Source organism: Agelaius tricolor, unplaced genomic scaffold (genome assembly GCF_023055355.1).
Source record: "Agelaius tricolor isolate 1412-34295 unplaced genomic scaffold, bAgeTri1.0.p SCAF_18, whole genome shotgun sequence".
Lineage (NCBI taxonomy): Eukaryota > Metazoa > Chordata > Aves > Passeriformes > Icteridae > Agelaius > Agelaius tricolor.
The window spans coordinates 13,399,946-13,469,312 of record NW_027269278.1 but is presented as its reverse complement, the minus strand read 5'-3'; the positions used below and the strand labels follow the sequence as shown (position 1 = coordinate 13,469,312).

The 69,367-nt window shown below is 48.8% G+C and overlaps 3 protein-coding genes across 8 annotated transcripts; 2 read left to right on the top strand and 1 right to left on the bottom strand.

The window, feature by feature from the left end:
• Window positions 1-35,922: 35,922 nt before the first annotated feature.
• MFAP3 (microfibril associated protein 3) lies at window positions 35,923-46,254 on the bottom strand. Of its 5 annotated transcripts, none has more exons than XM_071443415.1 (4): window positions 46,132-46,208; window positions 44,939-45,000; window positions 41,215-41,675; window positions 35,923-39,854 (listed from the first exon to the last, which is right to left on the bottom strand). In XM_071443415.1, exons 3-4 carry the CDS (start codon window positions 41,492-41,494, stop codon window positions 39,109-39,111), a joined length of 1,026 nt encoding a protein of 341 aa, XP_071299516.1. In that variant the 5' UTR covers window positions 41,495-41,675; window positions 44,939-45,000; window positions 46,132-46,208; the 3' UTR covers window positions 35,923-39,108. The 5 variants fall into 5 exon arrangements, with proteins under 5 accessions (XP_071299516.1, XP_071299515.1, XP_071299514.1 ...); XM_071443414.1 differs by having other exon boundaries at window positions 46,096-46,197; XM_071443413.1 differs by having other exon boundaries at window positions 44,905-45,000; window positions 46,096-46,193.
• Window positions 46,197-56,642, top strand: FAM114A2 (family with sequence similarity 114 member A2). 2 transcript variants are annotated; one of them, XM_071443409.1, is made up of 14 exons: window positions 46,197-46,314; window positions 47,367-47,572; window positions 47,786-47,882; window positions 48,324-48,419; window positions 48,711-48,823; window positions 49,783-49,917; window positions 50,083-50,241; window positions 50,591-50,714; window positions 51,678-51,757; window positions 52,379-52,507; window positions 52,724-52,863; window positions 53,582-53,654; window positions 54,198-54,251; window positions 54,979-56,642. In XM_071443409.1, the coding sequence occupies exons 2-14, from the start codon at window positions 47,369-47,371 to the stop codon at window positions 55,075-55,077; spliced, it is 1,503 nt and encodes a 500-aa protein (XP_071299510.1). In that variant the 5' UTR covers window positions 46,197-46,314; window positions 47,367-47,368; the 3' UTR covers window positions 55,078-56,642. The 2 variants fall into 2 exon arrangements, with proteins under 2 accessions (XP_071299510.1, XP_071299509.1); XM_071443408.1 differs by lacking the exon at window positions 46,197-46,314 and having other exon boundaries at window positions 47,357-47,572.
• Window positions 56,643-60,355: 3,713 nt separating this feature from the next.
• Window positions 60,356-62,578, top strand: LOC139597966 (protein FAM133-like). The gene is made up of 4 exons (XM_071443792.1): window positions 60,356-61,702; window positions 61,798-61,922; window positions 62,360-62,413; window positions 62,534-62,578. Exons 1-4 carry the CDS (start codon window positions 61,684-61,686, stop codon window positions 62,576-62,578), a joined length of 243 nt encoding a protein of 80 aa, XP_071299893.1. The 5' UTR covers window positions 60,356-61,683.
• The last annotated feature ends 6,789 nt before the right edge of the window (window positions 62,579-69,367 follow it).

Below are 69,367 nucleotides of genomic sequence, written 5' to 3'. Positions count from 1 at the left end.
TATTTAATTGACTGTCTGTGAGGAGAAATGCACCATTAGTCTATAGGGAATTACACTGTTCCTTGTGCCTGCTCTTAAATGAAATGTGTAATTCGTTGTCACTTAAGCATAATGTTAACTGCCTGTTAAGGACATATTTTCAAGGGAGATAAATACAAAACTTGCCTGCTGGCATGGCCCCAGGTGAACCCTTACGTGCCTCAGTGTGGGCACAGCCCTCAGGGGCATCCCAGGGCCCAGGGGACAGCAGGGAGGGACAGCCAGGGAAGGGATTTTGGGGCTCCTACACTGCCAAGTGGGTTTGGAGATGCTGGTTGAGGATGATTTCAACCCCTTTTCCAGTGGTCTTCAGCACTGTGGCTGTCCAGGTCCTGTAAGGGGAGAGAGCAGGATGCTCCTGAAATACCTCTTGCTGCAGAGAGCTCAGCCAGACACCACCAGGAGAGTTTCTTTGCTTAGTTTTATTTGGGAGTCTGAATTCAGTGGGGAAAATAGAAGGAGGAAAGAGGCAGGGAGGAAGGCTTGTGAAAGAAATTGTTTCTTCCCTTCCTCAGGGCTACCCCAGGGTGCAGCAAAAGCAAAGTACACGGAGCAGAGCCCTCTTGCCTTGCAGGCTGCACTCTGCTGAGCACCTGCGAGCGCTCACCAACGTGCTGAGTTTTATTCCTTATCATTATCATTATCATTTAATGTAAGCCCTGCAGCTTGTGATGCAAAACCTGCTGGTATTCTGTTGGAAACCCACCCTGCTCCTGGTGCCCAGCATCACACTGAGAGCTTCTAGCAGCACAGACCCCGATGGCTGCACAGCCTCTGCCGGGCAGAGTTCCCCACCACGGCTGCCACGGCTCTGTGATTCATCCCAGCAATGAAACTGCCATCTCTGCTGAATAACTGATCCTTCAGCAGTGTAACTCTTTTCCCATTGACAGTTTGGCAGGCTTTGACAGCTGGCTCCTTCTCTTCAGCAGATTTCCACGTCCCTGCCCGCGTGCCGGCTGCAGAAGCAGCTCCAGGGCAGCATCCTGACTTGCAGCAAGATGCCTGCTGTGTTTGATGCTTAAAAGCACTGGCCAGCTATTGACATTCAATAGCTAGAGCTCATATTCTGAATACTGCAGCTTTACCAGTGTCCTTAGAGCCAGCATTGATTGTGCTGAACTGTCTGGTAAGTGCAGCTCCGTGCCGCTCTCCCACGCTCCCTCAGCTGAGGGGGTTTTTAACTTCATGATGAATGGTCCTGAGCTCCAAAGCTTCCCTTAACAGGATTGACCTGAAGACACAGCTATCCTAGGGCACACCACAAGGAAAGCCCTGCCAGGACTGGAGCAGTGAAAGCACAGTGTTAATTTTAGCCAGGATCCGTATCCTCGATAGGTGCAGGCAAAGTGTGGCCCTCCTTGGGCTGGCAGGGGCAGCTGGGCTTGCCTGGCACCAAGGCTCCCTGCCCATGGCATGCTGCAGTGTCCCCAGGCAGGATCACCTCCTACAAGAAGCCCAGCTCAGCTCTAGCACTGTGGCTGCTCGTGTGGCTGCCCTCAGCCTGTGCTGCAGCTGGGAACTCCCCAGGGCTCCCAGCCTTGAAAGGAGCTGGCTCAGAGCTGGGGAATCCCCTGGGGATGACAAGGTGGTGGCACCAGTGATGCAGGACCAGGAGCAGAGCTGCACGCAGCAACAGCCATCCTCCAGTGCTGCCTGGGAGAGCTGCCTTGCCACAAGGGAGGTGGAATGTGACTGTAGCAGCCAGGGCTGCCTCTTTCCTCTGCTCTGCCCTGTGACCGTGTTCACAGGGGTCCCAGGATGAGGGAAGAGAGGAGGATCTGACTCCGTGTTTCAGAAGGCTTGATTTATTATTTTATGATATATATTATATTAAAACTATACTAAAAGAATAGAAGAAAGGATTTCATCAGAAGGCTGGCTAAGAATAGAAAAAGAAAGAATGAATAACAAAGGTTATGGCTCAGACTCTCTGTCCGAGCCAGCTGGGATGTGATTGGCCATTAATTAGAAACAACCACATGAGCCCAATCCCAGATGCACCTGTTGCATTCCACAGCAGCAGATAACCATTGGTTACATTTTGTTCTTAAAGCCTCTCAGCTTCTCAAGAAGAAAAAATCCTAAGGAAAGGATTTTTCATACAGCATGTCTGTGACACTCCCCTTCCCTGATGGTAGGGGACACACATGTGGCTGGCACAAACTCTGCTTGTGCTGTCCCAGACACATAGTGGTGATGGTTTGTAGGGAGCTTCATTCATCAGTGATCAGCAAAATTCAGAAAATCCAGCCTGGGTTTGCTGCAAACAGCTCCAGGACAAGGGACACTGCTGGGAATGAAGGATGCACCTCGTGCTGTTTCTGCATATCTGAGTCCCTGAGAGCTGTGCTGGCAAGAGAAGAGCAGAGTAGGGGTTCTGTCCTGCAGCTCCAGTGGTGTCACCTGCTGCCAGCACCCTACCAGCCCTGGGATCCCTTGCTGTGTGCTGGGAGTGTGACCAGTCAGAGCTGCCACGTCTGGGAGCACCAGGGAGGTGTCACCATGGCTCCCTGGAGGTGTCTCAGCTCTGAAATACCCCAAGTGCCAGGCCCCCACCTCCCAGCTCCAGGACCTTCAGGGAGGCAAATGCAGATTGTCTTAGGTTGGTTGGCTTCTCTTTATTTTTCTCCTGTTTTCTTTCTTTCTTTTTTTTTTTTTTTTTTTTCCCATGGCTTTCACACCTCCCCTCACTCTCTATTTTTAATCAACTGACTCAACCCTGGTTTCAGTGCTTGAGGACTGGAAAGGTGATCCCACTCCATCAGCAGGGCACAGCCCACACATCTCCCCTCTGTGCTGCTCCCCAGCCCACACAGTTCTGCTCTGTCACGTGTGTATCCCTGCCAAGACACCACTATCAGATATTTTTGCCTCTATGGAGGTGGGGTTAAGGGGCTGAGCATCTGAAAGTCCTGGTTTGGAGCTGCATCAGCCCTTGGGAGATGCAGAAGAGCATCCTACCAGCTCTGCAGACCACAGATTGAAATTGGGATACCAGAGGGACATCAGCAGCCCTGAGTGGGGGACAAGGGCTAATGAAAGTGAGGGGCTGGTGGAGAATTGGAAGGAAGCTGATATGGGGTCAAAAGCCCCTTCCCAGTCCAGGGAAACATCTGTGGGAGCAGCTCCTGGGAATGCCTGTGTCAGCCCTTCCCAGAGCCAGAAGCACATCTGGTCTGCCCGTCCTTGCTCCAAGCCTGGTGGTTTGAGCCATGCAGGATGTGTGTAGGTCCAGTTTTGGACCTTACTTGGCCACCAGCAGTGATTTTGGTAGGACACCATCATCCCTGTCATGGGCTGAGCCCATCCCCTGCAGCCTGGGGAGAGGGGGCAAGAAGGAGCATGGGGTTTGAGCTTTTCTTTAGAACATTAATCACACTTTAATTATATTGAAACCTGGAGACATGGAAAAGGATTAAGTGGATTATCTTCAAAGTAATTTGTTATCAAATATTTATTCTTCTGGGAAGGGAGATGCAGCCTGAGAAATTCTGCATTATCTGTGCTGCCAGCCAAGGACGTGACATGTCCTCCATGCCTGCCCTGCCCTCACCCACCCTGACCCAGGGTGCAGGTTTGAAATGCAGACACCATCCCTTGTCCCCTGGTGTCCCCTGGCGTCCCCTGTCCCCTGAGGCTGGTGGCTTTGAAGCCAGCTCTGTGTCATGGGTTTGCTCCTGCAGGAGGGGATACCAGTGCCTCACTGGTGTCTCTTATATTGGAATATTACCAATACAGCAGGATGGGATGTGCCTGAGCTTGTCTGGCCCTTGCTGCTGAACCAAATAGTGGCATTGTGGTGTTTCACCCCACAGACACTTTTGGCTGGCTGGGTGTGTGGTGTTTCACCCCACAGACACTTTTGGCTGGCTGAGTGTGTGGTGTTTCACCCCACAGACACTTTTGGCTGGCTGGATGCTGCAGTTGGGCACGTGGAGGCAAGTCCAGGCCTGCAGGAGCTCTGGTGGTGCTGGGATGGAGCTTCCTCCTGTAACAGGGTCTGCTCCTCGGGTTTACCTCTGCTGGAGAAGCTTTAAGGCGATGGTGAAGGAAAGGAGTCCGTTCTGATGGAGGGTTTGGATCCAGAGCTTTATTCTGGCCCTCAGGCCTCTGAATCCAGCAACTCCTCCAGCAGAACTCCCTGACCCTGTGGTTGCTGTTCCTTTTAACCCCAGGGAGAGGGGGAGAGAAGGGGTAGGGAGCCACCAACCAGGTACAGGAGAGGAGATCTAAAGGGACAAAGGACACCTGGATGACCCAATGTCCCCCCAGGGGCAGAGAGCATCCTTTGAATCTGCCAATCCCTCGATGCCCTTCTGGAATGCCAGGATTGACAGACAGTGCTGGGCAGGGGTCAGGGAGGGGAAAGGAGAGGAGACTGACACACCTGGGAGGGAATTATCAGGGGAGGGACCCAAGGCTCTGGGGTAAACCCTGAAATCACAACGCAGCAGTCTCTGCTGGGTGGGAGCAGCCAGCAGTGCTCTGGCAGGGGGATGGATGCTCCTGCTCCCTGCTCCTGTTCCCTGCTCCTCTTCCCTGCTCCCATTCCCTGTTCCCGTTCCCTGCTCCTCTTCCCTGTTCCCTGCTCCTGCTCCCTTTCCCTGCTCCCTTTCCCTGTTCCCTGCTCCCTGCTCCCTTTCCCTGCTCCCTTTCCCTGCTCCTGCTCCATCCAGGCAGGGAAGGGGCCGGGGGCTGCAGCCCTGCCGGAGGAGCTGCCGAGATGCAGCCGTGCTAAATCGGATTCAGCCAGAGCTCTTTATCCGTCCGGCAGACAGTGGGTTTAGTGCTTGGATGCTTCATTAACTAATAATAATGAGTCATTGTATTTGCCTCCTGGGCATTGTAAATGATCCAGTGTCCAGAGACGCCGCGAGGACGCGGAATCGCAATGAGGCTGAGCCTCGGAGCGCTGCTCAAAGCGTGCAGAGGCAGCCCCGAGCTCCCCCAGCACCTGGGGACGGTGCCCGAGGAGGGGACACCTGCACAGGGACCTGGCCCCGCTGCAGAGCATGGCCCCGCTGCAGAGCATGGCCAGCCAGTACACACTACGTGTGTTGTGGTGTGATGCCGTGGTTTGTCTCAGATACCCCGGGTTCTCCCTGTAGATTCCTTCCCCAGCTGTGTCAGTCTCCTCTCCTTTCCCCCACCCTGAGCCTGCTGAGCGCTGTCTGTCAGTCCTGGCATTCCAGAAGGGCATCGAGGGATTGGCAGAGTTCAAAAGATGCTTTTCAGTCCTGGGGGACATTGGCCCATCCAGGTGTCCTTTGTCCCTTAAGGCTTCCCCCACCCACCTGGTTGGTGGCTCCCTACCCCTTCTCTCCTCTTCTCCCCGGGGTTAAAAGGAACAGCAACCACGAGGTTCAGGGAGTTCTGTTGGAGCTGTTATTGGATTCAGAGGCCTGTGGGCCAGGAGTAAAACTCTGGATCCAAACCCTTCTTCAGAACCGACTCCTTTCCTTCATCCTCGCCTTAAAGCTTCTCCACCAGAGGTGAACCTGAGCTCCTGCATGTCTGGACTTGTCCCAAGTGCCCAGCTGCAACATCCAGCCAGCCAAAGGTGTCTGTGGGCTGAAATCACCACAGCTGCCACCTTTGGTCCAGCAGCGAGAGCCAGACAAGCCCAGGCACGCTCCATCTGGCTGTATTGGTAATTATTGCAACACTCGTGGCTGGGATGCCCACGCTGTTCCCCTCTTCCCTCTGCTCACCTGCCTGGAACAGAAGCTGTTCTCTCCATGTCCTTCCCATTGATAAAGAGATTTTTCAAGCCCTCCCTGCGAGCAGCTCTCGCAGTTCCCCTCTGGTGCTGCACCTCGAGGTTACAGGCACTTGGGGACCTGCCTTGGTTGGACATCTCTGCATTTTTTCTGAAGATAATTCCTCCTCAGGAGTGAGAGCAGGGTGATGTGCAGCATGGCAGAAATATGAATGATAACTCCCTGTCCTGGCATGTGGGGGATGCCTGCCCAGTGCCCATCAGAGCCCTGCATGCCTTGGCACTGTGCTGGGGGGGACAGATGTGCAGGGCACTATTGGATGTGACACAGGTGCCTGTCCCCTTCCTTGTGCCTTGTTTGTGGGTCTATTTTGCCTCCAAAATATTATCCCTGATTAAAACAAAGGGGAAGAAAGAAATCAGCAGAAAAACAACAAAGGAATCATGGAAAGAAAAAAAAAAAAAGGGGGAAACCAGCTGGTGGACTGACTGTGCAAAGAGCAGGAGTGCAGGTGAGGTCATTTCACCTCACACATTGTCGAGGGGGACAGGCTGAGTCCCTCCTGCAGGAGGGGCAGCCCCCAAAGGACTCCTTCTGCCTCAGTAAACACAGGACACTCCAGCCATAGGAGCTGAGGGGGTGGCAGCAGGGTCCCTGTGCCTGTCACCACAGCCCCAGGATGAGCCTGTGCAGTGTCCCTGCAATGCTGTGAGCCCCACAGTTCACCCCAACTGCACAGCCCTTGCTGAGAGTCTGCCAGCCTCAGTTTTGGGGAACCAGGCCCCCTTCAGTTCAGAGCCAGACCCCAGGAAATGTGGGTTGGTGCTGTCACCTCTGTTCACCCAACACCACCCCAGCACGGATTGAGCCAGCTTTGTTTGACAAGACATTGTTTTCCATAAACCATGTGGACTGGCATTAATTAGATTTCTATCCTTTAATTCTTTATTAATTGAATCTTACATCAGCTTGTCTTTTCCTTGCCCAGGATTAAAGCCAGGCTGAGCAAGCAGCACCGATCTGGGTCATCCCCTGTTTTCTCTCCAGGAGCCAACTCACCTTCCCTCCTGCAGCATCCCTGGCTCTGGGCTTCACTCCAGGATCTGGCTCAGGCAGGGCATGGAGCTGAGCACCCTGGCCTGCCACTTCTGCAGTGTTTATTCCTGGCAGATGATATTTAATAAGGCCACATAATTAATGAACTAGAAAGTGCTTCAGCAGCTTGACGTGAGACAAATATAGCTGCCTGCTCATTTCCAAGCACCAAACAGAAATATTTGCTGCCTGTTTCTGCCTGTTATGTATCATTAGCAATTTTGCCATCTCTATTAAGCATTTGTCAGTAACAATACAAATACAATTCGAAAAACTCTGTTCTTATTGCCCTTAGCCCTTCTGGGTATGCTTTTTCCCTGCTGTTTTCATTGTTTTTTGAATTCTTAACATCTCATATCTTCCATAACATAAGACCCACTATCTGCTTTTCCTTGGCCAGATATTCATGTGTACATTTTCCCATTGCAATCGCTGCCTTCATTTCACCACCGACCCACAGGCTTCCATCTCTGACCCTGTAACCATCCTTGTTGGCTCTGAAAGATCCCTCCTAATTCCCAGCTGTGTATTTTTCCATCTGATTTTCCTCCCCTGGCAGCCGGGCAGAGCCCAGGAGCCCTCCCAGGGCTGTGCTGGCTGTTTGCAGATCCTCCTGCCTCGCCCCGGGCACGTTTATTCCCCGCCATGGCAACGAGTTCTGCTGCAGGGATGCAGGGATGCTCCTGCTCAGCCCCCGTTCCAAGAGGGCTCCTCTGGCCACGGATCCCCAGGCGGGCTGGGCTCACTCTCTGCCCTCCCCTGTCCCCCAGCCCGCCCTGCCGTGACTCAGTTTCCCCTCCCGAGGGCTCCTGTTACACAACACCCCCCTCCACTGGGCTGTGGGAGGTGAGGCAGTGAGAAAACTCCCACTGCTGGGGGTGGGAGCATGGGGAGAGGGAAAATGTGCCAGCAGAGCCTCTCCAGCAGCAGCAGCAGCAGGACACTTGTGTGGCTCTGGCTGTGTTCCCCCTGTGTGAGGCACCCCACAGGCCATGACCCAGGGCAGGGAGGGATGGACAAATGGACAGAACCTGCTGCAGGGAGTCAAAGCAGACAGAGACCTGGAGGAAACCCCCCGTGGGACTGCTGGGACAGTTACACCTGGGAGATGTCCCCTGGGAAGGGGATGGTGCTGCTGGTGGTGTCAGGTGTGTGACAGGAATGGATGTGGTGATGTCCCACCAGGTCCCTGTGGTGGCAGCCCTGTATCAGCTCCTCTGGGACTGTCCCAGCATTGCCCTCAGACCAGTTCTGGGGTTCACTGCTGCACTCTCCATCTCTGGAACAGTTGTTTCCACCCCTCTGCTGAGCAGGGGCTGATGTCTGCCTTCCCCTGCTGATGAGAGGGGAAGAAAATTCAGGAGGAGCTCCCAGCTGAGCTGGTCCTGCCTCCAGGACATTTCCTTGTGTGTGGATTAGAAGAGAAACTAAGTGGATTAAGCTCTCTGCAGCTCAGTTCTTCCCTGGACCTCCTGGCATTTCCACCCATGCAGATGTTTGTCCTGGTGCCCAAGCAGACCTTTGGCTGGAGGCACAAGAGGGAAAAACCACGTGGGATGAAGTTTTGGGAGCAGAGGAGCCAGTGAAGCTGGACTCTCAGAAAGCTGCCACAGTCCTCAGGGTGGAGGTGGCTCAGCCCTGCCCTGACAAAGCAAACCAAACTGAACACACCATGAATTTCTACATTTATTCACATTTTCTGTGATCTCACTATTCTCCTTTGGGTTTCTGAGCTTTCATGCCCGTTTGCATGATTATTTCCAGGCCCCCTCCTGGAGTATGAAATCTCAAAAGGTGCTCCTGGTACAAAGGAAAGGCGCAAGGCAAGGAACAGCCAGCCCTGGAGGGAGAAGGCAGCAGACACCACGAGGCTGGTGGGAATTAGCAATTTCACAAACTGTGCCTTGTGAGCAAATTCCCTGCTGGAAGCTGGCTGCAGCTCTCCCTGAGCCAGCTGTCTGCCCAGCCTGGGCAAGCACACACACAAAAGGATGAGCTTGCTTGGGCCAGCCTTGGATCTGGAGCCCCATCTGGGCACTGCAGGAGCTGGCAGCTGAAATGCTGCCCTGAGCCCAGCCAGGAGCCCCTCCCCAGCCCTGCCTTCCTTCATGCTGTGGGGTTTTTACCAGCCAAGCCCCATCATTACACCCCTGCCCCATGCAGGGTGTAGCAGGTTTGGGTTGATGGTCCCAGGGTGTGACAGTGTTCACAGGGGTCCCAGGATGAGGGAAGAGAGCAGGATCTGACTCCATGTTTCAGAAGGATTCATTTATTATTTTATCACATATATTATATTAAAACTATACTAAAATAATAGAAGAAAGGATTTCATCAGAAGGCTGGCTAAGAATAGAAAAAGAATGATAACAAAATCTTGTGACTGACTGAGACAGTCTGAGACAGCTGGGCTGTGATTGGCCATTAATTAGAAACAACCACATGAGCCCAATCCCAGATGCACCTGTTGCATTCCACAGCAGCAGATAACCATTGGTTACATTTTGTTCCTGAGGCCTCTCAGCTTCTCAGGAGAAAAAATCCCAAGGAAAGGATTTTTCAGAAAATATCATGGCTACACCGTGGCAATCAGGAGGAGCTCTGGAAGCACTCAGTCTGTCCTAGGGACCATGTCACTTTGCTTATTCACTGCCAAAGAGGTGGATCAAAAGGAAAATATCAATCTGCAATGGTTGGGACTTGTGCTTGTGTCACTCTTTGCAGTGCAAGGACTTCCTAAAATGGGGTAAAGCTCCAGCAGGATGGCATGCTCCAGAACAGGAGGGCCATGTTACTTTTCTTATTCACTGCCAAAGAGGTGGATCAAAAGGAAAATATCAAGCTGCAATGGCTGGGACTTGAGGTTGTGTCACTCTTTGCCGTTCAGAAAAGCTCCAGCAGGATGGGATGTTCCAGAACACTGGGGACCCTCTTTGTGCCTGGGGTGAAGGTGGGAGAGCTGTGCTCTGGGCACACAGACACTGCTGTTGTGCTGGGAATAGGGTCCAGATCTCTGTGCAGGACAGAGCATCCTTCCTCAGGTGGCAGAATATCCTCCAGCTCCCAAACAGGCAGCCCCAGGTCAGTCATGGGGCAGGGGAATGCACGGGGCTCAGGGCCAGGCCAGGGGAAAGGGCAGGAGGGGGAATCAGGGCCCTGAAGTGAAGCAGAAACACAAAGGAGATTTTCCCTGTGTCATTTAGCTGGCAGAAGGTGACACTGGGCTTGTCACCCGCTCTCATTACGTCTCCAGGGCTTTTCATGCAAATTCAGGCAAACAATTTCTCGGTTCCCTTTTAGCACTCTGGGAGGGCCAATTTCATTTCAGGAGCAGTGGGGAACAATAATCATCTTGAAGTGTCTTCCATCCTGAGAGACGCAGATAAGAGCTGTGCAGTGGACTAACAGCACTAATTTGACGTTTTCAGCAGATAGCTTTGCAGATGACAAAAATCAGACACCATAAAAAGCTGGTAAACTCCATAGCAGCAGGGTTACCCCCTCCTGCACATCCCTCCCACTCCCCTCCTCTACCCTGAGAGGGAGATTGAACCCTGTCCCTGCTCACTGCCATGGGAGCGGGCTTTGCTCTGGCTGGGGCAGCTTTGGCTGCTGGGGAAGGAGCAGGACATGGCTGGGGCAGGCAGGGAGATGCTGGTGAGACAGTCTAGCCCATTTGTGCTGCACTTCTTTGGAAAAAGGGTATCACCTGATTTCTACCTTTTTGGAGAAGTCTCTGGTCATGTATCCAAAGGGAAAGAGATCACTTTAGTGCTCTGAGATACCAGCTGAGATTCCTGATCCAGTTCATGGAGCCAAGCAAGAGAAATCCCACTGCAGCAAACCTTTCTGTGGAATTCTTCTGATCCCCTCAGCTGTCTGAGCCCATGAAGAATTTGCAGGCAGTTGTGCCCCTGCCATGCACACTGCCAGCCCCTTGGCTCAGGCAGGGATGCACAGGTTTGTCTTGCAGCTCAGTAAATCCAGCTCCCCTCACAGGAGGGGTGCCTGGGTGCCCAATCCAGCTGGGTACCCCAGCCATGGGTGGGTGCTGCTGCTGCTGCTTGGGAAATCAAGTGGCAAAGTGACAAAAAGTGGCTGTAAATGCATCCCCAAGAGAGTCAGGCAGGGGCTGGCCCTGGGCTGGCTCAGTGGGAAGTGGAGCCATTGAAACCTCAGCAATTTGTGTGGTCCAGAGCTGTGTGTCCAGCCAGGATCAGCTCCCTCTGTGACCGTGTTCACAGGGGTCCCAGGATGAGGGAAGAGATGAGGATCTGACTCCATGTTTCAGAAGGATTCATTTATTATTTTATGATATATATTATACTAAAACTATACTAAAAGAATAGAAGAAAGGATTTCATCAGAAGGCTGGCTAAGAATAGAATAAGAAAGAATGATAACAAAGGCTTGTGGCTCAGACTCTCTGTCTGAGCCAGCTGGGCTGTGATTGGCCATTAATTAGAAACAACCACATGAGCCCAATCCCAGACCCACCTGTTGCATCCCACAGCAGCAGGTAACCATTGGTTACATTTTGTTCCTGAGGCCTCTCAGCTTCTCAGGAGGAAAAATCCCAAGGAAAGGATTTCCATAAAAGATGTCTGTGACAGCCCCTCTGCTCTGCCCAGAGTGCAGCTCTGTGCAGTGCAGTGGCAGTGCCTGCCTCTCCCCAGCCAGCCTGCCCCAGGGTTAACTGCTGTCCTGGAAGGCTTTCCCTGATGTAAATCCCCAATGCTCTTCCTGCTGCTTCAGTCCATCCCTCCTTGTCCAGCAGAGGATGAAGAACAGGCCCCTCCCTTTCTTGCCACCACTTTTCCCATTATCTCCTTATTACAACCTGCTCTTTCTGTGCCTAAAACCCAGTTTTGCCAGCCAGCCTTCCATGTGTCCCTCCTGGTCCCTCTCTGTCCCCTCCTGGTCCTTCTCTGTCCCCTCCTGCCTCTGCTGAGGGTTCTCTTCCCTCCATGAGTCCCTCTGATGGATTAATCCCACTCCCAGGCTCACACCAGCAACCTGGAAAGCTGCACATCAAGGTTCAGTGGAGGATTCATTTCCCTGAGGTCCCTTTTTTATCTATTTTCCTCCTTAGATAAAAGACAGGATTGAGTGACCAAGCATATGAATCCAACTGGGCCCAGTCTCTGAGTTTTAATTTCTTCCAGGCTAGAGAAAAAACCAGAGACAGAGGCGCTGATTCCTCCCTGGTGCAGGCAGGAGTGCAGCCTGTGGAGCACAGCAGGGTCTGCTCACATGAAGTTAAGCTGAGCCACGGGCACTGGGAGCAGCAGCCAATTAAACTGGTGACACTGGGGCAGGCTGGGCAGGGCATGCTGCAGAGAGCAGAGTCTTGCTGACATCTGCTGCCAGCTGGGAAATGAGACCCCCACCCAACACTCAAAAATGTGTGATTTGGAAGCCATTTCTGTGTACCTGAATTGGGGTGAAATGCAGTATCAGATTTTTATTTTCCATGGGAGGAGATGTTCAGCACAGCTTTAGGAGAGCTCAGTGGGGTTTCTCAGCTCAACATGTGACTGCTCAACCGGCGCCCATTAATTTTGTTTTCTCCCTGAAGGCAGAAATGGGACTAGGAGAATGGCTCTGGCTCTCCCACCCTTTCTCCCAGAGGAAACTCATATTTTTTCATCAATCTTGAAATATTCCCAAGGAAGAAATGTTCATTTTTATGAGAGTGGCATTAGAGCCAGCAAGCTGTAACCATGGGAAATTCCTACCTGATATGAAATTCACCTCACTCACCTGAGCTTTGATTGCTTCCTGCCTCTTTTTTTTTAATTATTATTTTGACCACAAGCTGCTGAGGACAGGCACTGTTCCTCCTGGGGCTGCTATGACTCTCCTGTGGGATGAAGGACAGAGATGCCCAGCCCAGACTGAGTCCTCCAAGAGTTTGGGAAAGAGGAATACCAAGTGGAAATTACAGAGCACCTACAGCTCTGCTTCCATCCCACATCCTTTCCCTCTTTTTTTTATTTTTTTTTGATTGCTGATAGCAAGCACCCCTTTGAGATTTCCCTTCAAATCTCTGCTAAAGCTGGAGGTATCATTTTCCTGATATGATTTTTGAGTGGCTCTGCACCAGCCCAGCTTGGCTTTGCTCCTGCAGCAGCTGTGTCCTGCAGACACCTGGCGTGGGGAGGAGATGGCCTCAGCCATGCTCCATCAGCATCCCTTGCTCCATCTCACACTGCCCAGGGCAGCAAGTGCTGGCCCCCTCCTCCTCCTCCTCCTCCTCTGGCATTTATTGTGGCTCTGCCAGGAAAAAATCCAAAAAATCAAAAAAAAAAACCAACCAAAAAAGCCCCCCACCAAAAACAAAACCAAAAAAACTCAACCCCCGCCAAAAAGAACAACCAAAAAACCCAAAAATCAAAAAAAACTCCAAAAAAACCCCAAAAAACCCCACCAAAAACAAAACCAAAAAACCTCACCCCCCCAAAAAGAAACCCAAAAAAATCCACAAAAAACAAAACAAAACAAAAAACTCCCCAAAACAAAAACAATAACAAAAAAAACCCCAAACAAACAAAAAAAACCCAAAAAACCAAAACACCAAAAAGAGAAAACAAACCAAAAAAACCAACCCAGCCCTGCTTGCTTTGTCCCTTGCAGGGAAACCATTCAAGATTTCTCATCTTGCTCCCAAATATGAAGGAATAATGTCTTGCTGGCCTGGCTGGTTGCAGTTCTGGGGAGGGAGGCTTTGCACAGTGGTGGTGGCCCCTTGCTGGGGTAGGTTCTGTGCTGCCCATGAGTCTCAGGTGGGTGTCAATATTTTTATTTTCCACAGGCAGATTTCATAGGAAGGGACCCCCAGAGGTCACCCCCAGCTCTGGGGCAGGGCCAGCTCTCCCAGTGCCAGTGCTGGTCAATATTGCCTCCCCTGTTTTTAATCCCTCCCTCCCATTTTCCTGCTCTTGGAGCTGGGATTGACACCCCAGCATCTCCCCCAAACCCCCTGTGCTCCAAACTGAGCCCATTTTCCTGGTTTAGGGGCTCTGGAAATGTGTGTCCAGCCCACTGCAGTGGTTTCCAGCAGCCTGCTTATGCACAGGACCCCTGGGAATTAGCAGGGAATGGCCAGGGCATTAGACACGGGAGATAACACTGCTGAGATATTTACACTGCCCACTGAACAATTCCTCATCTTGCCAGAGGGCAGGCTCAGCCCTGCCATGCCCTGGCTGCTGTGAGGAGGAGAGCTCCTGCTATGGGAAAAGCTTTCTCTGTAATTGGATCATCTAAAATATTCCTCCTTTCATTATCTATTTTATTTTATTTTAATTTATTTTATTTTATTTTATTTTATTTTATTTTATTTTATTTTGGTTTATTTTATTTTATTTTACTTTATTTTATTTTATTTTGGTTTATTTTTATTTTATTTTATTTTTTCTTTATATTTTATTTTATTTTGGTTTTATTTTATTTTATTTTATTTTACTTTATTTTATTTTTGTCTATTTTTTTATTTTATTTTATTTTACTTTATTTTATTTTTGTCTATATTTTATTTTATTTTGGTTTATCTTTATTTTATTTTACTTTATTTTATTTTTTCTTTATATTTCATTTTATTTTGGTTTATTTTAACTTTATTTTATTTTTTGTTTATATTTTATTTTATTTTACTTATTTTATATTTTATTTTTATATTTTATTTTACTTATTTTAAATTTTATTTTATTTTGTTAGTGGTGAGGAGGGGGTAGTTGATGAGACAAATAGCACTGGAGGGAGCAGAGCTCAGGGAAGCCCACGAGGAGGTTGAGCAAAGCTGCCCCATCCCATGCAGGGTCAGCCCTGCCTGCCAGTGGCTGTGCCACTCCTGTAAAACCCCCAGGCTCTCCTCCCTGCTCTTTTCCAGAGCAAGATAATGATCTTGTACTTGCTGAGATAGAAAATAGCTCTAGGAAATGCAGCCCTGAAAGGGACACCCCCAGACTCTGCACCTGCCTCACCTCTCACAGAGCACATTGCAACTGGGATTCTTCCCTTGAGGGGAAAAACAATCCAGTATTTGGTCAAAGAGGTGGAGCAATATTTGCAAAGTGTAAGCAAAAGCTCTGAAATGTGCTCATCTCTGCAAGCTGAGAGAAATGAGGGTGTGGAGAGGGAGCTGTGGCCCCTGTCCTTCCTGAGAGGTGCTGAAGGAGCAGGGCTGCAGCACCAGCATCCTTGGGTGCCCAGGCTGGGACTCCAGCTGAATAAAACCACAAAGCTCAAGAGATAACTCCACAAAACCCAGGGGGTAGAGATTTTTGCTGGCTCTTCTTCCTCCTGCTGTGGCTGGCTGGTGAATCTCATTAGCCCAGTTCCAGTAAAATGCAGATGAGGCTGTCTGAGAGTCCTGAGATGGGGCTGGATCCAGACTCAGCCTGCAGATCTGCTGGCAGGGACCCCCAAAATCTCACCAAGCTCTCAGCTGAAGGATGCTCTTTGCTTCCCTATAGTGTTTTTGGGTCCCCTGTTGAAGGGAGGAAATGATGAATCTGACTCCATGTTCTTAGAGGTTATTTTATGTTATTTTATGTTATGTTATATATTATGTTACGTTATATTATATTATATTATATATTGAAATATTGAAAGGATGCAGACAGAAGGCTGGAAGATACTAATGAAAAACTCGTGACTCTCTCCAAAGCCTTGACACAGCTGGCTGTGATTGACTTTAAGTTAAAACAATTCACATGTTGGATAAACCATCTCCAGCCACATTCCAGTGCAGCAAAACACGGGAGAAGCAAATGAGATAATTATTGTTTTCCTTTTTCTCTGAGGCTTCTCAGCTTCCCAGGAGAGAAATCCTGGCAAAGGGATTTTTCAGAAAATATGACAGTGACACTTCCCTTCACAGGAAAACTGCAGAAAAGTTCATCCTCTGGGGATCCCTCAGCCTTCATGGCTGCTGTCCCCAAAATCACAGACCCAAATCCACATCTGGGTGGAGCCTTTGCTTCCCCTGCCATGGGGCAGCTCCTCCTGGAGCAGCCTAGGCACACGCTGGAGCAGGCTCACACCTTCCCCACCTGAATCCTGGGTTTGGCATCATTAGGAAATAATACCCTCATCCTTTTTATGGTTTTTTTTCCCCTCCTAATTTATAGCTTCTGGCTTTGTGCACTCTTGGCTGCTTTCTCAGTCCCCAGCTGGTCATCCAGGACTCTGCATTAGTCCTCAGCCCTCCAGCCAAGGATGCTTTTTGCCATTGTCCCCAGTAAGCAGGGCTTTGCTCAAACTGGTGTTAACAGATGACAGCAGAAATAGCTCAGAAGACTTTTAAAACCCTGCTGCTCTTGAAACTTTTATTTAGTTTCAATAGCTCCTGTGTGATCTCTGCTTGGGTTGCTTGAACAACAGCTGGAAACTAATGTGGGCTGTGGCTCTTGGGGACGACCAAAGCCAGAGAAAAAGGCCAGCAAGGATAGTGGCAAAAGTGATGATCTTGCTAAGAAATGCTGTAACAGAAAACCCAGAGCTGCCCATAAATCCCATCACCTTGTTATGCTCCTGAGCAAAAAACAAAGCCAAGGTAAAAAAAAAAAAAAACCATCACAAAAAGTACCCTGCTGTAAAGCCTGTGTATTGTAAAACTCAAGACATAAAAATAATAATAAAGCTGCAGGAAAATCTGGAGGCACAAGCTCTGACCCAGCAAAAACAGAGCATCCATCCAGGCACACTGTGGGCAGGAGAAGGCATCCAGTGAGGGTTTCAGCATCAGGCTGTGGGGTCTGACTGGCCAAACCTGGCCTTCCATGTGCTCAGCTAATTAAAATTCCTCGGACTAAGAAATAATCATATGCATTATGAAGCGTTTCCCCCCTGCTAATATTTTAATTGCCAGCTACTGCCTGCTCAGGGTGGGGAAAGGGGAATAAGGAGTTGAGAAGTCACAGTGAATCATCTGAAGGAACAGATGGAGTGAGGAGGGGACAGGGGACCGGGCAGGGATTAGCACTCCACACACACCCCCCTCGCTGCAGGGCCTCTCTCCCAGCACAGCCAGGAGAAACCTGTTCAAACAACAGGTCTTGCATTAATATCTCATTCTCTATAAATAAATCAATAAAGGAAGCTCTGTTTGGCTGCTCCTCTGCTTCATCCCTGTGCTTTCCTCCTTGGCTGGATGTTGGTGGGAAGGGAACATCACCATCCCCTCTCTTGCATGGGCTGGGAGAGGCTGTGCCAGCCCCTCTGAGCCCTCCAGAGCTCTGGAGGTGTCTCTTTTGGGGGAGCAGCACCTGGGGAGCAGCCTGGCCCAGGGGTTTGGAGTTTTGCCATTTGTTTATAGCATCAATGCTGTGGAGTTACTGAGCCAAAAAGGAAAGTTTCAAGCCTGCTGCTAAGTCCCTTACAAATAAATGACTTGGAAAACATGTTGGGGTGCTGGGGGGATGTGCTGCTCTGTGTTTCCATAGAGGTTAGAGGGGGAACTGGAATGGTCCTGTGGGATTCTGCTGCCAGGGTGGCCCCATCCCAACATGCAGGCTGTGAAACAGAGGAGGGTTTGGCAAAAATAGAGTGGCTAATTAAGAGCCTCTAAAGATGAAAATGTTGTGATGGGAGCATGGGGACAAGAACAATTCCCACTGAACATCTGCGAAGCATCTGGGCTTTGGATGGCTTTGCCTGCAGTTGGTTTGGGAATTGAACATGACACTGAAGAGCAGGGGTGGGAAACCCAGAACCTGCTCTGCCTTTTCTCCATATGTGCTCACAGGCTCCCTGTCATTTCTGTGGTGTGTTTACTCTTTTTTTTTTCCAACAGCTTGTGTCTTATTGAGGAATTATGATCTAAACCACCGAGGCCCTGAGGGAGCAGGTCTCTGAGCAGAGAAATGCTGTGTAACACCTCCCAGGGTGGATGGATGCTGGCAGGCACTGCACTGGAACAAGAAGTTCAGGTGGTTTAAGATAAACGGCGTGTGCAGGGTTTTAATGCAAATGCAGAGCTGCTCTGGCTTCTGACAAAGGCATTTCTGAGTCTACATGAAATTACTTACAGCAAAAATTATTAATATTACCTACAGGAAGCTGTGCATGCAGCCATTGATCAGCAGTGTCCCACAATGGAGAATTCTGCTTTCTTGGAGTATTTGTTCAGCGTCCAGGGCTGAGCAGCTGCTTGAGGCAGGAGCAGTTTTGGCCTTTGAGGGAACAGCCACAGGACTGGGTGTGAGCTCTGCCAGCAGCAGCATTACAGGGCTGATTGTCCCAAAGGGAGCAGAGCCAGCCCCTCCTTCTCTCCCATGCCTCAGGCAGCTCATCTGGAGGCACATCAGCTCCTCTGACAGAAGGAAACCCTTTGCCAGCAATGGGTCTGTGCACTCAGCACTGCAACTCAGTATTTTCTGGGCAGCTCACCCCAGGCCCCTCATCTCACTGGGTGTCCTTGCTGTCCTTGTCTGTGCTTGGCATCCCTTTGCTCCCTGGGACATGCAGAAGTGTTTGCCACCCCTGCTGGGAGGCTCTTGTACCCGAGTCCCAGGTGTGAGCCGAGCCCTTCAGCATCTAATCTTTAAGAAATCAAAGCACTGTTTCCCCAGCACTGAGCCTTCCCCCTGTCCCCTTGCTGCCTGCATGTTCAGAGAGGCAGCAAAGGCTGCTGAGAGTACCAAGGGGACCCTGCAGGGCACCTGTGACTCAGGATAAATCCTGGTTGCTGACCCTAAAATCTTCAAAAACATAAACAACTGATATGCCCTGGACTTCTCCTCCTCTCTGGCTCCCAGGTACCTTGGGAGTGCATGAACAAAGGGCTGTGTTACAGCTATGAATCCACTCTAGTGATCAGCTGTGCTGAGCATGTTGTGCTCTGTTAGGAGCAGGTAAGTAAAGGGATGTGTTAGGATTGCAAACTGATGAGCTTCTTCCTCCTCCTCTCCTCTCCTCTCCTCTCCTCTCCTCTCCTCTCCTCTCCTCTCCTCTCCTCTCCTCTCCTCTCCTCTCCTCTCCTCTCCTCTCCTCTCCTCTCCTCTCCTCTCCTCTCCTCTCCTCTCCTCTCCTCTCCTCTCCTCTCCTCTCCTCTCCTCTCCTCTCCTCTCCTCTCCTCTCCTCTCCTCTCCTCTCCTCTCCTCTCCTCTCCCTCCTCCTCCTCCTCCAGACACTGATGGCTCCATAACTCAGGGCTGCTGGATCACAGCACAGTCCCAGAGTGTTACAAGGTGATCAATAATGAGTAGGAATTAATGCACTGGAAATGATGGATTCAGAGTCACTTTGGAGCGTGGCTGTGGGCTGTCACTGTTGCTTGGCCTGGTGGGGACAGCAGAGCAGCCGTGGGTCACAGCAGCTCCCAGGGCTCTCCCTGCATCAGTCTGGGCTCAGAGATGTGCACACCATGCTCTCACCACCTTGGCTGAGCTGGCTGAAGTCAAACAGCTCATGCAGACCTTCCCAGGAGCCTGGGGATGTCTGTCCAGGATGATAAAGGTGAAATAAATCCCAACCTCAAGGCACCTCGTGCCTAGGCTGCCAGGCAGAAAAGCAAAGCTCCTTCTGGACTGGAGATCAAGCTGAGACCCTGCTGAAGCTCTTTAAAGAGTGGCTGGCTGCAGCTCAGCGTGGGCAGAGCAGCCTTGATGTGGCAGCAGGACCTTTCCCAACTTTTCCCTGGATGATGCAGCCTCAGCTGTGGTGGCTGCACTCCCCTGGGTCACTCAGGGAGTTCTGAGTTTAGCAGGGGGAAAGCAGCAGCATTTCCTCTCCTGCAGCCACTAAATATTGCTCTAATCACCAAAAGGCTTTTCATCCCTGCAAACCACATCCTGCTAATTCCTCCTGCAGACACAACCCAGAACCCATCCTCTCCCACCTCACTCATTTTCCACTTTCTCTGACCCTTTATTGCCTAATAAATGTTGTCTAACTCAATTCTGGAATCTGCTGCTGTGGTGGTGGTGGTCCTGCCCAGGACAGGCACCACCCCTGGCTTGCCTGGGCTCTGTCCCCAGGTCCTGCAGGAGCAGCACTGCCAAGGGGATGGGGACAAGAGCAGGGGCTGGAGCTGGAGCAGAAAGCTCCTGGATCCCTCCCTGAGGAGCTGGAAGAGCTCTTTGGCAGCCAGGTCCTTGCTCCAGAGAAGGAGCTGTTTCTGAGTGAGCCCTGATCAGGAGATGACCCCTCAGTGCTGGTTCATCTCTTTGGCCTGAAAAATGGAACCCCATTTTGGCCTCTCACCCCAAAGCTGTGATTGATTGTCACGGACATGGTCTATGAAAAATCCTTTTTTTAGGATTTTTCCTCCTGAGAAGCTGAGAGGCCCCAGGAACAAAATGTAACCAATGGTTATCTGCTGCTGTGGGATGCAACAGGTGCATCTGGGATTGGTCTCATGTGGTTGTTTCTAATTAATGGCCAATCACAGCCCAGCTGGCTTGGACTCTCAGACACAAGCTTTTGTTATTAATTTCTTCTTTTTCTATTCTTAGCTAGCTTTCTGATGAAATATTTTCTTCTATTCTTCTAGTGTAGTTTTAATATAATATATATCATAAAATAATAAATCAGCCTTCTGAAACATGGAGTCAGATCCTCCTCTCTTCCCTCATCCTGGGACCCCTGTGAACACGGTCACAATCGATGGCACTGAGGGGACAGGGGCTGTGGGAATGGTGTGACAGTTCAGAGATTTCAGCTGATTCAATGGTGTGACAGTTCAGAGATTTCAGCTCCAGATCAGGCCAGGGGCTCTCTGGGCTGATGAGTGGCCCCAGAGCTCCAGGAAGGGTGGAGGATGGCACGGTGTGGGCCGTGGGACTGGCACACACCCAGATGTGCTCCCTGCCTTTGCCTCCCCCTGGGAGCACTGGGGGAGGCAGCACTCACAGCAGACACATCTGCACCTCTCCACAGCCTGGCTTTGCCAGTGCTGCTGTCATCTCACAGCACTTCTGGTCTCTTCTGCATCAGAGAGAGATCTCTCCATTTGCAGCAAGCACAGCCAGAGGGTTCCTGTATTTCCAGCAGCTGCTGAGATGAGGAGGCTGCAGGAAGCTTCCTGCCTCATCTGCTGTGGTGAACCCACCAGCTCCAAATGTCCTCTGTGAGCTGGAGACAGCAAGGGGCTCCTTTGGCAGGCTGAGCCCATCCTCACACGCTGAACTGTAATGTTATAAACACGAAATCTCATCAGGGCTGCCAAGGAAAAAGCTCCAAATCACAAATACCTGCCATTACAGCCACGTGAACAAGCAAACAGCTTCTTGCACCAGCACTGCCTCTGAAGTGCTCTCAGCTGGGGGCTGATGCAGCTTCTTTGGGTTTGTTGTTCAAGAGAGAAAACAAACCCATTTTCATTTTAAACAGTAAAATTGTGGTCACTGCCCAGATTCACTGACTCCAGCCCCTTTGGAATGATGAATGTTTTAGCCAGGGAGCAAGAGAAGTGCCTATCTTTTGTGGGGAGGATGGGTGGGTGCTGGTTCCATCCCTCCCCAGCAGGAACCTGAGCACGCTGCTCCCAGCAGCTCTCCAGGCACTGTGGCAAGCTTTCCTGAGCACTTCAGTGCATAATAGGACTGGTTCAATAATCCCATTACTGCCTGTCTTCAGGATGCCAGCACTAATTGGCAGGCACTGGGACCTTCATCCCCAGCTGGAATTTTATTGCTCATCACAATTAACCACAATGCTGAGGTCCCTCAGCCACACATGTGCCATTAGCTCAGTCTGGAGCTGTGTCCTTGCTGGGCACTTTGGGGGCCCCATTGCACCCTGTCCCCAGCCTCCAGCAGGGACAGTTCCCAGCCATTGCTGCAGCTGATTTTCTTCACTTCACGCCGTTTGCAGCTTAATGGGATTTATTTTGCGCATGCCTGGCTGGGAGGCACTGTGCCAGCAGAGCTGGGGAAGCCAAGGACAGCCCAGCCTGGTGTTTGTGGCATGGGGAGAGCAGCCTGAGCTGGCACTGCCACTCTGAGGGGCTGTCAGTGGGCTTTGCTGGGCTGGGGACATTTCTCTGTGACCTCTCCAGACTGCCCTGCCCTGCAGAGCTCTTGGCTTGTGCTTCCCCTGGAGGGCAGCCAGAGGCACAACTCACCCCACTGCAATGGGCACCTTGGTTAAAGTCTGGGCTTTGGGTTTTTCCCTGCTCTGAAGTGCTTAAACAGCAACTGTGGCCCATCTTGGTGGCTTGTTTTTATCTGGGATGTGCCACTTCTAGGGAGTCACACATTTTCTTTTAGGGAGACAGCAGAGAGGTGAGGACAAACTCTGACAACACAGCTGGTGTTGGTTTTATTTCCTCTTAAGTCTGAATAGTCTCAGCCTTCAGAGACTCAGTTCCCACTGGGGCACTTGGTGGTGATGAGGAGTAAACTCCTGGCCTCTGTGTTTGTATTTCCCATCCCCAGACGTGACTCAGATCCCAGTGTCACAGACTGAGCCTTTGGAAGCACACAAACCTCTACCCACACTGTGTCCTTCAGCTGGAGATGAATTACAAGATGATACTGGACATGCCAAAACTTTACAAGGCTTCAGAAAGTGATTAGACAAATTCTAGGAAGGGAAAAAACCAATCCATCAAGAGCTATTAAGCATCAGGACAAGCTCTGGGACCCAGATGGGAGGATGCCAGGAAAATGTCCCTCCAGACTGCTCACTACAGCCATCCACTCTTCCAGAACCAGCACTGGGATGCTGGGCTGAAGAGACCTTTAGTTTGGCCCAGACACACTAATTTTGGGCTCCTCTCCTCTCCTCTCCTCTCCTCTCCTCTCCTCTCCTCTCCTCTCCTCTCCTCTCCTCTCCTCTCCTCATTCATTAGGGATCATTTCAGGGTCTGTGTGCTGTGCAGGGCTCTTTGCCATCAGTTTCTGGAGTTTTTAAATCAGGGGCTGCTGTCACTTGGTGCTGGAGCAGAATGTCAGGCACATCTGGAGTGCTGCAAAGAAACCTTTGGGATGAGGATCTGTCATGGGGAAAGCAAAGTGTGGCTCTTCAGGCAAAAACTTGTTGAAAAGAAGAGAAAAAGCAGGCTGGAAGAGACTTCTCTTGGTTTTCACAGCTGAGGCTGGCATGCAGGAGTGACAAAGCCTAAAAGCCCACAGGATGCAGCTGGGGAGGGCTGTGCCATCAAGCTGTACCAGCAGCTGGCTGGGCTGGGCTTCAGCTGCTGCTGGAGAAGCCACACCACAGCAGTGATGGCTTTTATGTTTGTGTGGGCTACAGAATCAGGGATCCACTGAGCAGCAGCCTCAAGTCCATTTCAGTGCTGCCCTCGCTGCTTTTATATTGGATAAACCCCTGGTTCAGTCCATTTCTCCCAGCTAGAGCTGTCAGTTTAATAAACCCTGCCCTGTTTCTGGTCCTGCTGTCTTGGTCTCAAGCCCATCAGAGCCTGGCAGCAGAGTGGATGCTGTGCCCAGAGCCACCCTGGGAGCCTGCCATGCCCCCAGGAGTGGCAGTGCCTGATCCCTCTGGTGCCCAGCTCCTGTGGATCCCCCTGCCTGTGCCTGGGGAGTGGCTCAGTTATTTGGAATGAAGTAATTATTATGCCATTATGTCATTGCTACTTATTACCAGGTCATAACAGAAAGTACAAACATAGCATAACTTGGAGAAAAATCTGTAGCATTCTGACACTAACTTCTGACATTCATATTTTTATAAACAGCAATTTTCAGATGCCAGTATTTCAGGTTTCAGACAGTTATATCCTGTGACCGTGTTCACAGGGGTCCCAGGATGAGGGAAGAGAGGAGGATCTGACTCCATGTTTCAGAAGGCTGAATTTATTATTTTATGATATATATTATATTAAAATTACACTAAAAGAATAGAAGAAAGGATTTCATCAGAAGGCTGGCTAAGAATAGAATAGCAAAGAATGAATAACAAAGGTTTGTGGCTCGGGCTCTCTGTCTGAGTCAGCTGGGCTGTGATTGGCCATTGATTAGAAACAACCACATGAGCCCAATCCCAGATGCACCTGTTGCATCCCACAGCAGCAGATAACCATTGGTTACATTTTTTTCCTGAGGCCTCTCAGCTTCTCAGGAAGAAAAATCCGCAGGAAAGGATTTTCCATAAAAGATGTCTGCGACAATATCCTTACATTTCTGTTCAAGAATAATTCAGTGAAGAAGCCACTCCTGTGTCCATCAGCTCTTGGAGGATGGGATGTTGGTCACACAGGCTCACTGCCTCTTCCCTGCCCTGCTGGCTTTGGGCTGCCTGGCCCTGGCTGTGTCCCAGGAGGGGACCTGGGCACGGGGAGAGGTGAGAGCTTGGCTTCTGCCTTCTCATCTGGTTTTGAGCTGTGATTCCAGCACAGAGCTCTGTGTTGGGGCAGTATTTCATGCTTGCTGCTGTCGGCTGATAAACCTTTGATTTTCACTTCTGGGAATAATAGCACAGTAATGAATTATATTCACAAGAATAACTGTAATAGTCATAAAACCGCAAATAGAAGAAAATTGTAAATCAGTCACCCCCTTGTAATGTGCTTGCTTCATCTGAATCACCCTCCCTGGGCAGATTATCAATTTTATTTGGCTTTTCCATCCTAAACTTTTATTAAGTGGGGTGCCTCATGCGTAAAGATACCGAGCACAGGCCATATGTTCCAGGGATTTATCTGTTTACTTTGCCTTCCTCCCCTCCCTCTCCCCTCCCTCTCCCAGCTCTCAGGACCCACAGGCAGCTGACCTCAGACCATAAAAGACACATGTCCCCAGTGTCACTTTACCTTTATTATGCAAAAAAAAAAAAAAAAAAAAAAAAAATCAGGCTGTCAGTGATGCAGAGGCCTTGCTCTGTGCCATGCAGCATCAGCCAGACCCTGCAGCATGTTTAGACTTCCATGTAATTAAAATAGAAAGCCATTAGCATAGCTCCAGGGTAATCAAGGGGACACAGCCTCAGCTCCAGCGTGTCCAGGGCTGTGGCACGAAGATGCTGCTGCTCCCAGTCCATGGGACAATGCTCATCCCGAGCCCTGTGGGTAAGTGGGACAGCCCCTGGGCTCAGAGAGGGGTGGTGACAATGATGACAATTTACCACTGTGCTGGTGACAATTTGCCTCTGTGCTGCTGGGACTGAGCAGATGCAGAGTGCGGCTCTGAAGGCAGAGCCATGGCACCAAGTGCTGTCTGTGCCTCTGCTGTGGCACTCCCTGTGCTCTATCCTGGCCATGGAGGGAGGCAGCAGCAGAAAAAACTTCTGGGCCCAAATATCTTCTCTTGCTCGGTGCTGTATGGTAATTTTTAGCAAAGTCTTCATCTTCTCCCTTTCTACTACAGAATCATATTTAAAAAATCCCTTTCTTTTTCCTCTAAAAGCCACCTGTTCATGCCTTTTTCCTTGTCTTCTATCAGAAATCCTCTGGTTTCAGTTGTGCTCAAGGGGTGCAAGGCTGGCACACAACCAACTCTAAATCAATGCTGATGGGCAAGAGGTGAGAGCAGCCCAATGAGCTGGGGAAAGGTGCAAATTCCAGTCAGCAAAACACAGCTGTTGGGTTCAGTGACCCTTTTGGAGGCAAGCTGAATGCAGGAGTGGAGTTTGCTTCAGCTGGATGTGAACCTGCCAGGGCCTGCACGGCATTTCATGGCTTTTGGAAACACCAACTGCAATTTTCCATCATAACACAGCAGGGGAAAAGGGAAAAACCACAGACTGTGTGATTTGCTAGATGCTTCTCTTGGATTTCCATCTGTGATCTGAAATTACCAAGCAATGTAGAAACCCCGAATTGTTGCTCCAACTGCTCCCACCGTGGGTGCTTTTGCCATGATTTTTCATGCAGCTCCAGCTTCCCCTTCCCTGTGCCCAGCAGCCTCCAGTGCTGGCTCTGGCCCCTTGCCCAGCAGCAGGTTGGTTTAGTGGTCCATGATGGTGAGAGAATTTTGGGTTGTTATTGATGGCTAGTGGAGCTGAAACCATCTGCACCCATCAGGGACTCTTGGTCAGTCTTTCCACAGCTTAGCAGGACCTGGAACATCTGCTGAGTGAAGGATGTGCTGGAGAACAACATTTTCTGCTCTGGCAAATAGCTCCTTGCAAACTCAGGCTGGTCTGGCTCAGCAGCAGGGTCTTGGCAGCCACTGGAGCTGTGAGTGTGTGTCAGTGCCACCCTGGGCTTGTCCTCCTGGCCCTGCACTCGTGGGCATTGCCTGGCTTGCCAGGACTGCAGGCTCAGGGCTGACCAGAGAGGGGTCAAGGGGTCTTTTTCCAGCTCCCCCATTTCTTCTCTCATCACTTCTGCTGAAAATCCAGGCTTGGAATGTGGTTTTCCCAGTTTTCCTGAAGAGGCTGGCACTTTCAGCCTGGAGGTATCTCAGATCACCAGCCCTGCTCCTGCTGCTGCTGGATTCATTTGGGCTTTTCCAGAGCTCCTGTTTGGCCTCATCTAAGGAAAACCAGAGCCTGTCAGGCATCCTGCACCATCAGGAAGGCTCCAGCCCTTCTGTGCAGCTGGAATTGTCCCTGTCTTTGGCAGAGCTGTAAAACAGGCTGGGAGCACCTGAGCTGCAGAGGTGGCTGGGCAGGGGCACAGGGTCACTGTGACTGCTGCAGAGCTTCCCTCAGCACCCAGCACCAGGGGTTACCTGCACCTCTGTGAGCCAAAAACTCATCAGGGGACAGAACTGTCACTGGGGCATGGAAAAGGGAGGTGGGAGTGGGAGAGCTTGAAAATACCACAGCATCTGCTGGAGGTTCAGCCCAAGAGGTGCTCCCCAGAGTCTTGCTTACATTTTCCAGGTGATGGATTGACATGTGCTTCTCAGTTCTCTGTTTCCAGAGATGCCAGAGGCTGGGGGGGGCCCACAGTGAGAGCATGAGAGCAGAAAATCCGTTCTGGGATCCCTGCAGGGTGTGTGAACTGCCCTTGCTCCTCCAAAAAGCACTGTGGGAGGGAGTTGTTGCTTCTGCTGCTTCACAGCCCTGCAAGGGGTTGGGACAAAAACCTCACGGGAACTGGGTTTTAAAAGCAAGTTCAAAGTTCAAAAGTAGCTGTAATGTGAACAGAAATCTGCTCTTTGCAGCCAATTAGCAAGGCTGTGAAAGCAGCAGGAGCATCTCATGTTTTGACAGCATTAAAAAGGCAACAAAACTAAACAGTGTGGATTGAACATGGCACCCACAAGAGCTGCTCAGAGCCCATCTGGTGGTGGCTGCAGCAGCACAGCAGGTCCTGGGACCAGCAAGGTCCCAGCAAGGTCCCAGCAAGGTCCCAACCTGCCCTGCCCTGCCCTGCCCTGCCTGGCTGCTGTTGGCAGGAGAAAATGACACATTTTTTGTTGACTCCATCCAGAGCAGTTTTGTGTGCAATGGTCTGTGTTTGCTCCATGTAGTCCCCTCTTTATTCTTTTTGGGTTAAAAATTTTCTTTTGTGTGGAAAGCTCTGATTTTGGGTGGAAAGCTCTGGTTTTGGGTGGAAAGCTCTGGTTTTGGGTGGAAGGGTCTGGTTTTGTGTGGAAAGCTCTGGTTTTGGGTGGAAAGCTCTGGTTTTGGGTGGAAAGCTCTGGTTTTGGGCTGTCTCTATGCAAGGCAGGCAGCATGAGGGGATGCTCTGTCTGCCTGGCTGTGCTTGCATGAACAGATGAGTGTGCAGCTGTTTCACTGTCCCAGCAGAGTGAATCAATGAGGCTTTAATTAATTTATTAATAAAAGAATATTAATTGGTTTACATTAATTATTTTAGCAGACTCGGGGAATCACACAGGTCTGGCACAGGAGGCAGGGTGTCACCTAGGGAGGACAGAGGAGGAGGACTCTTCCTGAGAGGGGCTTCCCTGTGTGAGGGATGGTCCTGAGGATGCAGGAGAAGGGTCCTCAAGTGATTTCTTTAGGGCCTATGAAACACTGAGGCTCCCAAAGAGACAGATTTTGCTTCTCTCTCGACTAACAAATAGTGAAAGACTCCACATTTGCTGCCTGGGGCTCACACACACAGAGTCCCTCTGGGACCTGCCCGTATCAAGAACCTCTAGATGCAATCCTCGATGGGTTTTTTGTGAAAAGGTGATTACCACAGTGCAGGTGTGCCCATAAATGAGGGCTCCAAGTGCCTTTTGTCCCAGCTGAGGAAGAGGAGCCTCTCCAGGCACTTGTTGCACGCGGCAGGAACGGGAGCCAGCAGCATCCGAGCCCCTTTATGCTGGCACCTGAGAAGGGTGGAGAGCCCATCCCTGGGGACCTTCCTGCCCCACCAGGATGAGCTGGGTCCCCTTCTGGGGATGCTTCCGAGCATCAGCCAGCCACCAGGCCAGGAGCTTTGGGAAGGGCGCTTGGAGGCAGCTCCGGTCCCTGGCGGAGCCGGGGTGGAACCGCAGCCCCTGCAGCAGCCCCGGGCTCGCATCCCGCTGTTCCCCCCGCACCCCGGGAGCAGGGCCCGCATCCCTCCTGTTCTGCAGGGATCATCCAAACTCCACAGCTTTTGTGGAAGCTGGAAAGCCGCTATGTTTATTACAGCGCTGGACACATGTGGGAATCGTTCTCCTAAAATGACATGCGCACTTCTGGGAACTTCAGGTCCCTTTTTGTCCCCCTCTCAAATCCATATGCATCCAATTTCACAATAGGTTCATACAGATTCATTTTTACGAATTTCGCGTGACATTTGCCGCTAGTTCTTCTTTATCAGAAAGAATTCCTAGGTCAGGTTCACCTGCTCTCACAGCAGTCTATGTCTCTCCCTATCACCTTCTGTCTCCCCCCCTTTATCTCTGTCTTTCACTGAAGCAGTTTCTCTGAGCCTAGGCTATGTTTTCTAACCACAGACTCAACTCAAAAATGTACATTTCACCTAAATCAAAATGTATTCCTACTCTGGAAAATTTCCACTCTGCCTCCCTCCCCCGGCCCCACAATCCCATTACCGAGGAGCAGCATCCCCTGCTCCGGCCGCGGGTAGGGCGGAGGATGCTCTCCGTGACTCAGTGATCCACTCCCTGCTCAGCCTCTCTCTCCTGGAGGTGAGCACTGGAAAGCAGCTCCCTCCTTCCCTCCCTCTCCCCTCCAAGCCAAAAATAAGCTGTGACAGCTTGATTTAGGGCTGGATAATGAGACAATTGTGAGGAGGATGGGTACAGCGGGAGCCGTCGCTTGCCAAATCATTTGGCTTAATTGATCAAATATTTTTATGCGTCGTTTATTCCTTTAAGGTGACCATAAGCCGCGTCTCCTGCAGCTCTGAAATGAGAAGAGCGAGGCCGGAATTCACCCAGGCTGAAGCCGGTGGGTTCAGAGAGGGGTGGGTGGCCCCAGGGACCTCCCGGCCCCCGAGCACTCGGCTGGCAGCCGGCACTGCCAGCGCTGCCTGTGCCAAGCGAGGGTGGGCGAGCGGACCCGGCCTCTCCAGAGTCCCCCAGGGCACGGAGCAGGCAGGGGAACCGCTGCAGGTACTGTCCGTCTGTCCGGGCTGTGGCTGTGCCGTGCCAGGCTGTGCCGTGCCAGGCTCCTGCCGTCCCCCGGGCCCCCAGCGAGCCAAGGCGGGCACCCCGGTCACGGCCAGGAAATGTTTTGCAATTAAGTCTCTATGATCACTAAACACTTCAGTCAGAGCTGGATCTGTTAATCTACAGAGGGAAAAAAGGACGAATGAAATCCGTTCCTTGCCAGCTGCAGGATGCCAGGGGTGGGAATGGCTCTGGGTGCGGGCAGGAGCGGGGCACACACCTCAAATTCCAACCCTGTCCTTCGGAGAGCGCTGCTCACAGGTGCCCGCTTCAGCCCCCTGAGCCCCCCATGTCCCTGCAACCCCTCCTCCCTTGGGTTCAGGCTAATCCCACGGGGGCTCCTTTGCCCACCCGGGCTTTGACACTCTGTATATGGAGAGCAGCGGCTGGGAGGGTGTTTAACCCCCTGTATGTGGAGAGCAGCGGCTGGGAGGGTGTTTAACACAGTGTATGTGGAGAGCAGCAGCTGGGAGGGTGTTTAACACAGTGTATGTGGAAAACAGCGGCTGGGAGGGTGTTTAACACAGTGTATGTGGAGAGCAGCGGCTGGGAGGGTGTTTAACCCCTGTATGTGGAGAGCAGCGGCTGGGAGGGTGCTGCAGGATCCCGGTGGGCTCTGGCCAGGGCTGCAGCTCCCCGGCGGAGGAAGGGCCGGCAGGAGCAGCCCCATGGCTCGGGCACAGCGCTCGGTGCTGCTCCGTGCTCACAGCAAACCAAGAGCTGCCTCTAGCGGGGCTTCGCGGGGCTCCAGGCGAGCAGCTCCTGCCCGGCCCTGCCCTGCCCTCATCACCCAGCAACGGCACGGAGAGGGATCCCACAGCATCCCACAGCATCCCACAGCATCCCACTGCATCCCACAGCATCCCACAGCATTCCATCCCATTCCATCCCATCCCACTGCATCCCACAGCATCCCACAGCATCCCATCCCACAGCATCCCACAGCATCCCACTGCATCCCACAGCATCCTGTCCCATCCCATCCCATCCCATCCCATCCCATCCCATCCCATCCCATCCCATCCCATCCCATCCCATCCCATCCCATCCCATCCCCTGTGTTATCCACGTTTCCCAAGTCCCCAGCACGGTGCTGCCCCTCCTGCCACTGTCAGCCCAGATCCTGGCTCTGAGCTCACCCTCGTGTTCTCGTGTTTGGATTCTGCTTGGCACATAAAAACCTTGACCCAGGCTCCCTTTCAGCTGAGCAGAAGAAAGCCTTGGCTGCTGAGATGAGAGCAGCAGCAAAGGCACACCTGGCACTTTGCTGCATCACTCCAAGGACAGTTTGAAGGGAAGAAAAGCACAGGTGCTCACAGGAAAAGGAGAGAACAGCAGGGATGGCTGGCAAAGGATAAACACGTGGGACATGTGTGCTCCTTTCCAGGGGTGGCTTCACTGGTGGCCCAGGAAATGTCAGGGACTGAAGAGAATTGGTTGTCCCCATGCCTGAGGCGGGATGCTCAGCCCTCAGCACTTTTCCCTCACACCCTGTGTCCTGTACTGCCTCTAAGTGTTGCATGTAGGTAAAACCTCACAAAGAAACCTTACAAACCTTGTAAAACCATGGCTCAGGCCTGCTACTTTGGCTAAGCAGAAAAGGGCCATGGGAAAGTGACTCAGCTGAATTAGGGATAGAAAAACAACCATGAAACAATAGTGGGTTCACATTGTGGTGTGTGGTGGTTGGTTGAATTATGTTTGTTATGATTTAAAACTATGTGGCTGATAATGTCTAATTGCTTTAAAAGGCCTTGTTTTTGGAATAAAGCAGCTCTCCTTTGCACCTACCAGGGGACCCTGCATCACTATGGACCCTCACCTCACATCTAAGGACACCTTTCCCAGCCAGGGGATGCTGGAACATGCTCTGAGGGCTAAGAGATGGAGCAGCTCATGAGTACAACACCCCCAGGTGCTAATTTGGACTCTCACAGCCACCAAACTCTGTTTTCTCTTAGTCAAAAACCTCCCTGTGACAAACCTCCACTAACTGTCCTCTTGCTTCACCTGGAGAACCAGCAGGCAGAAAACCCCATGGTCCTTCTGGAGCTCCTGGCAAGGTGAGCTCCACCAGCGCCTATGGGAAGCAGAGATCTCCTGTGCCAATGCTGCTGATCCTCTGCACCCTCCCCTCTGCTAAGAGCAAGTCAAGTGACATTAGATTGCCTTGATCACACACCCAGGGGTGCTGCTCCAAACCTCTGTGCTTGAGGAAGGAGCAACTACGCTGTGGGGCTTCAGAAGAAGGCTGGAAATCCTGGAAACATCGGAATTGAGATGCAGGGAAGAGGACAATGAGATAGAGGTGAATTGGCAGCTGGGGCTGACACTCCCAGCCCAAACTCAGAGGAGGAAGAGGGGCTGGCCTGAGCTCCCTGCTGCCAGTGGAGGAAGGTCACTGTGGTCGAGGCATGTCAAGAGAGTTGCCATTCTCTATGACCACTAATGGTATTTGCAGCTCTGCATTTAAAAATGATGATAAAGGTGATCAAACTGTCAGGAACAAAGACAGATGGGGAGCTCCCTGGAGCCAGTGAGGGATTCCCTGCTTGCAGTGAGCAGCAGCCATTTATATTTCACTTGCACTATGGACTCAGAGCAGGGAGTGGGGCAGAAGTGCTTTGCAAAAACACGGTAGGAAGGAGCACACAGACACTGAATTTGTCTCTGCTTGTGCTTCTAGACCTTTTTATGCCATCTTTAGACATCACCAGGAAATACTGCAGGGGTTATAAATTTTTCCCAGGAAGTATTTTGATGAGCAGCAGTCCCTGATGGGATAACAACTGGTAACTTCCTGCAGCCAGGTGCATTCTTCCCTTCCTTGTCCTCCCTCTCAAGGCTTTGATGAGGTCCTGCTGCCAGGAACTGCAGCTCTTTAGATCTATCTGAGCTAGGAGGTTCAAGGCTCTTTCAGAAATACAGTCTGCAAGAGCAGTGGTGGAGATGAAGGAAGGGGAGAGAGGTGTGAGGAGTGCCAGCTGCAGAGGCATTGACCTTGGCCTGCCAGCCAGATCCACAGCTCAGGTCCTTGATCCAGGCTGTGGATCCAGAGCTGGGGAGTGGAAACCTCTCTTGCTGTTCTCTGAGCTCTCCCTTTGTCACGACTATGGCACCCTCCTGTCTTCTGTCTTCAGATGTTGTCTCTTTTCTCCTCTTACCTTTGTGTGCTGTTGCTCCAGCCGTGGGGACAGCTGGCAGCAGGGACAGCTGGCAGCCTTTCTTCCTTTGTGACACAGAGTCATCCAGCATGGGGCTGTGTCTGTGCTGACAGCACATCCATGCCGCCCTGTGTTCCAAGGATCGTGTTTGCTTTACTTCTGTGGATTAAAAAAAAAGCCCCAATACCCAGTAAGAAAACAGCCTTGCTCAGAAGAGTTCTAGCAGTTAATTCATTTCAACATTGCAAGGCCCACTGCCCAGCAGCTAAAAATCATCGTGTTTGAATGGTGAATTAAGTCAGCCAAGCAATAAATCTGAGCAACAAAACAGTCCCTTTAGCTCAGGGAAGTTCTCTTTCACCAAAACACTGAGAAATGGCTTTTTCTGAGAGCCCACAAGGTCATCGAATTAATAAAGCATTTCAAGTAATCTGTGGAAGTGAAGTGACACCCTGCTGCAAGAGATTTGCTGTTAAGGCCAACTTTCTGTAACAGAGTGTGATGCATATAGGATTTCCAAAGCAAACCTCTCCTCTGATTTAGGACAGTTGTCCAAACTCCTTCATGTCTGATTTGGTCCACTGTCTCCCTCCCTAGTCATTATTTAGGAGAGTTAAGCTTGAGAAAAACTCACAAGAGAAAAGAAAAAATAAAGAAAGAAAACTTGGGATTCTCCCATTGACCAGGCAAGATACTTCTGAATACTTTCATGCACTAAAATGAAGACACCAAGATGAGAAAGTGAGTGAAGTGCTGAAAATCTCTTGAGATAATGGTGGGACAGGCTCATGTGTTTTGCAGTGGCTGCTTTCCATTCCCCCACCATGTACAAATGCAAAGCTATCACGAGACTGCTGCACCCAGAACAACAGAGCTACTCCTTTGATATGAACAGCTCTGGTGTCAGGGACATTTCCATCACCCAGCACAGACAGCAAGAATGTCCAAAGCCCAAGAAGCATCACTCAGACCTCCAGGCATTAAATAAACAAAAGGAGTTTGAATTCCAGTTAAATTCTGCCAGCTTAGGCCAAACACAGAAGGATCTCTCCAGGCAAGTCAGGCACATGGAGCCAAGCATGGTTTGTGTTGGCCTCCAGTTCCTGCCCTGCCTGCTTGGGGTGGCCCTGATTCGGGCTGCAGATGCAGCAGCAGCAGGCACAGAAAGGATGAGATGGGTGATGCATTAAGAGATGCTTTGTGGCAGATATTAGGGAAACCTTTCCAGTAGTCTGGAGGGTTTAGCAGGAGAACAGATTGCCTGGGAGATGCGACGTCTCTGCCAGCAGCTGTTACACAGCCAGGATGGACATCTGTGGCTGACAACACAGCCTAGGTGGCCTCTCATGCTCCCTTCAGATCCACTGTTCTCAGTGTCCTGATCTTTAGAGGAACAGAAAGTAGGATGGGACAGAATTTTCACTTTCAGCTCTTGCAGATGGCCCATAACAGTCTTATAGAGAGCAGGGAGCTCTCCTTATAGGAAGGCAGGAGGAACTCCACCCAGTTATCTCCAACCCCTTCAGGGGAAGTTTGTGGCATGGCAGCCTCTGCCTTGCACTTAGACCTATGTTCCTTCACTTTCCACTGAAATGGCTTTTTGCACGTTTGTAGAACCATTTAACATGAAATATATACTTAATAATACTGTAGCACAAAGAGGCACTGAATAGGGCAAACATACAGAAAAGATGGCCATAGCCTCTGCAATATTGTGTCCACTGGGTCCCTTTTCCATGAAATCCTAGCCCAGCTTCCATTTGCTTGGGCTCACTCAGTACAAACCTCTTCAGAGAGCGTCCAGTCACAGAGCTGTGCCCTCCCAGTGCCACCACAGCTCACAGTGACCGTGCTGCTGCAGGCAGCCGAATGCAGGGATGCTCATCCCTCTGCAGCCCCTGGCAGCGCTGACATCCAAGCCCTGCAGCACACAGAAGTGGCTCCAGCCTCTGCACACTCATTGCCATGCAGCAGGACCCCCAGATCCCATCTGGATGGACATATGTGCATGTGTGCACATCCCCACTGCTGGAGACGTCCCTGAGCAGCCGTAACGCTCGAGTGGGTGGTTTGAGTTTGGGGCAACAGAGGATTTTTCTCCCATTAAATAAATAAAAGACGTTCAGAGCAACTTGGGATAAAGCCATTCTAATCCTTTTATTCTTTCCAAAAGGAAAATTATTCCATATTCAGGGCACTGTGCAAACAATTAATTAGCCTAACGCAAATGAAAGGCCTAATTGCTCAGCATTACTGTGCTCATTGGCAGCCAGGCATGACCAAAGAATAGGTACTGTTTTACCAGGGATAAAGAACAACTTCCCAGCTTTTAGGGCTTTTTTGATATTTCAGCATCTAGCAGAATGATTTTTTTTTTTTTTGAATGATGGTATAATTCTCACTTCCACATGCAAAAAAGCTGGCAGTATTTGGAGACATCTGAATGAGCTGCTATCCAATTAAAAAAGGAGAGGAAAGAGACTCAGCTGGCATGAAGTGACCTGGCTGAAGGGAAGTCGATAAAGCTGTAACTTGCCTGAGCTGAACGACACTGTGGTGTCTCCAGCTGGAGACTTCACTGACAGAAGTGCTGCAACATTAAGGAAAAAATGTATTTTTTAAGGCATGCACCTAAAATTAAAGTACAATCATCCTTAATGCAGCTCCCTTTTCAATGATCTGTTGTTACCAGATGGAAAAGTGCTCTAAATAGATGCAGATGAATTTGTTCACTGTGGATAGGATCATGAGGGATCAGGTTACAGGAGCTTTAAAAAACTGAACTGTTATCATTAATGCATCTCTCACAACAAGGAGATAGAAAGCAGATGCTGACTGGGTATTGACCTAGCTTGAGGAGTATGGGTCCAATAATTCTTCCTTTAGGCAGCTGATTCTCATGGGAAAATCCCCAAATATTCAGCTGTAATGCCATTATCTGCCTTGTGCAGAGACTGGCAACCAGAGACTCTTCTTTAAAAGCAATCTGGGTGAATTCTGCTCCCATTCACACTTGCACACCCCCATGGAAGGCACTACAGAGGGCTTCTCAGCAAGGTGGATTTTTGGTGTTTGGGGTGAGGGATTACAAAAAGAAAGGTGCTTACAATATAGAATAGTACCAGCATGTGAAAAAGGTAAGAACAAATAAAACAGATTCATGGGTGAAGGTCACACACACAATGTGAAACAAAGAAGTAAAAGTTTGAGGGCCTTCCTGAAACCATTTCAGGGCTGTACCTGTTTGTATAAGCAGCTGGGAACAATTATTAGATGCTGTTGAAGACTGTGAGACCAAAAAAAATAGATCCAAAGATGTCCTAGCAGGAATGGTCCTTCAGATGACTGAATATCCCAATAACCTCTGTCAGGCTGATTAACAACATTCTGCTGAGCTCAATGCAGCTGCTACATAACCTTAGAGAGACAGGCACTCCTCACTTGTAAAACAGAAAATTCCAGCAGAACAAGGTTTTTCTTTTCAATTTATTTTGCAAATCTACCAATTCCTTTTATGAAAGTATGAAATCCTATGTGGTTACATTAAACAGTTACATTACAATCCAGGTAATACAAATAATCACTACAAAGTTAGTTTTAGGTACTCTTGGATAACAAGTAGATTTTATATTTTTTTAAAATAAGTCACAGAGATAGAATAGCCTTCTGATTGTCAGAGACTTTAGTTTAAAGCAAGGAAACCACTATAGATTCTCCTCATCCTACAAAGTTAAGAGAGAAACACTTTCCATGTTAATTTTCAATTAGATTCATCAAAGACATTAAGTGCACGCATCTGCTCTCAGGGTAACAAGAATAGTTCACAAGTGTTTGGAAACTGGTGTCAAATTTCATTCTCTGGATATCACTTTTACCATTTAACATCACCTTCATCCTTGCTTTCAGATACATAAAAATCCTGTAAAATGCACAGAGCTCCAAATCCTCTCTAATTGAATTCAGTGGGAGTAGGATCAGTTCCTCCATTCAGAAGGTATTCCTGATATACTGAAATCCTTATAAAACAACCTCCTTCCCAGGAATGAAATCCATGTAAGGAACAAAATACTGTAGTAATTCAGGAAAACCCTCAGCTGTGCTATCCAGCAATTGACTCAGCAACTGCATTTCTGAGGACCTTTATGCATGGTCACTCTTTCTCTCAACCAGCAACAGGATGTATGAAGACACCAGGTGACTGCTCAGTCAGAACTTGGAGCTGTGTAAATAAATATCAAAAAAGAGATCAAATCAGTCTTGAAACAGCTCTCCTGTCACTCATCTGACACACCTCCAGTGTCATTCTGCTGCCACTTCTGATGTGACATCTGTCAATCATAACTGCTTCTTAGCAAGCAATAAACAGTTTAGATTTTGTAGTGGCATCTCTCACGGTGTGTGTATTTAGGGGTAACACATCCATATGTTGCACATTATGCAGCAGTTCCAGAGAAGCAAGGAGAGCTGTTTATAGGGAAATAAGGCAGGTGCAGGTACATTCTGATGGCCTGTGGCACAAAGGAGATTAAAGCAAATAATTTTCTCTTGTAGCCTTCACCTCTTTCAACCAGTGGGTTGTAAACTCTCAAATCTCCCCTCACACATGTGCAACAAACCTGCAGAACCCATTGTAGCACAGAAGTGAAGCCAGCAGCTTTCTTGTTCTAAGAGAAATAGATATTTATCCACAGAGTATCTTAACACTGATAACCTCAAAAAAGAAGCCAGACAGGTTACACAAAACTATACAAAATTTTCACCTGGACATAAAGTGCCATCAAACTATGGAAGCAAAAAAAGAAGTCACTGTTGAGGCATCTACTCAGGTTTATTCTCCTGAAACAGACAAAGTTTGCTACAGTCTTGGAAATGGCACCAAGCTGGTGGGAATGTTGCTGTAATAAAGGCTAGCAATTTCCTTCCTGACTAACATTACTCTTACCTGACAGGCCAAAGGCAACTAGGGTGGTTTAACTGGTGGCTGACTGCAGGAATTTCCCCAGAAGGGAGTTTAAAATGGTAATAGATGCTGTCATTTCCCTGTCTCTGATATGGTAACTATAATTCATTCAGCCCCTTCTTTCTGAGCATGCATTACCACAGACAGCCCCACCCTGCTATTACCACCGTGCCTGCTTGTTTTCCACCTCTACTCATGTAAATGTAATGTCAAATCCTCTTAAGAATCCTGAGCAGCCCTCCAGAATCACTTGTTCAACTGACATTTCTGTAATAATAAGGAAAGAAAAAAGAGTTGTGTGAAATTAAATGGCACTCCTGTTGCCAAGCTGTTAAAATTATATGGCAATATGCTTCCAGTAGTTGTAAGAAATTAATATGTGGAGTGCTTACAAGCTTTACATCTACTAAATCTCAACAGGATATAAAATGCTATTTAAGTGATACAAATGTTAAGGAGAAAAAAAAAAACCAGCACCAAAGAGTGGAAGAAGGAAGTAGATTCTTGTCCTCACTCTGATTCCTGGAGGCTGGATCTCTACAGCTGAGGAAGCCAGGTGGGAGATCCCTGGTGAAGGACTTGTGCACATATGCCAGCAGCTGCAGCTCCCTTCTGCCACCTCTGCAGCACACGAGGCTGGGCCCTACCAGTGAGTCACTCCCCTCCTGCAAACAGTGGCTGGCAAAGAGCTCAGCCAGCTCCCACTCCCTCTGCCACTGCCTTCTGACAGCACCAGCCAGAGCAGAGCCACTCAGTGTCACTGCTTTTCACCTGCTTTATTTTAATGCTGTTCAGGAAGATGTGCCTGAGACACCTGTCTGTAGATGATGAATTCATTTCTCAGTTTTGCCACGATGTGATTACTGTCATCCTTTCCTCACCACAACATCAAATACAATATAAAACTTTGGATTTTCTATAGTGAGTGAAATCAGCATCATGAAAAGCCAGGCAGTGCCAGAAGTGCTGTCACTGCTGCGTTCTGTGGGACAGGACCAGGGTAAGGCGCTTTGGCAATCAGCACCACGTTTAAACAACAAGCTTTTAAAATACCCACAAATTTCCTGCAGATGCACAGAAAACTCGAGACCTCCTGGTTTCTTTAAGCTGCTTTGAAACTGCAACAATTCATTTAATCCAGCAGCAGATCCTGGCACTATCCTTTTCTAAGTACAGTACATTTTGATAGCAACACAAGCATGTGACACAAAACAGATTTGTTCAAGCTCACCGTGGTTCTGATGGGCTACATACACCAAGAGGCAACTCAAAAAGAGCACAGAACTCAATTCATCAGGACAACACCACTGACTCAAAGGAATTTCAGCTCAACTTTGTGAATAAAGAAGGAGCTCACAAAGGAAAAGTTCTTATTGCAAGTTGTACTGCTCAGCTTGGTCACTTCTCACACAGATCTGAAGTATCAAAAGCTACCAAGGAGCAAAGGACAAAGAATTCCTGTTTTGTAACTATTTTAAATACAGCAAACCTGCTTGAAAAAGAAAAGCCCCCTCACAATATTCTAAACGGCCTTTTTGAGCAGACTGCAATTGTTAAATCAACACAGACAGAAAATACACACTTCAAACCACTTCTGGCACCTCGCAATTTGGAAAACTCTCGTGCACATGGGATGAGGCAGCTTGTCTGCAGACCCTTTTCTCACAGAGCCCTTGGACGGCCCGAGCTGTGGCTCAGCAGGTGCCCTCCTCAGCAGGCACAGAGTGGCAGCTGCCGTGGGACACGGTGTCGATGCCGTGGCCCTGGCCCTGGGGGTGGATGGACACCTGCACGGCGATCTCCTGGCCCTGCTCGCTCAGGGAGCCGTCGTCCGAGTCGCCGGCCGGGGAATGGCTGCGCTTGACGGGGGCGCTGCCGGGGAACAGCGCGGCCGGCGCCCCGCAGCCCGGGGGCGGCTTCTCCTCCCTGCCCACCTCGTCGGGGTCGTCCACCCGCACGGCCTCGAAGATCTCCTCCATGAAGGCCCTGCAGTTCAGGATCAGAGGAGGGAGGGGAATGCTCCTGGCGAGCTCTTCGATGTAGCGAGCGAACTCCATGGTCTTAAACTGAGTGACTTTGGCCAGCTCGAGCGTTTTGGCGGACGTGATGATGGGGATGCGCTTGGCTATCTCGAAAGCTTTCTGCAGCTTCTCGGCCCCTTCCGTGCGGAAGAACTCGTTGATGGCCTTCTCCGTCTTGCGGAGGTGGCTGCTCATCATGCACAGGCGGGTGATGTTCAAAATGAGCGTGATGGCAAAGGCAACAAGGCACACGATCATGTAGTAGATGCTCATGTCCCCTGAGGTGAAGATAACCCTCAGGGTGACTGTGTAGTACAAGGTCTCGTTCTGATTAATGCCTGCACACGTGTACCGGCCCCGGTCGGCAAAGCTGACCTTTGTGATGTTGAGGGAATTATCAGCAATCCTCCACCGGTCATCTGCAGAGGGGCAAGAAATAAACAGAGCTTGTGAAACAAAAATCTCAGGGTAAACATCATCAGGAGTCAAAGCTTGGCAGTGAGCAGCCACCTCCGCACAATAAAAGTACACCAAGGACTGAAATGTCCTTTTCATGCCTGTGACACAGAAAGCCATAACCCACTTACCCCTCAGACTGCTTAATGGTAAATTATTCTGCATGCTTGCTACACTACTTTTACTTCCTTCTCTCATCTGCACTTTCCAGTGTGCTTCTGGTTCTTTCTGATAGGGATCCTAATTCTTAACTAGGGCTTCTCACCCTGTGTTAAAAGACTGTCCTCTATAAAGTCCAATTTTCCATACATTTAGAGTCAAAAGTCAAGCGACCCATGAAAAAGATCAGTCTGTAAATGGCTCTGCTGGCAAAAGAACCCAGAATTTTCTTGAGACAGTATTCTGCTGAGCATGCAGTGCTGACATGCAAAACCCAAGTAAAAGAGAAATCAATACAAGAAGCTTTATACAGCATTTGCTGTGCATTTATAACTTAGGGGGAAAACTGTTTTCATAACTCATTCCTTCTAATTACTCTGCTTTGAACTGTTTTCATAACTTATTCTTCTAATTACTCTACTTTGAACTAATCTCCAGATGGCATTATAACTACAAAAAGGTTACTGAATACTTAAGGCAGAAAGATGGCCTCCAACAAGATCCTATCAATTAGTTCAATGACCTTCATTAATACTAATAAAGAAAAACACATGTATCTCTAAAACATTTTTTTTAATTAAAACATGCAGGGATAGAACTACAAGAGCCAATGGCTAGGAAAATATATTCCCCTTCAGTTCAAAAGGGTTAAATAGCATGAATTCCATCGTTGGCCAACACATCTTGTGTTACTTTCCACAGTCTCACTGGTGCATAAACCAAAAAATAAATGTACTAAGTATGTTTTAAAACATATCCTGTAACAAAATTAAAGCACCAACTGCCAGCTCAAAAGGTTGCAAGTTGTGGAGAACTGTGTTTAACTCACGCATTTGGAAAAATATCATTTCAATCAGAGCAATAATAGATAAACTCATCAGTTAGTATTGGGCAAGATGAAGGCTCATTTCTTCTGTATAGAACACTGGGATGACTCTTGAACAACATCATTCTGTGGGGCACCAAAGCAGGATGGAGCAGAAGTGCTCAGGTGTAATTCCCATGCAGCATTTCAGAGGGCAAAGGACTTTGTTTTGCTCTCTTCTTGTCTTCCAATTGTATTAAAAGGAGGATAGGAAGAGAAAATTATAATAAAGTCCCAGGGTTTTCCAATACTGTTTAAAAGAAGAATAATGATGGATAGAAAACAGCAGGAAAACTCACCTTCATCTTTCTGTTCAAGCAGGTGTCCTCTGGAGTTATACCAAAGGATATGTTCATACTGGCTGATGTTCAGTTTACATTCAATTAAAATACTGCTCCCCTCTTTGGCTATGATATCATGGTGTGCTGGAGAACTTATTAAAGCTTGAGACACTGCATGAAGTGATGCATTGAAAGACCTAAAAGCAACTGTCCTGTTAAAAGCTACATTTTCCACTGTGAATCCAGCTGAAAGACCAGCACTAACAGTCAAAATTAACAGGCAATAGCTGAGCTTCATGGAAAGTGAGTGAAAATTCTTCTTTCATTTAATTTGGAGAAATGAGGTCATATGATATTAAGCTGTCTGTATTGCTCTGAGATAGCAGAGGAGCTCTTGATTTGTTCTGTGATGGAAAATGCCTGGGTTCCAAGTGCACTTTCAAGACCATCAATATTTGAAGTGGAAACTGGAAGTAAAACTGGAAAAAAAAAAGGCAATAAGTTTATTAATGACAAGGCTACCATGTATTCAAATTTAATTTCCAATAAACAGATTTCAAATATCATAATATAAACTGTCAGCTGAGAGGTTCCAAATCAGAGCTTTGCTCAGAACACAGTGATAAAATGAGGGTAAGAAGGCATTAGCACAACCTGCAGTCCACTAGATGTTCATCTTCCCAACCAAATAAATAATCTCTGGAACAATAATCATTAAGGGGAAAAAGGTTTTACAAAAAGAACAAATTGTTCAGACTACTCGAAATGCACAATTATCTTTAAAAGTGGGTTCTGCATTTGTAACCAGAGAAAAAGTGCTTTCTTAATAGAGGAAGAAAAGCAAGAAAGAGGATGTAATTTCTGCCTGCCTCTCCACCAATATCAAAGTGCTTTTAAGCCCTGGTTTTCTAAAGCCAGTCTTTCATTTACTACCCAAAGAAAAACCAAAGTGCACACACACACACATCTAATTTTTGGCATTTACATCTACTTACTTGATTTTAGGGGCACAATTGATATTAGATGTCTAAATATTATATAATATGGTTTAATTACTTGGGAAAAGTCTCTTGGCTGTTATCTACAGCCAGAAGAGGAAGTCCCTTTCTGAACAGCAGGACACTGATGTCTACACATATTTCCTTTTTTGCAATATCTCTTGTTGCTGCTGCATTTTCTAAGTCTGCTCCTTGTTCTTCTTGTTTGTTTTACAATGAGCTCCTGTTGAAAATCTTTTAGTTTATGCTGCTTCATCTCAGCAGTCATATATTCTTCATTGTCTTCTCCACCCAAACTTCATAGAAATGTGAAAAATTGTTTTGTCTAGGGACAGATACTCTTCAAATTAATGTGCACAAAAGATATTTTAAGACATTAGGATACAACAAATTTTCTGTGTTTTGCACACAAGCCAGAATAAAACCAACTTGTAACAAAATGAGATGACACTGATAAAAGACAATCTGTAATCAATTTTCCTGGAAGCCTGATTCAAGAAAATTTCTAATCCAATATGTGTTCCCTGAAGTTATGACTCCATCCAGACAGATCCAGAGCCTCAAAAAAACATTTATGAAGTACAGAAGCCACAAGCTCAAATATTATCCTAAAAAATATCTCACTTCATGTCATTGACTGTGTGACTTCCAATTTATCATCTTTTCTTCTACAAATAACAGATGTTAGTGGAAGGGAATTTCATAAATATCACAACACAAAGAGACCCATTTACTTAATAAATAATGCAGACACTTTTCATCCTTCTAGAATTACCAGTCAACACTATCTAAAGCACTTCTGAAAAATAATGTAACATGCAGAAAACCAGGTGATTTCTAGCAATTGTCTTTCATAAGAGACAAACTAAGCATATTCAAAAGGGGGAATTCTGCTGATGCTATCCATACTGGGAATTTTTTCAGTGAGAGTGAATTTGTCGAAGGTCAAACCAGATTCCAGACTTGACATCTGGAAATGAGAAATGTGTTGACATCTCTGATGAGAAATGTGTTATCTGACCCATTTCCATTTCTGTTGTGGCTATTGCCAAAGCCAGTTTAACAAAGGAGGCAAAGAAGACAGCTGTGTCCAACTCTCCTTCAAGCTTGACTAACCAACTCACCCACTGAATCCTGCAAGAGAAACTGGAAAACAGGCTCCCTACTTGTTTCTCTGTAAACAGCAATCCCTTCATCTGCCTTTTTTTTTTTTTTTTAAATCATTGGCCCCACTCTGTTTTCTATCATGCCTCTTGTCCTTTCATTTAAGATGAGACTAGTGCAGAGAACTCAATTATACCATTGTGCTGGAGGAGCGACTTTCCCACAGCTAAACAGTTAAAACCACTACCAAGGCCTCTTTTATTCCTGTTTTTCACCAGCTACACTTTAGGGAAAGCATTACTGAGTCCTGCTGCCTCTGAAGAAGAGCATCACATCCACAGCAACAGCACAGGTCTGAAAAAAAAAATACTAAGGCTGCTGTTGATCAGCAACTATTCTTCTGTTTGAAGGAGTGGTTTTAACCTTCCATTTTTAGACCTCTGGTATTTTCAGAGTGTTTCAGAGCCTGCAAAAGGCTGCTGACACTGACCTGCTTGTTTTGGCAACCTTACACAACCCCACACGGACAGGCTGTGGACTGGAGTGGTTTGTGGACCACTGACAACATCACCCTATGACCCAGCTGCCTTCAGCTAAAAATGCACTTTTGCATGCATCAGACTTGCCCTCACAGTCCTGATGCAATTAAAACAGACCACAGATCTGCAGCAAACACAAACCCTCATCTTCACCCTTGAACCATGGGCACATTATAACTTCCAGTCTTCTAAAACAATAACAACCCAACTGATACTTTAGATTTATTAGAGAATAATCCCAGTGCCTCTTGTACTTTGCCTGTGCAATTGTAATTTTAAATTATTAGATTTGAATTGTTAAGGTTTCCAAGCGTCTCTGACGTCTGTTCCTAAATGACATTAGGAATCTCACTCATTTATTTAACACAAGAAATACTCAGCAACATTTTCCCTCATAAGAATAATTATCTTCAGTAATTGCATATGCTCTCCACTATCCTTGCACTGAGCCTGCATAATGCATAAACCATTGGTGATGGGTCATTTAATTTTACTATTAAATTCTTCGAGGTCTGATTTATTAGAAATTGTTTGTCTTTTGGAAAAGCCATTATTGCTAAGCAGACAATGATCTCTCACTACCGAGTGCTGGGAACAATAAAATGATTTGCAAAATCCGTATTCTTCATGCACTGCACTTATGCAAAACAGCTGCTAAAGGACCCAAAAAGGATAAAGCGTGATCAGTGCCAACATCACAATTCTTCAACAAAGTGTTAAGCTCAATCAAGATGAAATGTGCCAGAATAGAAAATGGCTATTTTACAACTGAACCTGAAGCTGAACTCAACACATTTAACCTTTATTAAACCATAAGTTGTAACAACAAATAGCAGTGGAAAGATAAAAATCTGTGATGCATGTGCTCGTATGAGTCATCCTTGGCTCCTACCCTGAAGAAGTGTATTTGTGTCTAACTTAGAGCACTCTAAGTAGTCCCACCGAGGTCAGTGGAAGCACTGATAGTACTTAAAATTACACACATTTATATGGCACTGCAAAATTGGGGCCCAAGAGGTTGCAAGTTATATGGTTTTACATCCACTGCTTATAACATCACTTCATACCTGGAGTAACGTGAGGCAATAAACCGAGACACACCTGACAGAGCACAGGCTGCTGATGTCTTGCAGAAATACCATTTGCAAGCCCCCTCTGACCCTCTGTCAAAGAGAGAGATGCATCAGGGAGACGCATTTGGCAGAGCCCTGCAGACAGGAACTCTTGGGAAGTTGATGAACACAGCCAGCACGGTGTTGACAAGAGCCGTGCTGACAAGAGCCTGTTGCTGCAGGGGAATGGCAGCACCACGGCCCAAAAACCAACCTAAGGGGCAAACCCACAGCACCCCAGGGCCAGCCTCACTGCTGCCTGATGGGATTTGTTGTTTTCCCGTGCACATCCTTTGGCTGCCTGACAGGACACGGTGTTTTGCTGTGCTTATCCCTTGGCTGTCTGTCACAGGCTAACTTGCCAGGACACAGCATTAGCTGTGCGCCAAAATAGGTTTTTTTGTCCTGTCAGCTAAAAACGACCAGGCACAAAGTTTCACTTAACACCACCCTGTCCTCACAGCCCCAGTTCACTCGTGGAAAAGCCCTGGTGCCAGCTGGTGGTGGCAGTGGGACACAGGACATGCGACATGACCGCACTGCAGCCGAGGGCACCGGGACACGGGGGTGACATCACGCGGGCTGGTGTCACTGGGGCATGACATCACGCCAGAAACACAAACAGAATACTCTGAGCTGGAAGAAAACCACAAGGATCATCCAGTGCAACTCCTGGCCCTGCTCAGGACACCCCAACAGTCCCAGCCCGTGCCGGGCAGCGCTGTCCAAACGCCCCTGGAGCTCGGGCAGCCTCGGGCCCTGCCCATGCCTTGGGGAGCCCGGGCAGCGCCCAGCACGCTCTGGGGGAAGAACCTTTCCCTGATACCCAACCTAAACCTCCCCTGACACAGCTCCGGCCGTTCCCTGGGTGCTGTCACTGTCACACAGAGCAGGGATCCGAGCTGTCCCTCCGCTGCCCCTCGGGAGGAGCTGCAGACCCCGATGAGCTCTGCCCTCGGTCTCCCGTTCTCCGGCCTGACCAGACGAAGTGACCTCAGCCGCTCCTCCTGTGGCTTCCCCTCGAGGCCCTCCGCCGCCTTCGCTGCCCTCCAAACCTGCCCCTACTGCCCCAATTTCCACGCCGAAACAGCGAGGCGGGACATGGCTCCGCAGCCTCCCCCTCCGTCGCTGCCCTCCGACCCCGACCTTGCCCGGTGAACCTGGCGGTACCGCCGCTCTCACCGGGACGAGGCTGCCCGGCCCGGCCTGGCCCGTCCCCACAGCTCCGCCGCCGCCGCCGGCCCCGCCGCCCGGACGCGCTTCCCCGAGCCGAGGCCGCTTCCGGGGCAGCGCCGGGGCCGCTCTGCGCCGGCCTCGCTGCTCTCGGTCCGCCCGGAGCCGCGGGGGCCGCGCCGACCGCCGACGGTGAGGGACGGCACCGGGTCCGGGGCTCTGCGGGGCACAGCGAGCCCCGCGGGGAAACGGGCGTTGGGGACCGCTGCGGGGCAGGCGGGGCCACGGCGGGGTGGTGCGGGCACCTGGCGGGCTCCTTGTGCGGCAGGAGCCCCACGGGGAGGCACAGGGATCGCGCGGTGCCATATGGAACAGCCCCGTGTGGCAGTGATGGGACTATGGGGGTCTCCCGGGGAAGCGGAGGCACAGGGAGGCCTCCAGGGCTGTGGGGTGAGGAGGGTGCCGGGGGTGACCCGGGGGTCCCGGCAGATGGGGTGACCCGGAGCTGTCGCTTTGTTTGAGGCCATCGCAGCCCCGTGGCGGGGGCAGCTGCCCCGATTGCATCAGTGAGCAGGGGACACAGCAGTGTCACCCCGCTGTGAGCCCGGGGGGTCTCGGCTTGTCGCTGCCTGGCCCTGCAAGGCCCTTGAACCGCAGGTGCTGCCAGAGGAGCCCGGACAGGTGACACTGGGGCCCCGCTCCCGGCTCCCCGACCCCGCTCCGCGGGGCTGGGGCGGCTGCTGGGGCGGCTGCTGGGGCGGCTGGAGCTCAGCGCAGCTCCTGGGGGTGTTCGTGCTCATGCCCAGGTACCGGAGTGACCCAGCCGCTGCCTCCCTGCCTGCTCAGCTCTCTGACCGCTGTCCCCATTTATCTCCTACACGCCTCAAGCCATCCCAGCCATCCCAAGCAATGGGAGTTTTCACTTTTATTTTGGTGGGACATGTATTTATTTAATTATCTGAGTCCCTTTTGTACCTTCATTTGTTTTTTAGAGTTAGCAAACTGGTTTATTTTGCTATGGAGAGGGTGTGTCAGTTAGATAAAGCCACGTGTCCCTGTGGGACTTTAAACTTCCAAGTATGCTATTTTTGAGTCAGACGTAATTTGGTGTACACACATGTGGGTACATGTGGCAACACTGTTGTGTTTAATTATTTAAAACACCAACGTGATGCTCTTGAACTAATGTCAAAGTGCGAGGGAGGGATTATTTTATTTGCTTTGCTTTCTGTGGATGTTTGTAGTCATGTCTGAGGAAGACGGGGGTGAAAATCTGAAAGATGAAACCTCTTACAAAGCTGAAAATGAACAGAAGACAGAGGAACTTGGCTGCTCTGAGAGCAGTGAAGGGAGACAGCAAGAGACTGTGCCTGTGACTCGAAAAAGACCTGAACCCAAGCCCCCAAGCCAGCCTGCTGCCACAGAAAAGCCTGCAGGTGAAACCATCAAGGTGAGTTCCTGTGCTTGCTCAGAAAGATGGGACTTCACATTTCATGGCTTTGAGCACAGGAGAACTCTGAGCATAAGCCCCACTCCTTTCTGAAAATTCACATTGCTGTTCTCTGAAATGAAAAAGCTGCACAAAAGTCACAAGTCACAGTCTGCTTGTGTTCCTTTCCTCACCATAGTGCCTGCATCAGTCTTCTGTTTTTCTTCATTAAAGGTCTCAGATCCTCCTGCAGTTCAGACAGGGTGGGGCTACTGGGGAAGCTGGGGGAAATCTCTTCTGTCAACTGCATCTGCTACCGTAGCTACTGTAGGTAAGGCTCTTTCTGGTATTTGATAAATATTTTAATCATGTTTTGTGTCTCAAGCTGGTGCTTTAGAACTTGTTTCTGGAGAAGAGGATTTCAGTTATAGCAGCCATTATTGGAAAAACGTCAAGAGAATTGTTCAAGTAATGGGAAAAGCTTGTACCAAAAGGTACAGTGAGATTAAGGAGATATGCACAGCCAGAATTACTTTCAGGTTTTTAAGGCGTTTGTGTAATTTTCACTTGGTATTTTAAACCAGTATTCTGCCAGTATTTACAACTTTATTTAAAAGCTAAGATGAAACCTTGGTTCATTACATTGGTAGGTGAGGTGGATAGAAGGAGGTTTTTATGCTGGTTAAACTGTTTTGAACAGAAGGAATCCAGAATAATAAAAAAGAATATGCAGCTCTAATCCTGTTTCTGTTCTGATTTCTGTCTTCTCTAGGTCAAGGTATTTCAAATGTCATAGAAAAAGCAGAAACAACCCTTGGGATCCCCAGTCCTAGTGAAATCTCGTCAGAGTCTAAAGATGGTGCAAGAGGTCAGTTTTGTACTGCAGAAGAACAACCCTGCAATGTTTTTCACAACATAATGAGCCCCAAAATAACATCACCTTACTCTGCACCTTGCACCTTAAGACTGATAATAAAATCATTTAAATTATACTCTCTTGCTTAGTTCTGCTAGCTGTGAAAATTAGGGAGGAACATAATCTGAATTGTAGGCTTGCTCCTAGCTGATATTTGGTGTCTGTTGATTTTCTCCACTCTGTGGCTGACAGGATCTTTTTTCTTTGGAAGTCAGGAAGTTAATTTTCTGCCTTCTAATGCAGGAAGTGAGAATCCTGCTGCCAGCAACGCTGATGCAGCTGATGATGGCAGCTCCTTCCCTATTGCTGGGGCTCTTGAAGTTTTATCAACCATCTCTACTGCTGTCCAAAGCACAGTGAGTGAGTTGGGAATGCAGGAGAAAATGGGTTTAAGGGAGCTTTGGGGTTTTGGCCTTTGATCTGAAACATCGTAAGAAGAAACTTAATTTTGACATTTGTGGGATGCATGGTGATAAACTCTTCCAATCTTCAGAAAACCATTATCTTGGGCCTTGTTTCTAACTGGCACCTCATGTGAAAGATGTTATGAATTTTGATAGTTCTGTATTGAATGTTGACACATAACAAAAAAATCCTAATGGTGTATTGTGCAGAGCATGCATTTCTGTGCATGTCACCTCTGTACTCTGTCATCTCTGCCTTTCCTTTGGAGTAGTCAGCTAAATGCAGGGTCAGACTCATTCCTGGAGTATTTCCACTGATTTCCACAGAACTAGAGATGAAATTCATTCTCCTCTTCAAAAAACCTATGTGAAACTAGCGCAGTTTGCTTGGAAATCAGCTTGCTCCTGTGACCAGGAGAAATGCACTTCAAAGGAAGCCATTACCCTTAGAAACTGCTTTTGTGATCTGCTGTCTTGTCAATTTGCCTGGGAATCTGAAAGAGCTGCAGATGGAAAGCTGGCTTCTGTTTTTCGCTTTTAAGGCTTAAACAAAAGTTAGCAGTCAAAATCCACAGGTCTGGTGTTTTCTCATTGGAAGGATGAGAACTGAATTCTGTAATGTGCTGAGACCCAGCTTGTTCACAAACTAAAAAAATGTATTTCCCATCAGATTGCTGCAGCTGTCTGGGTGCTGTAATAAGCTGTTGGGTGATAATGTGTTGTGGCTCTTTCCGTGTCCTGCTGCTCTCTTTGTGATGATTAGGGTTGAATTTAGGGTGACAAGGACCAATTTGGCTTTTATGTGAGTGCACAGTGTAAGATTGCTGATAAAACCCTCCCAATTCAATTTCTTCCATTGGGTAATTTTCTCTGAGTTTTATGTGCTGTCTTTATCCAAATCTGTTTCCTAGGGTAAAAGTGTTATTAGTGGAGGTCTGGATGCCTTGGAATTCATCGGCAAAAAGACAATGGATGTAATAGCGGAGGGTGACCCTGGATTCAAAAAAACAAAGGGCCTCATAAACAGAACCTCTACATTATCTCAGGTACAGCACTTCTCTATCAGCACCTCATTGGTTTCTCTCCTCCTTTCTCCTTTCTTTTGTGGTCCTATCATTAAGCAACCATTTTTTGCTATTGAGCCAAAAGCCTTCTCCTCTGTATTCTCTATCTCCTGGCACTGTCACGAGGCCTCTGCTTTTCTTTTTCAGGTCTTAAGAGAAGCAAAGGAGAAAGAAGAGCAGCAGACAGCTACCGAGGTTACCATGGCTACTGAGAAGAAAGCCCATTATGGGTTACTGTTTGATGAGTTTCAGGGTCTTTCGCATCTGGAGGCCTTAGAGATGCTTTCCAGAGAGAGTGAATCAAAGGTAATGGCCTTGAGCATTTTGCTTTCTATTTTGAGTTCAGCTGAGCAGGGGAAAAAAAGATTAGAAATATATGTATATACATGTAAAATCAAGTGCTCAGAACTTCCAGTAGAATGATTACAGAACTTTACTTTGATCCTTGCATTAGGATCTGGTGTTTACCTTGGGAGCAGTTTGTCCTGTCCTCAGCTCCTAAAGCCATTCCCAGCCTCAGTTCCTGCAGTTCAGTTCCTCCAACTTCTCACAAGTTACTCTCCTCACACCTGCTGCTTTGCTACCTTGGCCTGTATTTTCCATCCTGTTGGATGGATTTATTGATTCTGTCTTTGGCTGTGCTGCCCTTAACCAGGTGAAAGCAGTTCTGAATGCCCTCTCTGGAGAGAAGTTGGACACACTGAAGGAGGAAATGGAACAACTCAAAGAAGCATTTTCTTTGCCTGAATTCTTTGAAGAAGAAGAGGAAGAAAAGAAGGGTAAGAAAGCCCCAGGTTCTGAGAAGAGAAGCTGGTCCTAGTGCAGAACCAGCCAGCCCTGATCAGTGGCAATGGGCATGATGCCAAATTTAAATTATTCTTTAGCTGGATGTTTAATCCTAAAGCCATCTCTGTCCAAGGGCATGACAGGTAGCAACACCCTTCACCTCTGAGAAGCTGTGCAAGTAATTCTGTAGCAGGAATGATTTCTTGCCAGAGCAGGGTTAGAGTTGTTTGACTCATGGGCAGTTCATACAACTGACCCTGAGCCAAGATGCTAATTCAGAGAGAAAGTGGATTTTCTTGACCAGGAGGGGAAAATTGTGAACAGAGTTGTGCAAGATGTGGGAGAGCAAAAGCCTTTTTATTTGTTTTTTAAATGAGAGTTAGCCAGACAGAGCAAAAGATTCAGAGGTACCTTCGCACACAAGAGCCCTGATTCTTGACAATTACATGGATTTAAATGTAAATTTCTTGCATTGCTTTTACTTAAATGCTCATCAGGGAGGGCTTACACACCTGCACTTGCTATCATTCAACATTTAATGTATCTTTTATATTTGCACATAATGGATCTCACATCTGCTATGCCATATATAATAGGAGAACCATAGGCTCTAAGTGATATTTCAGACTCTCTAAGGTGATGTGCAAGTTAGTGTGTTATAAAAGGCTGCCTGAAAGAAAATAAAAAATAAAGAAAAGGAGTTACCTTAGCTACAAAGCCAGAATTGAGAAAGCAGGAACTAACCTTCAGGCACTGATGTCTCCACCTTTGCAGAACTTACCTTAGAAATTGTATTTGAAAAGACTGAGTTTGATGCATTCTTGCCTGAGGTGATGATTCACAGAGAAATTAAGGAAACAGTTGACAGACTTGTGCAGAACTAGCTGTGCATTGAAGTGCTGCTTATTCCTAAATCTGTCCTTTGTGTGGATTCTTTAACCTTTCCTGTCCTTTAGGGGATGAAGAGTTCACAAAAGAAGTAACAGAGTTGTTTTCAGAATTGCACATCTCCTCCACGCCAGACAAAGTGATCACGGTGAGTTATTTTCCATATTCTAAAAGCTGGAGGGTTTCCTCACAGGAATGGCTTCTCTTCACCTGCTTTGCTTGTGAAAATATCAAATGCATGGAAACAAGCCATATTTTAGATCTTTTGGCAATGGTAGGTGAAGGAGATGGGCCTTTAACTTTATGGGGCAGAATCATGTGAGCCTTCAGCCACCATGGTGAAAAACCCTACAGTCATGAACTGAAGGCCTGCTCTTGGTGCAAAGCACCTCATCTCATTTTACTGTCTTCAGGAGCTGGTGTGAGGAAGTTTCATCTTTTTTGCCGTCATTTCACTACCCTTCAGATCCACCAAGTGGCAGCAGCATTCTGCAGACATGGTTTTAAAGCACCTCTGATAGTTTGGTCTTGTTGGTAAACTCCAGCCCCTGGTGCTAGAGAAACAAATGCCCTCAACTGCATCAGTGCAGCCAAACTTCTGCAAAATCCTGAAGGCACTGGGATGATTTGTCCTGGTTCTTCTCAGAGGCTCAAAAGGAGTTGTAGCTGCTTCTTTCCTATGGAGAGGGCCAATACTCACTCCATTGTCTTGTGGTGTGCAGGGGGGCTTCATTCCAGTCATTAAATATTATGGCACATCTTGCTCCAGGTGAGGACATCTGCTCATGAGTGGATAGCACGATTCAACAGCAGTCTTCCTAAAGAGGAAAAAGAAAATGAAGAAAACCAAGAAGTAGAATCCAGAGATGGTGACCAGGACGCTAAGGAGTCAGTAGAGGTAACTGGGTAATCAAGGAAAAGAATATCTGCCTGCAGAGTGTTTATCTGGCTGCTCAGTTACAGTTGTGACTCACAGGGTTTATGTGTTTCTATTTCTGTGTGGGTTCTGAGGGCTGAAAGGGCAGTGATGGTATGTTGTGTGATTGACTTGTTTTAAATAATAAAAGCTGCTAGTTTTTATGTATAGTATGCAGAATTTTTGTCACTCTTGCAGGATATTCATGCATTTGCCATAAGAAGCCTGGCAGAACTGACAGCCTGTTCCATTGAAATGTTTCACAAAACTGCAGCTTTGTTTCTCTATGGTCAGAAACAGGAGGTGACAGCCACAGACAGAGCCAAGTCCCTGTCACAGTGAGTGCATCTCTTAGTAAATAGATAGCATAGAATTACTGATTAAACTGTCTGATAATTCTTTGGAAATCCATGCAATGCAGGGCTCTTAAATTCTGCATAGGTGTTTAAATTTGGGAATTGGGCGAATTTGTGATGGTGGCATCATTGTCTTCCAACAGACCTGAGCTGTCTCTTTCCAGCTTAAAGACATTTCTTGATAAGAAAGAGGAAACTCTACTTGGAAGCTTTCTGTAGCCTAGAAGAATATTTGCATTAAGCTTATGCTAGTCAGTAGGCAGAGATTTAAAACATGAAAAAACAAGTGCACAAAGTGACTCCTGATTTCCTCTTTGTTAATCATTTAGTATGCTTGGTACATGAGATGGCAAAATTACTGCACAGGAGACACTTGGCATGTGTCTGAAATGTGCAGTACTTTCTAATTCAGAAAATGACACTTGCCTGTAAAAAAAGGCAAGTTAGTACTGTTCCTTCTGGAATGGCTGTGTGTCCTCTGAGTGCTCTTTAAGATCTTCTGCTTTAATTATTTATTTCCCCATCTTTTCCCTCTCTATTTTATTTGGGAAACTTCTCAATCTTCATACACCATTTGTATAAATTTTGGTTTAATTTAACTTGGTAAGCATAGAAATAGGGCATTTATGTTTTAGAGCTGAAAGAAACCTAATCTTGAGGACTGTGTTTACCTCATTGTTTTCCCTGTCTTCTTCCTCAGATTGACTATCATGCTGTGTAAAGAACTGTCAGCTTTCTCTAAAGAGTTCACGACATGCTTAACAACTGCAGGGGTAAGAGTTACACCACACTTCTTAGGAATGAGATGTGTTTATTTGATAACAGCCTTGGGATCTTTGCCAGGAACTGCTTTTTGGTTTTTGCATGTTTACATATGCAGTTTTTAACTTGTAAACTGATCTTTTAGGCCAGAGTTCCTCAAACTGTGGCATCTGAGCTTTTGAGAGCCTGGCACAGAGTGGGGGTAGGAATTGATGCTCACAGTGCTAAGGAGACAGAGGCAAATGAAATGTGAGCCTGTTGTGGATTTTTCAAAGCACTCAGGTGTCCCTGAAGATGTGTCATCATCTCTGTATTCCCCACTTGTCCTCAGTTCATTTGAAGATGTGATGTGTATTCATACCTGACCTGTGCTGGGCACATGCAAATTTCTTTGTTCTTATTTGCATGCTACAAAGCTGCTAAGCTTGTGGCTTAGCTTTCCTCTAGGTAAGGGAGCAGTGGTGGTTTTAAACTTACTGAGGGTTTAGCTTTATCTTGCTTGAAGAAATGTGATCAAATTTTCAATCAGGATAATATATGTCTGATCTCTGCAGGTCAAAGAGAAAGCAGATGTGCTTAATCCCTTAATCACTGGAGTGTTTTTGGAGGTCAGTTATGCTAACGTTAAAACTTTAAGCTAATACTTTAGAAATAGATGTGCTGGTTCTTCCTACTTTAGGATCCTTATGCATGCCAAGTTCTCTAACCCATGGTCTAAAATTGTGCTTACCTGTCTAATAACTTGAAAGTTTTGATAAATGTCTCTAGATTTGCACAAAAGATGAGTTACTTAGTGAGGAGTGAGTGTCAGCTCACAGTTATGATGGGTCAGGAGACACATATTCAATTCAGCAGTCTGGATTTTTAGAATTTAAATGTCCAAAGTCAAATCTTAGACAAGTTCAGAAATTAGCATACAAGAGTCCTAACACTTCCTTACTGTTAAATTGGTTCTCAAGCTTTCAGAGCTCTGAGGTGTGGTAGGAAGGGGGTGTTTCATGTTCATGTGTTCTTCCTTCCTGCCACAGCATGCTGTGCTTCCCTTAGAAATAAACTCTTTTCTTCTCTTACTGAGAACAGTATCCTGCATTTGGATTGGAACTGATCTTGTTTGGCAGTCTTTAAGCCATTTGCTTTTTTTTTGCCTACTGGCATAAAGCCCCTCAAAAACTTGACATAAAATTGATTTCTAGAATGAAGCCTTTAAAATCCAGCAAGCACTAGGCTTCAGTTTTTTCTGTGCAATAATCAATGCTGTTTGAAATGAGTATGTGGTGAGTAAAGCTGATTGGTAGCATGGCTATTCATGTGTGTATTTTGATTTCTTTTTCACAGGCTTCAAACAGTGCTTCCTATATCCAAGATGCCTTCCAACTCCTGCTGCCTGTGCTGCAGATTTCTCTTATTGAGGCTAGAACGGAACTATCACAGTAATAAAAATCCTTCTAATTAAGAACTTTTTGACCTTCCCAGTTCGTAGTTTCCATGCTGGAGAATGATGTAATGGCTCTTGTTAAAGGGAAAAAGATGAACTCTGCTCACTGCTGCTGCAAGAATGGTGATTAAGTGCAGTCTGGCAATGACAGCTCTTACAGCACACTGAGAGATGTGATTAGCATAGTCCAGGCTGGTGGACAACGTGACAGACTTAAAGTGCAGATTGCTTCTCTGTTTCATGGACTGTCTGTGTCTTTTCACTGAAATCTCTCTGCTGTATGTGTTAACAAGCTCTTTGTGTTCACAGTCCAGAGAGCTTCTCCAGTGCTGAAGAGAAGAGTAGCAGCTGGCTAGTTAGTTAGCTAAAATCGTGGTGTGATTTTTAAGTCAGACATAATTGGGTTCCTGATAGCTCTGCATTCCTGTTGAAGTGAATATTAGATAGGAGGTGCAAGAAGAGGCAAATTTTTGTCATTATGAACCTTGCAGTTTCTAGACTGGGCAGAATAGAGCAAGCAGAGAGAATTCCTGATCAAGCTGTTGCTGGAGAGAAGCTCAGCTTCCCAAAGATGCCTGTACTGACTCAGGGATGTGGGACAGGGGCTCTCATCAGGGGGCTGGGGCTGTTTCTCATTCTCTCATGCTTTGCTTGCTTCAGCACGAGCTGGGAAAATGCTGATCTGGCCCTGGGAATGCAGGTTCTTGGCTTTATAGCAATAAATGAGAACTGACTAAAAGGGATTGATCCATGTTTGGGCACTTTAATGAGAGAATTCAGCAGGAGGATTCCTGTTTTTCAGTGCAGCTTGACATGTCAGCCACAGACTGTTCACAGACTCACATACTGCTTGTCTTCTCTTTCTGTGGAAAAACACTATAGTGCAATGCTCCTTCTTGGAAGGTATTTATTAAAGTAGGGAGAGAGGCAGCAATTTGGTTCTGTTAGTAGGAGTCCTAATTTGCCTCAGAAGCTGCTCCACATATGGTATCTGTTTCTTTGTGCTGTGCAAGTTCCCTGCTTTGTTCCTTTATCTTTTGAGCTTGCCCATGGGGAGGCAGCAGCCTCTGTTGGAATCACAAGAGCAGAAATGCACAGCTAAAATGGAATTTCAAGAAGTCCATAATAGCTAATCAGAGGTGACTGAGTGTCACACCTGCCTCTGCACTTGCTCATTGGTAACAATGATGCTCAAATCCCCTTTTGAAAATCCTCTGGGTTTTAGCAGGTCTGGCACATCTCTGCTATACTGAACCCTTAGAACATTCCTCTGCTCTGGTTGTGCAGTAGAGAAGTGGGGTTTTTTTTTGTATTAGAATACCTTTTGGCTAATGTTCTGATTTTATATATATATATATATATATATACATATATATATGGAAAAACCCCTGCCTTAGTCATGGTTAGACTGATCAGATCTCAAAAGGGAAAGCTTTTTCTGGCATCTTAAAACTGGACTTGAAAGGAGGGTGTCTGGGGTAAAAAAATCTGCACTACAATAAAATCTGTATTTTTTTCTTCTTTTGGTTGATAGCATTATTAAATAAAGGATTTGTTTTGATAACTGTTTCAGTTAAAAGCTATCAAGGTAGCAGTGGGCACAAATGAAATAAAAGAACTGTGGGGTTTTTTTCTCAGCCCTGATTGTGTTTTTTGGGGCAGAGCTGGGTGCAGCTCTGGGGCCAGGACAGCTGGGATTTTTCTCATGGCAGGAAACAGTGCTCTGAACCCAGGCTGGGAGTGAGAGCTCCCACAGATGAGCTCCCAGTTCCCATGTCAGTGCAAAAAGGCAGCTTTGCTCCTGCCAAAAAGCCAAAATGTACAGGAATGTCAGAAGAGAAGAAATTAAGGTAATGGAGTTTTATGAAGCAGCAGCTGCTTTTTTGCAGATAAATTCTACTGACCTGCAGTGCTTTAGTGTAGAGTAGTTTAATAATTAAAGGAAATGAGGTGATTTTTTTTTAACATGCAGACAGTAATTCCTTCAGTCATGTGCCACCTGGATTTTGTTATAGCAGCCAATAATCAAACGTGCACCAGCTTTATTTGTGTGCCAGTGCAAGGACTGCAATAGACAGACAACAAAAACAGTTCCACTGTTGCTGAAATCTTTCTACCCAAAGCATTCATCAGAATTTAGGATCCAACTGTCTGGAGGTCTTCCATCCAACTGTCTGCTTGGCCTTGCCATCTGTGTGAACCTAATGAGAGCTGACAGTAATTTGAACACTTCTGGTAGTGTCTGGGGAGGTGAGAGGTGGCTGAGAATAGATAAGAGTCAGCTAAGATGCTGGCAGTGACTTGGAGGGGGAAAAAAAAGCCTTCCACAACTGTTTTCTTTCCTTGGGACTGATTCTGTTAGTTGCAGCTGTAAAAGCTGCTTCCTGGCAGCTGCTGTGGAAAGGTTTAAAACACAAAAAAGGCTTGGGCTTCCCAGTAGGCATTGGGATGTGCTCCCAGGCCTTGCCAGCCACCTTCCCAGGGACTCCATTTCCATTATTAAAGCACACATGGTCAGTAGCAGGATGAGCAGTTGTCCTGGTTTGGAAGAAGCAGCAGCTGTGCTGCCACTGGTGGCCCTGACTAAAGGGACACCTGTCCCAGGTCACCCACAGCACAAATTAAAGGGTCTGACTCAGAGGCAGGAATAGGGGTGCTCTCGTGGCAGGAGGAGGAGGAGGAGGGCTCTGGCATTTCCTTCTCAGGTGTGTTCATTGAATCCAAAATAAAGAGTGGTCTGTGATCCTGTGACCTAAGCAGAGATGGGTGTTCTGTAGTCCAGGGCTCCTTGGCACAGAGGACAGAAGTGGCCTGTTCTGTGCTAGTCCATGTTTTCTGGGAGCCTCCTGTGGCAGCACCTTGAGGTTACCATGCACTGGTGCTTTGGGTGCTGGCTAGCAGGCTGCTTTCCCTCCTTCAAGAGCAGCTCTGTGCCCACTGCAGGGTGAGACCAGAGCCTGGGGCTCAGGAGTGTCCCTGGCTGCCACTCTGCTGTCCTGCTGCAGGGACATGCTGGTGCCTGGGTGTCACTTTGTGTCCCCGTGCCCAGAGAGCAATGGCAGGGCTGTCCCCTGGGCTGTTCTCACTGGAGGATGGTGGGGACATCAGAGACTGAGAGCCCAGCTGGGGCTGGCAGGGAGTGGGCGATGTGGTCATCAGTTAAAAATAAGTTTGAGTTGGGTATTTGTGGGGAGGATCCTCCTGAGGCGGCAGGAGCTGCTCAGAGGTGTGGGTCGGATGCCTGTGCTGGTCCCAACACCAAACAGATCCCAGCTCCCTGGATCTGTTTTCAGGGTGCTCCATGTGCCCACCTCCATCGTCTCAAATTCCCTGGCAGCTGTGCCATGCTGGGATTGATGCCAGTGCTTATCCCAAGAGCAAGTGCTGGCACAGGAGCTCCCTGAGTGATTTGGGTGTGAGTGAAGCCTCTCTGTAAGAGACCAGAGCTACTGATTGTAAACTGGGCAGCAACAGAGACTCTGCCACCAGCTTGGCGGAGCTGCTCCAGCATTTATCCCCCCTGGACATTAAAACCCATCCCTCATTTCTGACCTAAACCTGCCAATGGGACTCTTGCTCTGGGTTTGGGGCCAGTGCAGGCTGTGGTGGAGCAGGTCTGGGGCAGAAATAGCCAGGTTTTTGGGACAAGTGACTCCTGCAGAGCTGCTTGCTCCCTGCATGGATTACCCAGAGTTAGGTTCACTCTGTTGGAGGGGGCTCCAAACACCCTGCAATTACTGTAAATGAAAGTCAAATGATTGTGGGAGCAACTTTGTTGTAGAGTTGAAGGCGTTAAATGGGACAAATCTTACAGGAGAGCTAATTCCTTTTATTAGGTGGGGAAAACAAATTAGCTGGGTACACAAGCCCTTTCTGACACTATTGTTACTGTTATTATCCCTTACTGGTGCTGTTAGAAATGAGGGCATTGCATTAGAGGGAAGGCACATTATGCAAGTGTTTAGACGTGCTGGTAACTGCTCTCTGCTGACAGGTATTTACTTAATGATATGTTGGAGTGAAAGCCAGCAAGGACAAGCTTTGGAGGGAGCTGGGAGTGCTGGGCTCTGCCTGGACCTCCTGGAGCTGCCTGACACTTCCCACCCACAGTAGGCATCCTCCAAAGCCCCTTTTCCGTCCTTCCAGCAGGTTCCTGACCATAGCACATTCCCAGACTGAGTCCCCAGTGCTCTCCTGGACCCAGGCCTGGTTCCCATTGATGTCTGCAGCCTCCAGAGCTGCCCTGACTTGCTTGCAAAAGGTCTTTGTGCCTGTGCTGGAGGCAATGCCTGCTGTGGGTAGCAGTGGGACTGGTCACGTTTCCGGTGTCATGTGCTGTCCATGACGGATGGCAGAGCCAGTTTTTCTGCTCCAAAAGTGGGACTGGGGAGGAGACCGCAACGCTCAAATACCCGGAGCCCTGGCTGCTGCCAGCCAGGCATCCAGGAGATCACTGCTTTTTCAGCTCCAGGTAAGGCCCTTCCCTCTCTCCCTTTTGCCATGCAGGGAATTGAGACTCACCTGTGTGTTTTACAGGCTGGGGAAGCAGAGCTGGACAGGGGGTGAATGAGGGTGCAGCAGGAGCATCCCTGGGGCAGCTCCACGTGGTCCTTGGGGATGGCAATGGGGGCCTGAGCTCTGTGGGAAGGATTTGAGTCCCCTGGCTGAGATGGGAGTGGGCTCAGTGTGAGCTGGTTGTGCCTGGGGAGGGGTCAGGCACACTCAGGCTTCTCCTAGCAGGGTGTGAATACACAGGTTTGCTCTGCTCTGAGCCAGCTGCACCTCATGCCCAGCTTGGCCATGGACAATTGCAGCTGCTCCATGGGGACCATCAGCTGCTCTCGGGGTTTTGCTGGTTTTTCTGCCTGGGCTTTAGGAAACCAGCTCATCTGGGGCAGGCAAACCTGCCTGTGTGAAATGTGAGGCTCCAGAGGAACAGGCAAAACCAGATCTGCTGGTCCGGGCTGGGATGGAAGAGGAAGAAGCTGAGGGTTGGCATGGAGGCAGCACCCATGGCAGGATCTGCACAGGTGCTGGGTGGCTCCCCCAGACAGGGCTTGCAGAGCCCACCCCATCTCTTGGAAATCAGCAGGATTGGTCCCCAGGGACAGAGGTAGCAATGCAGGGGGGGGATTAAAGGGATTTAACCCTCCACAGAGGCATTTCTTGGCATGTGTTGGGGTGGAACCATCCCCTCCCAACCTGGCTGCTGGACTTTGGTCTGGTTGTCCATCTCCTAGTGCAAAGCTCCATGTCCACCTCTGTGACATCCCTGTCTGTACCCATCTGTGGCCTGTGCCTCCCCTAACTGCTCCCCTCTGGCAGGGAAGGCACAGGGCAGGGGAATCCTCATGGATTTGGGGCTGGGCACAGCATGGGAGCCACGGGGCAGCTTTGGTGAGCAGGACCTGGGGTCAGAGCATCACCTGCACCACCTTCTATCCCTTCCCAGGGCTGCCTTTTCCTTTGTTAATGTTTGATTCTTTTTAATGATTTCAGATTAAAATGTGATTATTTTCAATTAGTAGTTGCACTTCTTAATTACGGAGATGAATTAGATTGCTGTTCATTATTAATTAGATTTTAACTTTGCTCTGATTACATCTTCTATCAGTCACTTCCCACACTCCTTTCCTTCCCATCCATCCAAACTCCCTCTCCCCCTGTGCCACCCCAAACCCCACTGGCTTCCTGCTCCCCTGCAGCATCCTGGGGCTTTAAAAACCTGCCTAGAAAATACAAATCAATGTTATCAGCTCACAGGCTGCAACTGGCTCCTTCAAAAGGGCCAGATGATGTCATTTTGTGGCTAAAAACCATTAAAAGGAAGCATTAATATTCTGACTCCCTCCAACACTGGCTGGATGAGAAACTATTCCCTAATTGCCTGCTGCCACAGGGGTGGATCTGCTCTTCCAGTGAGCAGAAGGGACCTGATCCCCTCACCCCTGCTGCCCTGCTTGTGTATGAGGGAGGGTTTGACCTGCCCAGGCTATTTCTTAGGCTTTGTTTGGGCTTCCTATTTTTAAAGCAAGCTGTTTCCTTTGCTTTCTTTTCATCTGTCACCTTTCAGGCACCTAATCAATGCTTGGGAGTTTTCTTACCCTTGCTCTCGGCTTCTTCTCTGCTTGCTGCTGTCTCCATCTCCCTCTCTGCCATCACCCTGTCCCTCAGGGAAGGTGTCCTTTCTGCTGGGGATTCTTAGGAGTCCACACACCTGCTCTTTATTATTTCTTCCTCATTTAATTTGAAATACTTCTGTAATTTGCACCTGCTCATGGTGGGGGGGTTAAGACATCTCCCTGCACATTTGCCCTGAGATTTCTCTGTCTCCATCCCTCTCCACTTGCTGCTTTCCTGGGCAGAGGGGTCTGCCTGGGTGGGCACAAGGTCTGGTCCTTTTGGGTTTTGTGTCATGCACAGATTGTCCCTGCTGTTTTGGGGGGTAGGAATTACACAGGGCCTCTGTAAAAACTGAATGTTCCAGGGAGGCATTTTCACCCCTGGAAAACTCACCTTCCTCCACTCTCCTGTTGCTCCTTCAGGTCCTCTCTGCTCCCTAGGTGTGACTGTCTCGTGCCCCAGAGCTCTTTGGCCTTGGTGAAATGTCGACAATCCTGAAATGTGAGTGCTTGGTGTGGGCCCAGGGGCACCTGCAGGGTTTGTGTGAGCTGGAAGCTGCAGGCTGGCAATGAACCTTCCTCTGTGCCCTGCTGCAGGGTTTGGACGGGAAGATAAGGACAAAGAGGAGGACAGAAAAGAGAAGGAAGAGAAGGAGAAGGAAAAGACTGAGGGAGAAAAAGAGAAGGAGAAGCAGAAGAGGAGGAAGAAGGAAGAAGAAAAGGTAGGGGAATGATAGAGTTTTCTGCAGAACCATTTACATCCTGGCTGTAAAGGGAAGCCACGTCTGAGCCATGGCAAACCCACACCTGCAGTAGATGGAGCTGTGCTGCCCACAGCCTAGAAATCCCAGTGCCCATGGCTTTTCCACTGGCAGACAGCTGTCTCTTTGCTCCCAGCATTCCGAGTTAGATCTCCCTCCTTTTTCTCTCCAAATGGGATGCTGGTGTGGCCAGTGGTGCTGCCTGCACTGCACACACTGTGCAATCCTTGCTCTTGGCTCTGGAGAGCTCTGTGCTGCCATGGTCACACGTGGTTCCACAGCAGCACCAGGGGTGCCCAGCCTGGCTCTAGACACCCACAGGACCAGAAATCCCTCTGACTCCTGACTCTGAACTGCCAGGGCTCCCAGTGATGCTCTTCCCTCTCTCTTCACCCCAGCAGGGAGATGGGGAAGAGGACAGGAGCAGCAGCTCTGACAGTGACTCAGAGGAGGTAACCTCAGCCCAGCCCTGTGGGGTTTGCACCTACAAACCCAGTGTGGATGCTCCCAAAGACCTGGGGTGGGACACTGGGCACTCCCCTCACATGCTGTCCCTTTTATTTCTGCCCCAGGACCAAGGCATTGCCAAGGATGATGAGAAGGAAGACAAGGATTAGGCTTTCCATGCTGGAGCAGCAGTGCACGCCCTGGGCATGCTGAGGAGGTGGAGATGGAAATGGCAGATTGGGCTGGAGAGTGACTGGGCCACTGTTAGCCAAATAAAGATGCTGTGATCTCCAAAGAAAAATGCTATTTATTCACCCAGTCCCACTGCCTACCCAGTGCTATCTGTCCTTCTGCAAAAGGAAGCACTCAAGAAAGGCAATAATAGGTGGGGACCTGGGCGAGCAGGTTTTGTACAAGGCTGTGACAGAGTCTGGAGAGAAATGCAGGGGCTCTGTGGGCTCTGTGGGCTCTGCAGAGTCCCTCCAGATGTGCATCACCAACATCTCCCCGTGCCCTCCACGCTGTTTGTTGTGGGATGGAGCAGCGTGAGCAGGGACAGACACCTGGAGCTGTGCTGGAGCTGTTAAAACTGATTTCAAATATATCAAAAACAAACAAAAAGCAGTTATAGGGGGGGAAAAGCCGACGAACCTCTCTCTTTTTGCAGCGCTGACCCCAGCGCAGGGGCCGCGCCTGTTCATCCATCCCCAGCCCCGCCGCAGCCGCCGAGCGCTGGTATCGGGCGCGGCGCCAGGAGAAAAACAAGTGGGAAAAATTAGGAAAAATGAGCTGGCACCGCCATCTACCGGGAATGAGACGCCTGGCAGCGGGGCCACGGGTTTCATAACCGCTCGGCTGTTTTGTAAGGCTCCCGCAGCGCTCCGGGGGCAGGGAGAGCATCGGGGACAGGGAGAGGGCACTGGGGACAGGGAGAGCATCGGGGACAGGGAGAGAGCATTGGGGACAGGGAGAGGGCACTGGGGACAGGGAGAGGGCATTGGGGACAGGGAGAGCATCGGGGACAGGGAGAGGGCACTGGGGACAGGGAGAGCATCGGGACAGGGAGAGGGCATTGGGGACAGGGAGAGGGCACTGGGGACAGGGAGAGCATCGGGGACAGGGAGAGGGCATTGGGACAGGGAGAGGGCATCGGGGACAGAGAGAGAGCATGGGGACAGGGAGAGGGCACTGGGGACAGGGAGAGGGCATCGGGGACAGAGAGAGAGAGCATCGGGACAGGGAGAGGGCACTGGGGACAGGGAGAGCATCGGGGACAGGGAGAGGGCACTGGGGACAGGGAGAGGGCATTGGGGACAGGGAGAGCATTGGGACAGGGAGAGGGCATTGGGGACAGGGAGAGCATCGGGGACAGGGAGAGGGCACTGGGGACAGGGAGAGGGCATTGGGGACAGGGAGAGCATTGGGACAGGCAGAGGGCATTGGGGACAGGGAGAGAGCATTGGGGACAGGGAGAGGGCACTGGGGACAGGGAGAACATTGGGAACAGGGAGAGGGCATTGGGGACAGAGAGAGCATGGGGGACAGGGAGAGCATTGGGACAGGGAGAGGGCACTGGGGACAGGGAGAGGGCACTGGGGACAGGGAGAGCATGGGGGACAGGAAGCGCTCCAGGATGAAGGAACGCTCCAGGATGAAGGAACGCTCCAGGATCAAGGAACGCTCCAGGATGAAGGAACGCTCCAGGATGAAGGAACGCTCCAGGATCAAGGAATGCTCCAGGAACAAGGAGCACTCCAGGAACAAGGAGCACTCCAGGGACACGGAGCACTCCAGGAGCCCTGGATGCTGGCAGGGTCCATACTGCAGGAAAAGGGACCTCAGAGGGGGACACAGGGCCAGCAGCCCGACCCACTGCTGCTGCCAGCAGTATTAGGCCAAGCCCAGAAGCCTCACCACCAATAAAAACTTCAATGAAAACTTGAGCATGAGCTCTCCCCGCTGTGTTGCTGCCTTGGTTTGTTTCCCTTAAGGAGTCTATTTTTATGAGTATTTTCTTGAGTAATGCAGATTTCAGGGAAACTCGAGATTAAAAGTCAGCACCGCGGAGGATTTTACTTGAAACCACAGAATGTGGCCTTGGATGTTCTTTCTGTGGAACAAATGCAGCCGGCTCTTGTATAAGCACAACAAACAGCAGGAAAGATGCTGAGGAATGTTGTCTTAATTATCCAGCACAAAAATTAAAGGGAAAACACGAAGATGGGAAAAACAAACAGTCCCAAAAGCTAAGCTGGGTTTCAGTGAGCTGGTTTGGCTTCAGCAGGAAAGGATTGATTTTAACTGCCTTATTGCTTCATGAGCCCTTGGGTGCATTAATGTAAAATAATCCTGTGTGGGGTTATTTTACATATTTTACTTTTCCCTCAGTGCAAGCACACAGGACTCTTGCACAAGACACAAACTACTTCCAAATAGTAGATGGAGTTGCAGAATTTTACGGTCCCCTCAGGCCATGCTACTAAAGGATGGGAATATCTTGGAATAAATTCTGTGTTTGGACATGAAAAGGAGAGGCCTTGCCTTTGCTTTTCAAGATAAAGGTTGGAAACCTTTCAAGCATGGTGTGCCAGACTCTGAGGTGAAGCCTGCCTGTAGATGCTCAGTTGGAACTGAGAGGTGTTGCATCTCACTGGAGTGGGATTCTGCTTTCCAGCTGTCAGGTATTTAATCTAAAAGCCCTGACATTGTCCTCTGTGCCCTGTGCCCCAACTGCCAAAATGGGAGCCTGCAAATATCTGTCTGCAGCTGACCCCACAGCCACGTCCTCACACTGCCCCAAATCTCAGCATCTTCACGTGCTCAGGGCCAGTGCTGGGCACTCCCTGCAGTGCTGGGTGATGGTGAGCACCAAGCCAGGTGAAGTCTTCCTGCTGCTGCTTGTGTTTTACAGTCCCTGCTTCAGGCACTGCACCAAGCTCTCTGCCAATGCAGCCTGTGCAGCCAGATCCCTGTGGCACAAGGGCAGAGAGCCAAACACACCCAGGGATGGGCTGTGTGAGCATCCAGCCAAGCTTCTCCATCCTGCCTTCAGCACCTTGCCCTGCACATAGCCCTCTCCCCTCTGTGCCCTTGTCCTCCGTTCATAGAACTGGCCAAGTTTGCCCAAAAAAGTTGTGGAGGTGAAAACCATTTCACGTTCGCTGGTGTCCCTAATTCCTCATTGCATCTCAGCCCTGGCTTGAAGCCAGGTGGCATGAATGGGCATAGAGCACAAACATTCACACCAGCCACGGGGATTATGGCTCTAAAAACACTCAGTGGAGGAGGCAAGAGGCAGGTGGAGCATCTGGCTTTTGGGGATGCTGAGGACCTTCAGTCAGTTCAGGACATATCCCCCAGCACGACCTTGGTGTGCTGGGATGAGTGTTTGCCCAGAGATGTGCCAGCCATCTCTGAACTCTGACTGCCCCCCATGTTTTAACCACCTCCTCTGCTTGAAGCATCTGCAAGGCTCAGCCAGGGGCTCCTTGGAGCTGCTGTGTCTTCATCTGGCTGGGAGAGGAGCGTGGAGCACAGAGCTGGGCCAAATGCCCATCACACCAGGCTCTGCAGGGGCGGAGTAGGAAAAGACCAGCAAGAGGAACTGGCAGCCGTGGAGTTACTTAAGCAAGTCTTGTTTACACAAATTTATATAATAGCTTTGGCTGGTCCTCGGGGAGCAGGAGGGGTTGTGCTGCCCCTGCTCACAGCATCTGGGGGTGCCTGCAGGGATCCTGCACAGCACGTGGCTGTCTGGGGCCTCAGAGCAGCAGAGATGCCAAGAGAGTTTAGATGTGCAGAAAGAATTGTTTCCTATACCATTTCATGCAGAGATGCCCCCAAATAAAGGCATTTTTCTGTAAATGCCAAAAATTTCAGAACAGAAAGGTTGGACCTTTTTTTTTGTGATGAGACTTTTCATCTTGCATCTAGGGGCTTTATTATATAAAGTGTCCTATTAGGGAAACAAGGCTTTCTAAGGTAGAGACCAAAAAGAAATCTTTCCTCTGTTCCCAAGTGACCTTCTTCATGGAAAATTTCAAGCTGCTTTTTCATTCCACTAAAAAATGGGAACAGTTAAAAATCCTCACTTTTCCAGAAAAGCTGATTCCTGCAGCCCTGCTTATGATCTGCTAATCTCTGCAGAGTGCTGGGCAGAGGTTTCCTATGAAACCACTCTTCTATTTTTGAGCTGAATAAAAAGAAAAGCAAAACTCAAATGGAACTGGAGTCATACAAGTGAAGGCTGTTTTGGAAGGTGAAATCCCTGCTCCTGCTTCCTGCACAGCACTCAGACTTGCTCCTCTCTGTGCTGCATCCTTCTACAACTTATCCCTTCATTCTGAATATCTGCAAACTAAGACTCTTTGCTATGTTAATTAGCAGGTAAAAGTTATAGCAGAGCTTTATTCATGGGATTAATTGTCATAAAAATGATGCTGAGGACGCACATCTTTCCCAGCACCTTTCCCTCCCCTGCAAACCTCTCTAGGACTCTGCATTTGCTCTTTCAGAAGAGCAGAGCAGGCTCCTTACTCCCCAAGCCTCACTGCAATAGCTTCCTAAACCCCACAGTGGAATGGTGCCAGGCTTCTTTTGAAGGAGAACCTTCAATTTGCTCTGGCAGATTCCCCAGGACAGGTTTCTGGGTGACAAATGTTCCGAGCACTAACAACCTGACCTCTTTAAGAGCCGTGACGTCCGCGCGTTATGAAAGGAGGAGCTGGTGACGGGCTTACCCAAACATGATTCACCTGCTGTTCAAAGTGCACCAGAGGTGGAGGCCAGCCAGCCCGTGGAACAAAAAGGCACAGACAGAAATATTTGTCTGCTCCTTGAGCAGAAAGCTCTGCCCAGGCCACCACTGCTGTGAACAGACCAGGGGTACAACAGGCCGCTATTTATAACTGTGGGAGAGAACAGCCCTGCTCATCCTGCCTGAAATCCAGCCCAGGGTGTGTTTAGGGCTTCATTCTGTCTGGCTGAGGGGAAGGGAAACTGCAGGGACACCCTGAGAGCCCTCTGCACTTCTCCCTGAGACTTCCAGGTGCTTCCTTCTCCACATGGCCAGACACAGCTTTTGGATGGAATCGAGCCACTGGCTTTGCAAGAGCTCTTTGTCCTCACCAAGAAGGACACACAGGGGTGGTGGAGATGCTGGAGCTGAAGGAATAAGGAGCCAGGATAAGGGATGAGGAAGTCAGCCCCCGGATCTGGCCTGAGAGGGCAGAGGTGTCCCTGCAGAGCAGGCTGTGCCAGCTGCAGAGCCCACCCTGTGCCACTGGCAGCCTCCTCTGGAAGCGCTGGGCGCCCGCCAGCCCTGCTGGCATCTCTGCCAGGTGCCTGGGAGCTGCACAGGAAAAAGGGAAAAAGGAAGAAATGAGGGAGGCAGCACGTACTCGCTTCTTGCTGAGGCCATGAGATCTGGTGAGAGAGTGGGGCAGGGCAGCTGGAGAGTCCCCAGCTGCAGTGATGGGCCACCATGGTGTCACCCTGGGCCACAGGTCGGACATACAGCAGCTTGTGAAGGGGCAGCTTCTGTCTGACCCTGCAGGAAAGGCTGATTACAAATCTGCTCTCCCCAGCCTGAAGATGCAGAGGGTGATGTGACCTCCAGGTCTGCCCCATGGGGATGCAGTTCCCTCTGGACACCAATCTTCCTGGAACTGGTGGACCTTGCTGCAATGTAGAGGCATCCTCAGGGAGTTGTCTTGTTATGACTTTTCCTCCTTTAGTCACTTTGTTATCCATGGTTTAGGTGGTGCTGAACAAACCCTGCTGACTTTGGGCTCCTCCTTGGGATCTCCTATAGATGGAGGATCTTCAGCTTCAATAAAAATACCAATAAAATAATTGCAAGGCATCAAGGCAAACTTACAGCACCCTGCACCACAGCCCATGGTCTTGTCACCCATCCCAGGGCCTCCCCCCTGGATAATGGGGACAGCTCTGATCTGGTTTTGTATCCTCTCCTTGGGGTATGTAGTTTGTACATGACTGCCCATGCTGTGGAAAAAGACATCTCCATCTATTTTATGTGGGACTTGTTCCAAGGCTGGCTGATAATGTTCTGCCAACCTCTTTGCCAAGATGTTTGGCTCGAGAGACTAAAATGAGCCAGATAGGAATCTGGGCTCTCCCGCTGTGCCTCTCCAGTTTCCAGGAGTTCAGGCATAAGCCTAGTTACATGAACAATGAGATAATGCTCCTTTGCAGCTCTCTGTCCCACCAGTCCATGTGAAAGTCAACTCATTTCTCTAGGAATGATGCTGCCTCAGGCAAAGCCTGTGTGAGTCAGAAGGAAAAAATACTGAAGTTTTCTTAATTCCCTGACCCTGTTTACATCTGATCCTCTGTACTGAGAGTCAGGACCCCTCTGAGCACTCAAGCAGCAGAGTTTCAGGACTTGGGAACAATACCATGTAATTTATATGATTGCTTCCTGCCCAGTGCCAGCACAGAGCAGAACTGGAATCCCAAACCTCACTGTGGCAATCTGCCTGCCTCTGCCCAGAGCAAACCAGCAGCAGCTCCCCTAACTGCACACAAAAGATGCAGGTTATAAAAGATGAGTTCAGGACAAAGAGTCTCCCACACCACCTGCTCCCACTTCCTTTTGCTCCACTTCCCAGGAAAGGCTTTGTACCACATGTAGCAAATGGGGAAACCTGGTGGTTGAATAACATCCTGGATCTAGAAATACTATGATGTAAAGAAAGAAAAAAGTCCAGGAAGCTGATGTGTTTGTTGACAACTTTGGGCTGGGGTAGGGGGAAGGGGGGATGATGCAAATAATTCCCTGCATGTTACAGGCACGTACTGAGGTGTAAAAATAATTCCTTAGGCCAACTCTGGAGGCTTGCAGACAGCCAGGATCCAGGTGCAGCACTGCTGGGGCACAAGGATGCCTGCACAGGTGCTGAGGCTCTTTGCCTGATCACCCACATCTTGGACATGCC

What these genes read in the sequence shown, in the direction of transcription:
- MFAP3 (XM_071443412.1), bottom strand. Translation starts at nt 41,494, where the DNA reads ATGAAGCTCAGCTATTGCCTGTTAATTTTGACTGTTAGTGCTGGTCTT. An exon ending in GCTTGAACAGAAAGATGAAG is followed by an intron (nt 39,855 to 41,214) that starts GTGAGTTTTCCT and finishes GCCCCTCTGCAG; the next exon opens with ATGACCGGTGGAGGATTGCT.
- FAM114A2 (XM_071443408.1), top strand. Translation starts at nt 47,357, where the DNA reads ATGTTTGTAGTCATGTCTGAGGAAGACGGGGGTGAAAATCTGAAAGAT. An exon ending in CTACTGCTGTCCAAAGCACA is followed by an intron (nt 48,824 to 49,782) that starts GTGAGTGAGTTG and finishes TCTGTTTCCTAG; the next exon opens with GGTAAAAGTGTTATTAGTGG. An exon ending in ACGCTAAGGAGTCAGTAGAG is followed by an intron (nt 52,508 to 52,723) that starts GTAACTGGGTAA and finishes TCACTCTTGCAG; the next exon opens with GATATTCATGCATTTGCCAT.
- LOC139597966 (XM_071443792.1), top strand. An exon ending in GGAAGAAGGAAGAAGAAAAG is followed by an intron (nt 61,923 to 62,359) that starts GTAGGGGAATGA and finishes TCTTCACCCCAG; the next exon opens with CAGGGAGATGGGGAAGAGGA. An exon ending in CTGACAGTGACTCAGAGGAG is followed by an intron (nt 62,414 to 62,533) that starts GTAACCTCAGCC and finishes TTTCTGCCCCAG; the next exon opens with GACCAAGGCATTGCCAAGGA.